At 42.0% G+C, this 72,089-nt stretch overlaps 1 protein-coding gene across 1 annotated transcript; it reads left to right on the top strand.

Moving 5' to 3' along the window:
- Positions 1 to 17,910: 17,910 nt before the first annotated feature.
- Positions 17,911 to 51,267, top strand: T265_13679 (hypothetical protein; the record flags this gene model as incomplete). Its single annotated transcript, XM_009169994.1, has 10 exons — positions 17,911 to 18,663; positions 23,284 to 23,421; positions 26,897 to 27,025; positions 32,429 to 32,626; positions 33,591 to 33,698; positions 38,516 to 38,665; positions 46,372 to 46,527; positions 49,090 to 49,300; positions 50,895 to 51,127; positions 51,220 to 51,267. Coding segments are annotated over 10 exons (2,115 nt in total), but the record flags the coding sequence as incomplete, so codon positions are not given.
- Positions 51,268 to 72,089: the final 20,822 nt, after the last annotated feature.

Raw genomic sequence — 72,089 nt, 5'->3', positions numbered from 1 at the left:
AAATATTGAACTGTTCAGTGAGCAGATAGTTCCGCCGAACTCAAGATGTCTCGGTGGTTAGGATGCGAACCTAGAGGTCCGTGGTTCGAGTCAACCTATGTGTGTCGACTGCTCGCGTCTAGGCTTGAGTAATCTGGCATTATCTCAGTCCTTGTGCTTCCTTCGGGTGATGTAGCAGGTAGGCCCCAAAAAGATCTTACAACTGAAGGATTATTTTTTTATTGGTTTTGTGCCGCCTCCAAAAACTATGGTAGCGTTGGGAATAATTTTGCTTCGAACAACTGAGTATTGCTGTCTCTTGAAAAATGTATGTGGGGTTTTGGTCAGTATCGCAGTTGACTGAATTTAGAATCCATGTTGAGGTGAAGATCCTGTTGGGGTTGATGCATTGAAATGCCTCACGGACCTTAGTATAAGGGAAATTTACACGCACGTGAGGTTACGAAATTCACAAGCTCCCGTTATGCTCAAGCAGTTTGCGGACAACCAACGTTCGGTATAACATTGTCCTGTGGGCGTGGACTTCAAGTCTAAAGTCTTCAGAGATATCCGTTTAAGACATGAAAAATTACCTATGTGCTTTGGAATTATGCTTGAAGACACCAAAGTAAAGTTCAAAAACCGCATTGAACAAACCGAACCATGAAAGTTTTATCTACTGATGGGTGACGAATTAGTGTCGTTAAACATGAAACCAAACAATGCAGTAAAAGGCTGTAAATTTTTGAGTACAATACATCCAGATAGGTGCTTCTCTTGCACTCTCCTTTAATGCAGTAAAAGGCTGTAAATTTTTGAGTACAATACATCCAGATAGGTGCTTCTCTTGCCACTCTCCTTGAAAAAACTTTGGTGGTGGGCTCAAGTTTCCAGGCTAGCAAGCCTGTTGATATTGATGAGATATTCCCGTATCTCATTTGCATTCTGAGCATTACTTAGAACAAAAGGACTTTGGAAAATCAGAATATTTTCACTTTGAAACGGTTCGTTCCTATGGTGTGAATCAACTCTCCACTTCGGCTTTATTTTTCAGCAGGGTATACAACAGGCTTCCCTCGTTTTAGGATTATCATGACAGACTTATTCGAAATCATCATGGAGTTTCTATTTTGACTTTTATGAGGAGAGTGAGGGTAGCAAAAAAGGCTGTTTCTTTTAGCTAATACATCAGAACCGAGTAACCTTTGAGTGAGAGTTTCATGCTGAATTAATTAGCAGAAGGTTCAGAAACTCTGCTTATACATCATACTTGGCTGTTAATCTGTGTTTGAGCTTCAAATCCAGCTCCAGTGTCAGTTTCCGCCTCAAGGACAAATTTCCACGTTCTTCCACCAGCTTTTGTGTGTGCCCATTTGTATGCTTGTGTCGAGCATCATGCGTTAATCATACGACAAGGAATTTGTCGGAAAGAATGCGAGAACACAATCCCGTGTTTCATAGTGGTAGTTGGAAGCAACCAGGCTCAAGTCCGATTGCATCACATTTGGACGAAACCAGTCATGTCATTGACAAATAGTAAGCCTTCAATATCATTCACTGGTTACCTCTGAACCGATCACGGCTGGTACGATCCAGACCACTATCGATCGCAGAGGCAACTGGAATCCGACTGCTGCATCCACAACTTTTCGTTCAAAAGAAACTTGTGAATTTTCCGAGCTTGAAATGGCCTTCGAAAAATCCGGTGCGAAAAACCTGTCTGACAGTGTGATGTCACTTACCTCGTTCCGTGAACCATTTGACCTCCCCTCAGTTAAACCCACTTCCTTTGATTTCTATTTCTCAAAAGTGTATGTACCCCAGTTGTAACCTTCTTCAAGTGCTTTCTGGTACCATATATATTCGTGATGTATTGGCCAAGAGGAACCATCACAGAAAGCAGGCTTTGTTCACTATCTTCATTGTTCTCTTGGCTACCACGGGTATAGATAGCCACTATTTTGAATTTGTTGTATCTGCCCTTGTGATACTGTACTACTTGGCTTCTTGAATGTTGTCCCCCTTTTCTGCTTCAGTCCTGCACGGATTGGGCGCTGTATATCTGATAACACATGATGGGTGTTGAGTGTTTTTAACCTTCGGTTGCAAATAATCCACAATGAGCTGATCTGTCTGCGGCATCAGTTGACCCCTCAATAGTTCCACAATATTTCGCTCAGTCATCCACATTTCCACTGTTGTGTATGTTGGCCTGCTTGGCATCTGTGTGATGCCTAACCTACCGGTTACCATACAGGTAGATAAACAAAACCAATCCAGACGAAGGTTGGCGCTATCATATCGATGTGAATCATGTGAGAAAAACTACTTGACAACCGAGAAATCATATTGGACAGGGTTTCTGTTGACCGCTGATGTTCGGAGGCCGATAAATTTCAACAAGATTGAGCTCAGAAATACTGTTTACCCGAGAAGAAACGCGATTAGCACTCTTACAGAAGGGTTGAAAATATGCCAGAAAAGCCTACTTGTTTGTCAGCGGAAAAAAGATCGATTTCGTTGTTTAGACTGCAGAAATGATACATATCGATCAGTAACGTGAGAACGATGTTCCTCTGAATGCTTTTTACCTTAATACTTTGATCTTGTTGGTTCTTATTTAGCAGAAAACAAAACGACTACTCCAGTGCAAAGATTTCCACACTGTTCGGGACAAGAAAAGCATACGTTTCATCGTCAGTCGACGTGATAGTCAGTGCGTATTCTCGATATTTGATGAACTGTTTGCAGCCCAACTGTCTCAGTATCTGAGCTGTTATTAAAGTCTGCTAGGCCTAACCAATCAGCTTACGAGTTTGCAAACTGTCGTGCAATCTTACTTTGGTGGCATGCACTTGCTGGGCACCAGAAATCGGTACCAACTTTCCAGATAAATTTAGCTGTCCCAGCTTTTTCAGTACATTGATACTTTGTAGGGTAACAGGCGGATTCAATATCCAGGGCTAAATGCATGGAAGTCAGGTTTCAAGCCCCTCCGTCGTCACAAGGGCAGATATTTTCTCAATGCAAACAAACTATTCAGGAATAAACGCAAACTCCTATTTTGGACTGTGGTGGGAGAGGAGATCGCATTGAAGAACACCTGGAATGGTCATTTGGGGACTGGATGTTTCCCTCCAAAAAGCATTCGACTACAAACTATCACACCATCCGTCTTCATTAGCTACTTGTCTATCTTAGTGGCTCCTTATTGAGGGTTTTCAATTTGCTAGTCTACTGCCGGGCGATAAAGCATAACCTGTTACCTAATAGTTCCATCCCGATAAAAATATAGAGCGCAAAATTATTCAAGTATTCTTTTTTTTAGAGAATCTTCAGTCAGTATTTCCCACATCAAGATTCTTTTTGAGTGAATGACCCACTCTAACCGTTCCTTACACAGTGTTTCCTCTCTCTTTTGGTTTGTCATGGAATTGGGTGCACACAGCAGTGTATAAAGAGAAAGAAAACCGTATTCCCTCACCCAGTGTAGTGCAGGATAATGGTTGACTGAATGATTGCCCATGGTGGCCGAGTGTGAACGGATTTGCTCACGTGATCCGAACGCATTGCATCAATGTGCGCGCAGGTGGCAATCTCTCACCAAGTCGCCAACACACCTAAAGTCAATCGATCTGTAGTGTGTTCTGCCACAAACTACGTTGACCCTCTGGAAAACGCACACAATAAGGCACACACACATATATCCAGCACGCACAACACATCAGGGCACAACAATATGTGTAAGTGTATATGTGTGTGTTCTCCCCAAGTTTGGGTTATTTTTAGTCATTGGCAAATTGAACCACAACGGGCTCAAAGAAAGAAACTGGCGCATACAACTTCCTAATTAGTGAGTGTATATATGGTACACAAGAGTAAAAAATGCAGCTATAGTAACTGGTTTCCCATAACTTGACAGATCATATCCCTGTTAGTGAGCCTATGAGTGATTTAGCAGAAATTCCCCTCCGGTTATCTATCGAGGACAATACGGAATCAACCTCGGAATGCCTTACTCTGATAAACGATGTGGAATCTGTGCTATCAAAACAGACTGAAAGCGGACTATCGCTGGACGATCCCGGTAAAAAAGAAGAGCTTCAGAGCAGTCCACCATTCGTGAATTTCAGCACTAATAACTTGGTTGGGAACCACACTGGTGTACAAGTGAACCCACCACATTACAACTTATCCACCATGAATCTACGCCTATATGGATCCAGTTTGCCTATTCAACAAAACGACACATTTTTAACAAGCTCCTCCTCTGAAACAATGTCTAGAGGGTCTTTGCGTCGTCCAATTTGTGCACCACCGGATCCAACTGAACTTCTGACCACCAGCCGCACAAGACGGAAACTGTCTGCCACAAGGCGTATACCATTACATCCTGTGCACCGCATTACCACAGAGACATACAGGACTACCTGCGGGTTAGCCGATGCTACTACTCATGAGAGAAGATACTTTGCACAACCTGTGCATCATCGAGAGTTCTCATATAATTCGCTAGCTACTGTGCAACCACACAATGTAACCCAAACGGACCTACCTCACCGATGGAGCTATTTCGTGGAAGATGCTGAAAGACAAGTCAACCCCTCTCTGGAAGAGGACCTCTGGACTGTAGGATCGGCGTCCGATGCAGACAGCTGCATCCCTTCTCCGTCTAACAGGACGCGTAACCAACATTCCTTAAACTATGTGACTGGGAAGTCTAGTCCTCTTTATTCATGTGATAACAGTCATTTAAACAATGCAAAAACTGAATCGTTGAATAGAAATCGCTCTCAATTTATGCAAGCTTCAGAACCTCTCATCCAGTTCAAGACACCAGGTTCATTTGTGAAACCACTGGGCTCTTCAAGTACTCTAGTAACAACACGTCATCCGTTCTCGAGAGCTGAACAATATAATGTATGTTCAACACACAACTCATCGGAAGAAAAGCTGTCTGCGAAATCCAAAACGGTCCGATGGGCGCGGAAGCCAGCTGGCTTTCAGTCCACCGACGTAAGTTCACTTTGGTTTGATCAAACCGAAGACCGTGACTCATGAAGTTCAATCTTATTTTCTGCCCGAATATTCTAATGGTTTGAACAAAACCACAGTGACGAACAATAATATTTTCGGAGTCTGATATTATATATATATATAATGGCTGAAATAGCGGGAAATAATGAAATGCGGAGTGGGGATATAAAAAGGTGAAGATGCAAACAAGTGGTTACTAGCGCACCCCCCTTCGCCTTAAACTAGACGCTGTGAGACAGCTTATAGAGTCTTTTTGTGACCTGGTCGGTTGATTCCTGTCACCAAGTCAAACTCAACGTTCGTGCGAATCGTACCTATTCTCTTAGCAAGCTGCCGTGTTGTGGCCCCGCTGAAAAGCAGCAGGAAAAAGAATACACAACCATATTCTCGGTGAAGATAGGCATTTGTCTTTGAGGTTCAAGTTAAGCAAAGGGTTGTTTGTAAACCAAAACCGCAAAGATGTAGCCTGACACGTGAGTGGTAGGGAGTGAAACGGGCGGCAACTGACCGTCTGCCAATAGATCACATTTATAGGGTAAACTCAAAAGCTTTGAAATGGTTGTGAAAGAAGGGGCCCAGTGCACCGGCAGAGTAAATGTGCCTCTCTGGGTTCGTTGAAGTGCTAATCACGGTTCATTTCTGCCCCAGTGTCACGAAACTATGGAAATTTGCAAAGTTTTATTTCTAATTGGGACTTCTGCAAACAGCTTTCTGAATTGAACTCATAGACCTTCATTTTCAACAGTGAACTGAAATGGAGCGACGTGCTTGGTTTAAATTGAGTAGGAGAGCATTTACCCCGAAGACGTTTGATATCAGGGTAAATATATCATCAACATACCGCCGATAAAAAATCACACGTCTAATCTCTCCATTTAACCGACTAAGCTCCAGTTTACCTGCAAAAATTCCAATCAACAGAGGACCATGATGAGAGCTTATGGGGACTCTATTGTTCTGTCTGTAGAATGTGGAATTAACTTGGAGACGGCGAACCATAAAGTTGCGGGATTCTTGCGCGGGAAAGCTTCAGGCGTCAAAAAATTATGTCGGGAATAAATCCTCATTTTTCTGGCGCTTCAGAAGGTTTGTCAGCTGCTCCTTAATTGCCCCCATGTGGTCTTTTGACTTTTGTTCTTTTGTAAATTTTGAAACGTTATTGAAGATTTACACCATCTTTCTGAGGTAATAATCCATTCATATGTTTTTTCGAGCTTCTTCCTCGAGTTTCGTTATCAATAAAATCCTGTTCACTCTAAGTGCGTCTAGATGTTTCTTGCCACGACAGGATTTACGGGCCATCTGTGTCCAAAACGTTAGGCAGTACTCCCTCTTCTGAGAGAAAACACCACTCGGCAACACCTACGTTTCCTGTTAGCTGGTTACGAAACTGCTATGAAAAGTACATAATACCATAAGTAAATTATAATACTGAGGGACTGGAGCCCAAAGAAAGCTCGCAATATTTATGGACTTCTGGCGGTTGTTCGCATCAGCTTGCAGGGCAAGTATTCCCTATGAATTAACATACTGCTATATTGGAATTATGGAGAACATTGGGCTGTTACATAAGCTAATAATAAAACTCACAATACACACTAATGTCTTTTAACTCTGGAAGAAACGAGCATTCCAGAATCTCGGTCCCAAATAGCTAAATCGTTGAAGCGTTAGAGAGTACAATGCGAAAAGGAGACCTCGTCCGCGGTAAGTCGGTTCTGAGCCAATTACCTTCAAAATAAATAAATTTGAGCTCTCCGCAACGACTAGCAACTGCAATCACCCTATCGCTTCTCCAATTCTGGCTTCTGAGGTGCTAGGTAACTATAAGTTTAAAAATGCACTAAGTGGACCGGTGAAATAAGTCCTTCTGCAAGATACACTAGCTCAACAAGAAACTCAGGGAATATTTCGTATAAAATGTTCTTCAACTGAATGTGGTGCTAAAAGGCTACCCCAAGTTTTATCTGGCACGATGTTTAAGCTATCGGAGTAGATTTTCTTGACATAACACAGTATTCAGCTGTTATATGAGTAAGATGTTACATCATGAAAATGGTAAGAAAACTACTTCGGCTTGAAGAAGTGGGTGAGATTCCCGATAGACTTGCTGTTTACAGAAACTTGGAACTGGTTGAAATGTTATCTGAAGTGCTGTTAATCTTGATCGCAGCTGGAATAATTGTGTGTTTTCTGAACTACTGCGCCCGCGGCTGAAGGAAATTCCTGCAAAAAGTTGCAGAGAATTTCATGTGGAAAAGTTAAGGAATACAGTTGACTTTGGTGTAGCAAAATAAAAAGCCACTGCTTGTTGCTTATCAGAAGAATGACAACGTTCTTGTTGAAGCGAACTCGGCCATTCACCGCTGGCCACGTTCTTCAACTCTAGTTATAAATACAAATAAGTGGGTAATTTTTTCTCTCGTGAGAATTCTGACCTAGTTCCGCTTGAAAAATTTAGTGTTGGAGTCTAATATGATTGTGGTTTACCCAGAGTTCTGAGAGTTAACTGAAATCTCAATAGATATTTAACAGTCAACTAGACGACAAAACTTTCAAATGAGGTGCAATTATGATTAACGTCTGAAATCGAAGTGCTAACTACACACCGTTGTTCCTTCTGGGAGCTAGCTGGGTGATGTTCAGATATTCATTTGAACCAGTTTCGTTGCTTAACCAACTCAACCAGCTCCACAACAGCGGGAAGACTGATGTGTGCATTTCGATGTAGTATGAAGAAGTGGTTCATCCTTCACTATTCGGATCGGCGGACAGCCCACAAAGGACGTAGGTGAACGGAGTAAAATTTCTAATTAGAAGGAAACCTTTCAAGCGATTCCTCATTTGTTGGATCACCTATAAAAACCAAGCGTAGGTGAAATGGTTTTCCTGGCACACCAGGGTCAGTCGTTTTCTAGGCTTGTGTTTTAGTTCTCAAGTTCTCGGCGATCGCATCATATGTGGATGAACACAATTCCTTGAAATAGAGCAAGTTGGAAGCTTCGGTCATCCTGTTTAGGCTCAACAGAAAAAAGTTCCAGGGACTGTCATATTTGGCTTGGAATGAAAGGTTTTTACCGTAGATTATCGCGTCACATCACCACTAATCGCATTTGCATGCATACAAAGCATGAACTGTACCGATTTTATAGTTCACCCAATGCTAATTTTTCCGGCATTCATGTGGATGGCCAAAAGATGGATCCCCGATGATAAGCTATACCAAGACATTAAAAACATATGATCGTATACAGTAAAAAAATCCCAGCACTGATTAGGTAAACTGTGAGAAAATTTACATTTCTGACTTTGCCGTGTTCTTATCTAGGAGGATTAGATAGAAGTGCATTTATTTTTGTGAATATGTACAAAATGTGTACAGATTGCCAGGATGAGGACCAGCAAACAGACAGCACGAGAATGAATAAGCAACCATATTCTGGATGAGGGCTGGCATCTTGTCTTTGAGGTTTAAGTTGAGCAAGGGATTGGATGTCGGCAGCTTGCCTACCTGCGGAACCAAGGGTATTTCGGATTGATTTTTGTGTCCCTATAGTAAACTGGCAATGACTGTAAGTTATGAACGTTTTTTCTACTATACGCTGGACAAACTAGGTGTATTCTGGTCTCACACTTTTGCACCATCAACGTGTATTATTAGACAGACAAGTGTCAATAAACAAGCATGAATCAACAACTAATCATAATAAGCTAAATCATTTGCATCCACAGATTCATCGACTGAAGCAACAACCTTTTCGCGTGGTGGTGACAGGTGGAAGTTAACAACACAATCGGCAACGTGTGTTACTGCTACGATAATCAAACTGTCAACCTAACGCGTAATATAGTGAATCTGGAGCAGGTGATTGTAGACATCAGGGAAATAACAGGTGCTCCGAGGTACACAACACAAAATTGTTTCTGGAAGACTACGGTTCTACTGTAACGAGGTTATGCTGCATACCTATAGACCTGTCAGGCTAGAATGCATTCGAGTTGTTCGGCTGCAAGTTACCGTACTGTTCGCCCTGCGATGACGTCACACACTAAGACACAAACCCTCAAGTGATCCACCGTACGCAGGAAATCAAGCCTAGCCGAATGCAGATCGTAAGTTTGTGGACCTGTCAATTGGCCTCTGTGCAAGTGTTGACTGGAATGTCACGTTGCAGCACAGTCCGGTGCTTACTGCTGAACACGACAAAATGACATTAACGCGTCAGAATCGTGCATATTCCAAATTAGCAATTAAACTTAATTTTCCAAGCAGATCAGCAAGGGTCATTTACAGCAACAGCAATCATCTACATCTACACTTCAAACTGATCGAATAACGATGATGAACACATCCCGTCTATGTGAGAAAATGGTTCATCTTCTGGTTTAAGTAGGACAGCTTACACAAGGGCAAACAGAAAAATGACTTTCTTAAAAGATCAACCGATTATTCGGGTGGGCTATTCGATAGCTGCTAAACATTTAGGTAAAAATAAATACGACTGCACCTGAAAGTTAATGGTGAAACAGTTTTAAGCATTACGACATTAGATACCAGTTAGAGTCCGGTATTAGGAGACGTTTCGAATTCTGGGAACCACTGACAGAAATGGGCATTTGGGCTATTTCTCCGAAATCCCATACAGGTACTGAGTTGGTTGGTGCATTTACAATGACCAGACTGAGGTTTCCTTTTATTGCTCGTCTGTTCGCTGAGCTTGCCAGTTGGATTGCAAATGTTCCACCACCAATCAAGGTGAGGGTAGAGGTTGAGGGGTAGAGTGGGTAAATTCCTCCTCTTCTGCTCGTGTTTGTATAGTTTACAAGGAGCGTCTAGTAGTTCCAAGTTGACTGGTTGGTCTCGAGCTTATTTTCACGTTAGTTGGCTGTTAAGCTGAGAATGTGAGTTGCCTTTTGATCCCATGTCGTTGTATCTGATTGGTTAGTTGGGTGCCCTTAACTCTACTGTTCTGTTCCCCCGCTATGGTTTTGCCCGTTTCCTTCTTGCATTGTGGTCTGATTTCTTTCCAACTGATTTTTCTGACTGAATAGCCTTTCTTTCTTCCCTCGATCCGATTGATCCGTTGTGTGAGGTTAGATTGTGTGATTTCCCATGTAGTTCAGAGTCTCATAATCATGTTATTCCTTAATTGGTAGACTGGGTCAACATCGATGTGTTTATTGACCGATGTTTGCGTGGAGTAACACGCTTAGGAAAACTTCTGTCTGAACTGATGTCCTGTTGAAACAGATGAAATTGGTTCGTCTGCTGACAAGCTTGTGTTTGTGTATTGGATGGCAAGTTTTCTCCCAGTCAACATCATTTGTTTGCTGCAGTCGTTACAGTGCAATCCAGTCTTCCTTTTGGTTTCGAGAGGGTTCATCTCGATGTGTTTGCAAGCTTGAAGGCGACCATTATTCGCTGTTGCTGAAGATGTCTTGCAGTAATTTCCGCCATGTTTTTGCTGTAAAGAAGCGTAATCCTTCTCTGTTCTGGCAGTGTTGGCAAAGTAGTCTGGCGTTGATTTTATTAGGGCCCCGCTATGAAGTTTCCTGGTTAGCCGTTATTTCGGGATGTCTGATAAAGTCCCACTACTTCTTTCGCCTTTGACTTTGTTGTGTTTCAGCGCGTTTGAATCCTCTCGAATAGGGTTCAAACCCAGCTTTGATTGTGACAGTTTAGACGGTTGCTGACCTAGTGGAGAATCTGGTCTGTGTGTTTTTCTTTTATGTATATTTCAGTTTGTTGTTGGTCGCTTATTATCTTTGTGACGAGCACAGCTGGAAAGGCCAGTTTGTTCTTAACAAAACAAACTCATTTGCGAACAAAACTGGTCCTGAGAGAGACTCGTCTGGAGCCCAGATGAATCTCTCATTTGTGATGTTTCCAGACTACTGAATGTGCTGCACCAGGCTGCCTCAAGCTTCGCTTGATACAATATTCGAGATATCACGATACAGACGGAAGATTTTTCTGGGCTCCAGGTGAGTCTCTCGGAAAATCAAATTTGTTTCCAACTGAGTGTAGTTCGCTAATTTCTGCAATTTGGTTTTAGACGGTTGCTGACCTAGTGGAGAATCTGGTCTGTGTGTTTTTCTTTTATGTATATTTCAGTTTGTTGTTGGTCGCTTATTATCTTTGTGACGAGCACAGCTGGAAAGGCCAGTTTGTTCTTAACAAAACAAACTCATTTGCGAACAAAACTGGTCCTGAGAGAGACTCGTCTGGAGCCCAGATGAATCTCTCATTTGTGATGTTTCCAGACTACTGAATGTGCTGCACCAGGCTGCCTCAAGCTTCGCTTGATACAATATTCGAGATATCACGATACAGACGGAAGATTTTTCTGGGCTCCAGGTGAGTCTCTCGGAAAATCAAATTTGTTTCCAACTGAGTGTAGTTCGCTAATTTCTTGCAATTTGGTTTCAAGTAGAACATAATGTTGACGAAAACTCTAGGACTGCACCTACTTGATGAGCTCCAAGTAGGGCAAAACCAGTCGTGGGTTATCGGAGAATTTTTAGCAACCTTATGAGTAGCCAACTCGTTCTGTTTCCCTGTGAAGTTAGTGTCGAGAATCAGGCTACTAAGCATTTGGTTTGCTCATGACAGTTCACTTTTATTCACAATGGCAAATATGTCTTCACGTATTTTACCCATATTTCTGGTTCGATGTCTTGTAGCACAGTTATCGCATTGTAATTTCCGTGGGGAGTCCAGAATCGATGATCGTTCTAACGCTTTTTTAGTCGCCTGTAATATTCTTTTTTGAACTCGAAGTAGGCTGCCAAGCACAGATCCAGTATTTCGCAAATTTGCTTTCTCTCTTAATTGTCCTGTTTATGGTTCCCCGGTTGCCCAGAAATTCAGTAACCGTTACCCTTACCGAATTCAAATCAGACTATGTAAAAAGAGAGGCTATGTCGAATGACATCATTATTTCATTTTCGATTTTCGTGTTTCCTATTCTCTCCAGAAGTTGTCCTACATTGTTAATTGAATATCACTTTCCACTGCTGAGATGCGTTAACCACTTCCGCAATACCCTTGAAACGTTTTATTTAGGTGTTTCTGGTAGTGAGACAATTTGGCGTAATGGTGCTGTTTCTTTGCGCATCCTTTGAAGTCCGTAGAACCAGGCAACTTCCTAGTCACGGCCTTTACTCTCCAAAACTATTTCCGTGTGATTTTGTGAAGACCTGAACTGCAAAAAACTAGCAAAACGTGTAGTAATTCACTGGCCACCTAGCAGTGATCGCATTTGCAATGTGCCAAAATGACGTTACAAGGGGAATCACGCTTAAAGAGGTTGATTCAAAAACCGCGAATCCCGTAAACTATTTTATATGCAACAATTTTCAGCGACCCATCAAGTGAAAGACTACATTGAGAAATACGCTGAAAAGAATCATCTGGACTTCGAATACTCTGGACTCTGTCGCAACTGAATGACAACCTATTCTGGTTTAGTATCTTACCTTACAATCACTAACTTTTACTTACACTGGAAGGCCATTTAGCAGCCCTACCTTGACACTTCATAGTCTGAGGACAAGGGTAGTGGGGTTTCGACATCTCACTTTTATCTCTACAGTCGCAACACAGAAAACCACCTATGTTACATTATGAATGGGGATATATAGCGCTGAAATGGTGGAGCGGAGTTTATCGTATAATGAGTCAATCAAGTCCGGTTCTTATGTCCAAGGCAAACTGTTGGCTTGTTCAAAGGTCCCAGTGTATTTCTGAGAACTGTTTCACCCATGCACTGAAAACGTACACTAAGAATTTGACGACAGTGTGCATAAGCAATTCAGTGATGTGGTAATAAGCAGTAAACCTAGACTTTTAGTAGCACGTACTTTTTAGTAATGACTGAAGAAAGCCTTCTTATCATATTCTCAGCTCTATGCTCTATAAACAATAGGGGGATGGGTTTGTAGTTTCCTCAGAAAATAACCATTTGCGAACCTACACAACCAACTGAACAGCTCAATTCCAAAGCGCTCAGTATTTTTAGGGAGTAAACTGTCAGCACCCTTGCGATTTCAGATATTCTCATTGCCAGCTCCCAGACTGTCTTTTAAGAGTTCAGTACACGGCAAAGCCTCGGGAACTGAATGGCCTTTATAATTTTTCGTTTTTCCCGTTTAGTCTACAAATGAAAGCTCAGATTTACTTTGTTTAACCACCTGATCCTATTCGGGAGAGAATTCTTAAAAAGAACAGTAATTGCTTGCGGGAACCCAGAGAAATTCATCAACTTACACAGCATGCCACGGCAAGAGTGAGAGCCCGACTGCTCAGTAAAAAACTTTTTTTATCAGAATGAAATTTAAGGGGGAGTGTCTAACCATAAGGCATAAATTACAGGTCGCAATCGGCCATATGCATCCAGTGGCAGGTATCCACCTGGTCTTATCCGCATAAATCTGATAAACCAATCCCCAATATGCGCCAAGTCCCTCTACCTCAAGTGTTGTGTACCAGATCACATGCAGTTGCACAGACATACGTGAACACGTCCCAGAACACTTTCCTCATTATGTGAGTCAGGTGACTAAGCAATCGACTGACGGTCTGCAAGCTGACATCCGAAGACCTGACTCATCGATGACCAAACACATTCCATCTATTGAGGACAGAGTTGACCCCAGTTCAAAGCTCAGAATTTTACCAACAAATATCAATTCAAAACTGGTAGCGCTCAGCAAAGCCATGTTAACCAATCGATACCGACTCTGCATATGTGCACAAGACCCTGACAAGAGCTATCAGCTTGCCTTGGAATTAGGAACCGGACCTGATTAGCCCCCCCCCAATACGACTAGATCCGGTTCACTGTTTTGTTGCTATTTATTCCTCTTTTTTGGCTAAAACAGATGGTTTTTAGCGCTACAGCTGGATATTTTAAATAGAAATGTTGACAGCCTACAGTCTTTGTCCTTTTACTGCATTGTTCAAATGTATAAAACCAACCCCGTGTTTTAAAGCTGAAAGTCTAGCCGGACTGATGAATGTTTCTCCAGGCAAGCCATCTTAGGGAGCACTACCCTCAGTAGTTCCTGATGCTAAATTAGCCGTGCTTTTAGAGTCCGTATGAATTCCAAACGTTTTATTTTAAGCAGAGCGATTGTTATGTAATTCTGTTGGTAACATCTGAGCCAGATTTTACAAGCGCATTAGTTTTGGTCTGTGTAGCATGTCTACCAGGCCACTTTTGGCGTACAGTCTGTTTTATTCTTGTCCACATTGGCATCTTTGTTTACGTAGGAATGGGGCAATCATCTCTAAGGCATACATATGCGCTGCCACCAGCGTTGAATTCAGAATGAGCGGCTGTAATGTGAAAAAGCGATCTTCCCTGTTAACGGCGAACTAATGTTCTAATTAAGGCCGTAAAAAATTGTAATTATACGATATATGATGATGAGAACGTTTTCCTTCTTACAAGGATCCTTTTTTTGTTGACACAACCTGCCGAAATTTGGCCCATACGTAAAATGACATGATGACCTCCTTCCATCGCCAAATAGCTCACATTGCATCCACTCACGGTTTGCACCAGGAGTTCAACATCGGTACCTCATTCAGGCAATCTGGATAGAAACCGACAAGAGGAACGCCACTGACATCGGTTGGCATCCATATCTTGCGGTGTCTCCGATCAGGCGCAGTGATGCTCAAGCGGTCTCCATCCTGGAAGGCAGGTAGCACCGACAGCACCCAAACGTTTCGTAATCTCCTTTATACTCCTCTGTCAGGTCAATGGTTGGTCACCTCTCTGCTTCCGCCACTCTGAGCTGGGCATGGGAAACAGCACTCTTTAGCAAACGATGGTTAGGCATGCGCGGCACACGTCTCCACCAACGAAGCTTCTGGTGATGGACACATTCTTCAATAAAAGTTGCTGTTGCACAAACAAACGCCCCCTTTTAACTGCCTCGTTAAGTATTCCCGGACAACAAAATACAGGAGCTGTGGTCCTGAGACAACAATTGTCGAACACCTAATGACGTCTCAGTTCCGCTATTTGAACGGGCCAAGTCTCAAAGACTTAACACAAGGCAGTCCGCACTGTAGCCTGATACACATGTGCAATTAAATTCAGGGATACACCGCTAACGCCATAGATGTCTCAAATGAGCAAACGCAATCCGAACCTTGCAGTTTTGCGCAATGATCACTTCTATCATGCTAAAGTGAGAACTACTGCAACTTCCGAGGTACTTAAGACACTCCACAACTTCGAGGGCCTCTCCCTGGTTTGTAAGTGTCGTATTCAATGATTGTATGTCCTGTAGCATGAGCGCAAACTTTGTGGGTGCAAAGTGCATTCCAAACGACAGGATGACCTTGGTCAGTCCACCGAAAAACAAGTGTACCTTCTCCCCTTCTTTGAAGACAAGAACGACGTCGTCTGCATATATCAGATCGACAAGGCTTTTGTCAGCAGCTATTTGAACACCAGAAACTTGAGGACCTTCCAACTTTCGTCTCCTTATCTCGTCGTTCACGAAATTAAATAAGAATTGAGAATGTAGCCAGCTCTTCCGGGCACCACTTTCCGTACGGAAACCATTTGGGAGCTTTCCGTACAATCTCACAGGTTTGAAGTCGGAAACTACAAATAACATATTCTGTTCAGAAGCTTCTATGACATACCTTGGTGACAAGTATGTTAAGAAGGACAGACTGATATCCAAGAATACTAAAGTCGTAGGTCGTTTGTGCTTACGGCATTGTTTTTGCATCTGTTTAATTACGAAGATTTGGTTAAGGCAAACCCTAAAAAGCAGGAATCTCGTTTGTTACTTCCGAGCCAATTTTTCACGAGACACCGTGAGGACACGAAGGAAGAGTGATGCCATGAGACTCGTTGCGATCAGGATCAAATTTACCCTTCTGTGATCACCTCACTCGCCACGGGTCTTTTTTTAAAAATGAGCACTACCACCAAATCTTCCTAGCTGTCAGATACAGCCTCCTTTACCTAGAACCAATTTAATATATCACACAAGAACTGATTGAAGACTTTACCCCATCCTTGGGCACTGCTTGTGAGAGATCATCCGGACCAGAAGCTTGGGGGCATATGCATTCTTAAGCCTGCGGAGTCGTAGGGGGTTCCATATTCATCCTCCTTGGCTCACTTTATGACTGGGAAAATAAAGCCACCTTGCTGGACGCTCCGAGATTAGAAAGGTACTAGTCGTTATCTGACATGATTTCAAATTTCTGGGCTTTCTGATATCTACTAAAATCATGTGATGAAAATAAATTGAAAAATGGTAGGGGAAATGAGCAGTTTCGAAAATTCGCGACATTTTAAGCGGTCAAGACAACCAGAAAAGTCAATCAGTTTCAATCTGGAATGAAGTTCCTTCATTTCCACCTGAATTCTGTGTCATACATGACTTAGATGAACCCCAAATTGACCTAAAATAGAACCCAATTCCAGGTTATGAATCACTGATATGGTCTAAACAGTTGGCCGACAAGTCAGCTGGTTTGCGAATCTCCACGTGACTAGCCCTATACTGATTGGTTAGCGAAATAACGTAAAATGACGCTAGCAGCAGGAGCCCACTTAGTCTCAAGAGCCTTTTAATGAGTTGTTTTTTTGGATCAGTCAGTGAACCGCTTGTTTTCCCCTGTGAATGAAAAAGAGCTGAACTCTAAAACAAATGAGTCGGAAAACTCTGAACAGTACTGACAACGAAATTGCCGGGATGCACTATCTTCCTGTGGTTTGAAGCGGTTTGTTAATTTGTTTATAGGGGGCGAATTTGAAGTAAGGACGTTTCACATGAAGTGCACCTACATGAAGTAGATTTAGTGTGAGTAACTTGGTCGCTAGAAACCCTTTAGTTTAACCGAAGTTCTGTGGCACAGAAACCGTATTCAAATTGCAAAAAACACCAACACGAGACCCCTCAGTCGGACGACTTCTCACATCAACTGAAAAAAACTTGATGATTCGCGGTTAGCCCTAGTAAATCAATAACTGGGTTAACACGAGTAAAAACCGAAATCAAATAATTGGTTGCGCAAACCCATGTCATGTACACTGTCCACGAGGTAGAAATTTGAAAATGTCTGGCAACAAATCACATGATTTTTCTGTCCAGCACGACTCAGCATAGAAGATCCAACCATCTCTTTGATGCAACATCCTGCTCAAGGTTGGAAATTGCCAGGTAGTCCGGAAATATGTACATCTATTCAGATCGTTACACTGCCTGGATAATGGAACCGTTGTTCATAGCAAATGTCACACCAAAGAAACTGAAATTGTCCAAAACAAACTGCCGAATAATAGTTGAGAACAATGCCTATTCGCTCGACTTTTGTGTTTGTTATTTCTGTGGTCGAATGGAGAATACTGATGTTAGCACTAGCGGTGTTTTTATTCCAAATTCCATTCGGTTCAGCAAAACGATATGTTTGGAAAGCTTGGTAGCACCAGCAACAAAGTGGGATTGTTCGGGCGCGTGTTGACATGTATCTTCGCCTGTCTGGCAGAGTAAGCACTTTCTTTCGCGGTGAAAAGGCGAAGCTAATTGTTTCTCGCCCTCAGTCTAGTTTTTCTTCTCTTCACCTTGCACATCAGGAAGTTCACTCGTGCAGTTATACTGCCACTTTTGTTCATCTAATCGAATAACAGGTTTTTTGTACCATTTTTCGCTCACCAAATTACCTCCATTCGTCCCACGAACTAGGTGCGTTTTAATTCAGTACTGATCATGTCAGTGGTCCATTTCCTGTCGAGTTACTGATTTCACAAACTAGTGGATCACTAGTTCAAATCACAAATAACAATAGATTTACTGTTCAGAAAGCCAAATTTTTACGGATGCTGTAGCTTTTTTCTATTTTCTCTTGTTTTGCAGACATCAAGAATGGACTCGTCCTCCAAATGGAATAATATTCATCCACAATATCCCTTTGGTTATGGCGAGAGCAATGTTTCTTCAAGTTTGTCAAAACTTAAAATGAGCCGCTCAACACCCCATAGCGAGTATGATCCTGGACTAGGCACAACAGAATATGGGACCGACATGGGAGATTATTGGAGCATTTATCCAAACGGCAGTGTCTTAGGGAAGTGTGTTGGACGACCTGTCGAGGAACAAACCCAAAGTGTAAGCATTAATAAGCATCCCAAAAATGATTTGCCAGCTGCCTCTCCACGCATTCCGCAGAAGGGTGATCGACGACAAACCAGAACACTGAAAAAGCAATATCCAGATACTAACCAACAAACAAAAATGCTTCGGATGCAGGGCAGATGTTTTACCCCGGATTCTTCAACTGTTCAACCTCCACTATGCAAAGAGTACCAACCAAGTGAACTTATTTTTGAAAACTCCCCAGAAACCGAGAGTTTGATCCAAGCTCTGGAATTGTTGTGCGTTTCAGTCGAAGAAAACAACAGATCCTACGAACTTGAACTTAGAGAATTAGACCCCTCACTGACATTGAGAAGACGTTTTTTAGGGAGTACCATTTCTGACAACTCCCAACATCGGACGTCTTTGCTAACCGGTCGAACTGTGAGAACTCGAGGACAAAGGCACGATCAACTCAGACGAGCTGCAGGTCATCGTCGGTCGGAAGACAGCGGTCAAAACAGGACAGACAAGGTAAGATTGTCTATGCTATGCTAGCAATGCACTGTGTCAAGACTAACCTGGAGCTTCTGGCGTTTTTGATGCCACTGACAATACGCGAGTGGTTTTGTTGGTGTGAATTCTGTAATTGAATGATTAGTTGCGCTATATGGTGCCCAAACGTCACGGTTAATCATATGGCTGATCAGCCATTCGATGCCAAAATGCTTAGTCTTCAATTGCTAGGAGTTCGACCAGAGTAGAGGAGTGAGGTATTGTGGTCACCACTGATTTGGACAATGAGATGCGTTCATTGCTATAGTTTATCATGATAGTTTAACCGATATACAGTCCACAACGTCATAATTACTCTTGTTTTCTGTCAAAAAGTTGCCAAAAGAACACAAGTCATTGGAGAGTCGAACATGCTCGCAATAATGTAGTCCAGTATAATCTGGATCATGATGAGGGCAAAGTGCACCGATTGAGCACCGATTGATCTACGGAACACCTGTGGCTGCCTGACATTCAATACTGAGCTATCTGGTAACAGTGGTTTGTTCACTGGAGCCGGTTGTGTCACTGAGGATATAATTATGAATCAGATGCGGGCCTGAAGGAATAAAATCAGTGGACACAGTTGGCAGACGCCTGTTGGCGACAATCAGGAGGCCCAAGCTTGACGACACTACAATAAAGTAATGATGTTATCCGTCAGTACTCTTAAGCTTTATTTCACTATGAAACTTCTTGCTCGATAACAAGTGAGATAGTGTAAGAAAATGCATACGCATATATGTACACTATTTTCTAATCCAGCCTTTGATTGAACACAATACCAAGCACCTTAGATTAGTTTTAACTGTCACCATGTCCCAGGAACGCACAACGGCAACGGGTTTCCAACGGGTTTCCAAAAGGTTCATCTGGATATGAAGAATCAGCTTGTCCTACTTGTGTAGGCTACGGAATAAAGGACACTGTTTAGTCAGTCAGCCTACGCTTTATGTAGTATTTTCGAATTCGGTGACAGTACTAGTTTTACAGCTCATATGGAATGTGTAACGCAGTTGCACACAACAAATCAGTCTGGTGTGGTTTTCATAAACATCGGGTTGCTCGCCTCGCGTACAGTCGGTTCACTCCATATGCCAAAGGATAAAACAATCTATGCTGATCGATATGGAGTTTACCAGCCCTTACTCGACATGATAACTCTGATAGCTCATGATAACTTAGTTCGCACCAAAGACGTAATGCACTGGATTCGAGTTTTGTGTGCACGAGAGCCAAATAGTAGTGTATGTCTACACTCTTAAAGATTCCCTGTTTTTGCGTACCTCCCACTTTGCCAGTGCATGCCAACTAACAATGAGTCCTAGTGATTGATCAGAAGGTAGTTAATCTGTTTTCCAAGCTAAGCAGTTGGCTTGCAAACGTTTCGTCCCCTCTCAAGGAGACAGTGTCAGTGCGCACTTGACAGTTGATAACACTTGCACACACTGGTTGGGTTCCCACTTTCGCAGAGAATAAACAAGGTTTCCTATTAACGTTGGCACTCGGCCGTCTAATCATTAGTTACTTGAAGTAGATTATGTAAGACGCAATGTTTTCGACCGACACCTTACCCCGTTTATGAACTGAGATTACTAGATTACAAGAGATTACAAAGTTACAGGTAAACATGCACCGTCAAAACAAACAACCAGCTGGCAGATAGCACGTGAAATCGTATGGCTCCCCTTATACAGTGCATATTTTTGCCAGTCCGAGTGACTCATTCTTATCCTACACGCCTGGTCGATGTTATACAAAAGTCTGAAATAGACAGCTGTTTGTTCTTGTTCACCGCTCCCCACACCAGATCAGCTTCTCAGAGGAAAGGAAAAGCTGAAAATCCAGCCTTGTTTGGTTGATTGCAACCAGCACTCTTTTCCAACTTAGGCTGTAACAATTGTAACGATTGTGCTAGAAAAACGGTTTTCTGGCGGCTAGCATGTGGGGGGCATAGTTTTTTGAGGAAAGTAACTGGCATAGAACACAAGAGGTGAGCAGAAAGGACTGTATACTTTAGACAGCCTTTTAAAGAATAGCCAGTGCGAATATTTGCTGGAAGCTGCGTCCATTTCAGTCACACACGTATAACTGATTGTTTTGAGCTTTGAAATATGTAGAAATTCCTTACTGGAAGTCACAGGAGATATCTTCCCTACTTTAACTGCTAGCGAAATCCGACTTTGGAAGACATAGTTGCTGAAGAACGAGTTTCATCAGCAGCTGGTAGTTCGCAACCAACCCGTACAGCTCCTGTGCTCTTGTGTCCTTAAAATTTGGTATAAAGTTATGAATATGAACTCCCCTAAGTTCCGGTTGGAATAAACATTTAAGACAGAAAACAGTAAACTAAGAACTGGGTACTGCTGTCCCAAACAATCAGTCAAAAACTCACCCTGGCCGTTGCAGAATATTGTAAAATGTTGAATATTCCATACTGGAGGTTGAGGAATTCGCATTGTAAAAACACACCTCTGAACAACGTGCAGGGTGCACCAGCGCAGTCAACAAGTTTCTCTGTCAGAGAAATTTGAACACCAAGGTTTCGGAGACCTTCCAGTTTTTTCATCAATAACCCATCAATAACGAAAGTAAATAGAATTGGAGAGGATGGGAATTCTTGTCGGACGCTACTGGTTCTGGGAAAGCCTTTGGAGAACTCCCCACACACTTCCATTCGCTCGCGAGTAGGTGAATAAATCAGGGCATGATGAGCGCAAACTTCTGAGCACAGCCTGTTGAGCAAACCTGGTGGAAGCAAAAAAACTGGTCGACAGGTTCGATCACACATTTGGACTCAAGGAGTATCGGGAGTGTAGGGTGCATATCAGCATACCGGTGCTTGATACAGTGTGAAGGTTTGGTCTACACAGTCTCCTACTCGTCGGAATTCTCAGGTAATAACTTCAGGAGTCTTCGTAGGACTACGTAGAAAAAGAGACCCGAAAAGTCAGGTTACAGCGGTAAGTCAAGCATACCTCTCTGTGACTGTCATATTCACTGTAAACACATACTTTGAAAATGGGCATCACTGTTGTCCAAAGATTCAGGCGTTCTTTTCAAAGGGTGAGCAAGCCCCTCTTATCTGTGAATTTTTCGCTTTCTCAATCTTCCTGCACGTAGCCACTTGCGTAGTTGATGCACATTCCCACGATTTCACGCCCCGTGCACTTCCTTAGCTTTCTGGATCCATCAAGTTTACTGATCCCTGCAGATGCTTCTTTTAACCTGAAGCCTGTCTGGCTTTACTGGACTTTGGACGAGGAGGAATCCGGTAAATGGATCTATTTGTTTTGGCCATCCCACAATTGTAGTGCCGGGTATCTTACAGGATTGCGGACAGTAATTCTCAGTAAGAATCGACATCACGTTCTTCGAAATGGACTTCAGTGGGTGGTTCTGGTAGACTTGTTTCACACAACGATCCAAAGGCTTCTCAATGGCTAAATGAGTTGAGCAACGACAAGCAGCAACGAATAAGCGCGTTATACGAACGCGCGACGGTCAGTAACTAACCGACGCCATGTATGGCCAACAACAAATTTGGTCTGTGTTGGAGGCTGGCTCGCATGTTAGGGGTACCATTTGGCTAAGCGCATTCACTTACTGCAAGAGTTAATACTAAACAAAAACAGCCTGTGGTCAGCACATTACTGCAGCAGGTTGTCCGCCCCTGTCGATGTCAGTCCTAGACGACCACTCCGAAGTGAGCTCCTACCTACTTGTGCATTCCTATCTCGTCAAACATAACAATATCCGACCTCTTAAACCGCCACAACAAGGCGCTCAGAGAATCATAAAAGCTCTGAATGTATCAGAGCTAGTCTGTTGAAACGCATCAATTATCAGGGGGTTTATAGGATACACACACGGATATTTTCACATGAACCGTGAAGAGGCGACTATCAACGGGAAAATACTCAACCAAGTTTCCTTAAAAAACGCCAGCCGTAGCAAGGTTAGCAGCATCAGTAGTTTTAGGATCAGAAGTTGGCAACAAAAAGTGAGGAGAACCGATGCGAAGGTCAGTTGAACAACCGTAGCTGAGTCTTCAATCTTCGTTTCGTACACGCAGCCTACGTCAATAGAGAGCAATAAGAAGTCTGTTGTCCAGCTGGTTTTAGAATGTAAACGTTAAAGACCGTCAGATGAAATGGGCGTCGGGTTCCGAGATATGGTCTCTGGTTGCGGTGGCTGAGGCAATAGTAGTTGTTGCAGCCAGCGGAAATGGATACCAAACAAATCCATCACTCCTTAAGGACGAGCCCACGGAGATATCGCTGAAAACGTGGTGAGGAGAAGAAGAATAGCGAATATGTGAACGAGGGAAAAGGACAGTGTCAGTAGTGACCTGGATTTGTTTACCCGCCCTATGGTATGCAGCCACTAATGTGACCTGGTTAAGTGAACCACGCGACGGCCGATGTGGCATGAGATTATTTGTTAGTGTTGGATTCATGGTTGTTGTTCGGGTGTTGCCGACACCCAGACCTACAGAAGATAATGACTGGGATCCACAACCAAAGAGTTTGTCTCGAAAGTGCAACCACGAAGCGGTGGTGGTTGTCATAAGATCGCCAGATCAACTTACATTTTTAGGAGGAATTGACCACATCAGGTCCAACCTCCAAGTTGGCGGACCAGAGGGCTGTGTTAGTCCAACTTCTACCAATTGACGCGTTTGGTATGACAGGCTCTGTTACTGTTACGCGTACACTCCCCGGTGTAGCTCAATTGGTTATGGAGGGCACAAGCCTTCACAACACAGTAAGGTCCAGTCTCTTCACGTCGGGCCATTACAGATTATTTTTTAAATTGGTGACATCTGCAATATCACGAATTGCATTGTCTCTGATGATTGCTTTAATGCTACTGTTTGGAGGATGGGTTTGTGTGAAAAACGAGGGCAGGAGCGCGAAAGGATGATATGAAATCACAACTGACGTTTTTAACTTGGATACGAACGCGTGCTTATTCGTTAGTAATGTGTGGAATAGCCCTCATTAGTACATCTCTTGGTGTGAAAGGAATTTTCAGTCTGGCCTCAGTTACCGAAATATGAAAATTAGGCTGAAGACAGTATAGCCATTGCACCTATTTTTCAACGGCACCAGAAACTGATTGAAAATTACTTACGAACATCTCCAAAACATTTGAGTCAAATACGATAGACAGACAGTCTGTTAAAACAGTGGTGACCAGGAAATACCTTCAGATGGTGATGCATACTACTGCTTCCTACCACAAGATTCTGCAATGAAGCATCAGTGCCAAGACCGATGTTGCCGTCTTTGATGATGATGATGATGATTATGATGATGACAAGATTCTGCTGGAGCACTTCACATTACTGCGGAAAACTGGACAGAGAATGGTGGCCTCCCTATTAAAGGGGAGTAATAGGACTTACCGTTTCAAGGAAGGTAACAGCCAAATAGCGCACGGACGTAATGGTAAACTTAACGTAATTGGTAAACTTAATGGTAAACTCACAAAATTACACGGACAGAGAGCTATTTTTCAGCAAGGTCTAATCCTGGACCTTGTGTACATTTTTACCGGTTCGGCTACTTATGGTGCACAGTTTGAACTCTAATACACTTCAGATACTCTAAAGGACTTCTTCATTTTACACCAGTGTGTCATCTGACAAATTGGATGGGTTTGGGTCGAATTTTCCTAATTGGCCTCTTCAACCCTTCTCATCCAAAATTTGCTTACATCGGTGCCACCAAATCTACTTGAACGGTGCTAGTTTAAGCAGAATCTGAGTGGTAGGGTAATCATTATCCTGTACTATGAAGGCGTACAATTTGTTCTTTGGTGAACTTCTGCGCACTTATGACACTCATCGCAAACACAGATCAACCACAAACTAGTGCTGGATAGAGCAAAACAGATGAACAAAAGAGATGTGTTTCCACTGCACTTTGGTACTAATGGGGCATCATAGAAGACACAACAGCTCCCACTGTTGTTTTTGGCATGAGGTGTCGACCTGAATAATTGCTTGCCCGTCGATTATTAGGGCTGCCAGAGCTAAGGTTCAAAACATTCAGTTGACCAGGACAAAAACAAATATGCCACTGTTTTGTGAGTGAAACTTTCGCTCAAACCTATTTCAGCAGCACAGCAACTGGGCCATTGCCTTCTGACCATCTACTTCAAGCATGGATGTGATAGTGGTGGACGTTTTAGAGTCGGAATATCTTGAGGTGTTTCTTAGTCCAAGTCATCATGGAGAGTAAAATAGGTTACTATGATTTTCGGATTACATTTGCATGGTAGCTTACGCTGGGTAAAACAAACCTGTTTTGTTGATGAGCTCAGAAAGTGTGTATGGCCTTCAACCACTACTGAGCAAACGTTGTCTGTTGGAATGTTTAATGATTTCCCCTTATCCAAGCTACTTGCCAAAAATACCAATGGACTATCTAGCGAAAGCATTAAAGACTGATTTCGGTTGCCTGTTTTTTCGTCTTTTTTGAAATCGCGCTTCAATATGTATAAATTTGTGCTTTCATGGCATACCGAAGGAGGTCAATCACTGTCTCACCCGATCGATTCGAGCCAGATCAATATGTAACTGAATCATCCGCTAAGTTTGTCGTGCTGTGCACACCCCTCAAAAATAAACCGAAATGAAGTAAAAGACCGAAACTTTCTCTCAAAAACTTGCTCAGTTAATTGCCTTCCAAAATCACTTCGGCAGCACCGATAGTCTGACTTCTTCATTAACAGCCATGTGACGTGAAAACGTGTAGCAATCGTTAGTACACCTGATCACACCATGCCTCCGGATGTCAGTGCAGGCTGTGTGGTGGTGACAGAGTTTGTCCTAACCCTGAATGTAGGTAGGTTGAAACGCCCGGATGACAAACCTTGACATACCCAAAGGATCGTAGTTCAAATGTACGCGTAATTTACAGTAGTGAACTCCGTCAACTTATCAGGATAGTTCACTGTACGAACAGGTCGCCGGCATGCACACATCAGTACCCAAAGAATTATTGTATTCAGTGTAGTTGGATTTGTTTTTCCTGGTCAATAAGTAATTAGGAATCCTGGTCTACGTAACTTAATGACGTGTGTCCCAATCGATGACTTAAGCCTGAAGGGCGAGCAAAGAAGTACGTAACCATAACGCTTCGTGCCAGTTTAGCTGACCCTAACCCAACGCTGAGTTATCCAGTGTTTGGTTTTCGATAGCTGGGCGCTAAGTCGATACAGATCACAGAGTTGGACTTGATTCACTAGTCCAGGTCGTAACATGGAGCAGGCTGCCACAGAGTTTGAAGTTCCTTGAGGCAATATTGATTAGTCATTTTAAGCTTATCCAGTGAGCTCAGGAAGACCTAAGAGTTACTCTGGGACTGCCTTAATTTTATTGATCATTGTTGTAAGGACCTGTGTTAGAACTACGCAAAGGTTTTTACCTGCATTGTATTATATATCTTTCGCATGTTCTTTGACGGGGAAGTACCTAAAATGAATTTATCCCGAAACCTTTTTGATCTCTGCCCATTATCACCAGTTAGGACCGCGAACCTGAAAAATACGTTTTCCGTGAGACGGAAACAACGGCCATTCTGCCAATAATTTGAAGGGCCTGTAGGATAGTAAATGGTTTTGTAGAGACCTGAATTACGAAAAGGTAACTACCCATAACAGGGACTATTCGAAATATCGATATGGCGTGTAAACTGCTCTCTATCACTGTGAAACTTTACGCCATATTTTCATCAACATAGTCCTTATCTTCATCAACGAAAATTGCTATCAGTATCCTCATCTTCGTTATCCGCAAGTGGCAGCACCATCTGATATAAAACGTGCATAAATTGCGCATGCTGTTTCATGCTGTACTCTGCTTAATGCCCCTTAAATCCTCGACAGGGTATCAAGCTCCACGATCTCTTCATCAGTCTACGTTCGCAAGAGAACAACCAGTTCTGCTGGGTCATGAACGTGTGACATGGAAATGCGCTTCCATGGAATTTTTGCGTAACTTCTCTTTATGCGCATAGCGCATTTGCATTGTTTATCTATGTTTGTATATTGCAACTGAGGTGAGTTTTCCCGTTGTACTAAAACTTGAACTTGTGAAGATTCTTCAATTACCTGATTGTGTTTTCAGCCAAAAAATTCACACCAATAAACTTCTCCGTCCGAATGGGTCTAAGAGTTCGACTTTATTTTTTTTAATTTACAGGTGGCTGTTGAAGTTCGTGTGGTGTTTTTGAAGATCGGCGAAATCGATACACTGAAGGAACTCTATTACGCTGATGCATTCATCCAAGCGAAGTGGAGGGAGCCAAAGTTGGATGGAAGAGTAACTGAAGTGAGCAGTCAACGACCACTGGTGCGGTCTTGACCAGCATTTGTGTAATCATGTGGCACCTACTGGCGCAATATTATCCTCTCACTGACCGTTATGAGAAAGTGACACCATAGCACAATTTGTTTGGTCTATTCAATGGGTTGTACTTGTTTTAAAAAGGGAATAAACTATCGAAAACATTCATTCCCAAATACGCCTTCGGCCCCGTAGGAACAATTTATTTGAGCTAAAATTAAAGGGAATAATTAACCCTTTCTTCCTTGGTCGTACCATATTTCGACGATACATTGACCTAAACTCTAGTGAGTTTAGTCGTCGTTCTCTGCTTGAACAAAATTCATAAGTGCGTTTTTATTAGGAGTTATCATTCGGTCGAATGCACCTATGTGTGAAAACCTGGTCGATGGAAAACATAGACACGAATGGAGGACTACACAGATTTGCGGAATTGTAGGATGTTACTCCCCTATTGTACTGAAGTTGTCAACTCTGCAAATAAGGGCCTGCAGAGATTAACGAATAACTTGAGTTCCCAATGTCTTATTTGTCCATGACTTCGGTCGTCGGTGGTAGTTAATGCCATTTCTTCAAGCGGTAGAGATAAGATGTTATCCGAGAGCCTCAGTTAGTAGACTAAACCGGATAACGAATCTGATCTTCCAAGAGATCATTAATAAAAACTCAAGTTTAAGCCCTGAATTTAGGTTAGAACACTAACACAGAAATTTCAGGTGTATGAACGTAACGCTTGACAGTGCTCTCGGCAGCTTCTTTCTATAACAGCGAAAGATTTTGTTCTAGCCTACTTTACCCTGTTTACCCCAGATTGTTGCTCACTGATCGTAGAGTGTGTATCTAAGATATTCATAATCCCTTTGGCCACTCCGGAAGTGAGGCGGAATGTTTGGGAGCCTCAAGAAAATATTCGCCACCGTAATACTCCAATTATTTCGTCTGTCGCAGAGTAGCTCTCCTCACTTTCGCTGTTCCTATTCGCAACAGATGGAAAGTGCCTTATTTGGGAGTTTTCATTCAAAGGGGAGAACCCTTCGGGGTGCGCCTTTATTCCATGAAGTGTTGCGTCCTTCGTGTTTTTTACAATAACTGTCCATTATATTATCCCCCATGAACGGGGCAAATGGGTTTTTATCCTATCTATACTGTCGATGGAAACCCTGAACGGCATTCAGTTGGTTCTGTCCTCTTGGAGCTCCTCCGAGATACCTGCCTGCCTAATCCCTACCAAACTTATTTCGTGCGTGAACACCGTGTTCACGTAGGCAAGTAATCCTCCCGAATGGGTGCTTACAGCATCGTACGTAAAACGTGTTAGAATACGATCCGAGACAGATAAGACCTCAGGAAGAACAGACAAGAAGTAGGTTAGCTAGAATTTCTATCGGCTTCAAAAAGCGCATTCAAATGCGCTTGAAGAGACATTATTCCAACTATAATATCAATTGGCTGCTGTGCAACGAAGTCGGCCAAAAAATATAATAAACGAGTGATTCATGTGAATTTTATCCAAAGGCTCTCTGATCGTTTCAGTTTGAGTGGATGGTAAACGCAGAGTGAGGATATCATTTCAGCAAAATCCACCTCAACTACATACGTTTGGTTTTAGCTGCAGAGAAACACAAAAAGACACAGGTCAGACGACTGGGGCGAGAGAGTGGTTTTGCGGATCATATAGATCCATCTCCTTTAAACCATTCGGCAATGTATCTGCTGCAAATCTGGCTATTGGACAGAAGTCTTGACTAGACAAACTTCATCCGAGCTTATGGATAGACCGCTTTTGTTTACAAAGGAACAGATCAAGCAGGCGAAAACTAGAGTTTGGTTGCTTTGATTCCACAGAACGCAACTCGGAGGGTAAAATTTTTCCCTCAACCGCTGTGCCCCTTATGGTCCTTTTCCGCCAGTTAGTGATTTAAAAAGGTGGCATTTTCTAAATAAAAGTTTTTAGTACCGAATCATACATAGAGAGTAAAATGAGCACCTTATGTTTGAGTGCCACCACCTTATTGGCAACACTAAGCACGGACTTGAATCGGTCCCTACATATCTACGCTTGCTCTCCACCACCCGAGGAATTGTATTTCAACATATACCCAAGCGGATGTCTAAACATTCTATCGCTCGTGTGACCTACCAGTTCATCTACAATCACGGCGAGTTGTAAGTATCTAGAGCGGAAAGCTGCCTACTTAAACGGGTGTTTGAACACTCCTTAAGAAGCTAAGAGCCATGCAACCATTAGATTACAGTTTGTTGTTGATGGGACTGTCATCGGGTGTGCGATACATCCCCGGAATGGGCCACGTTGTTGATTCCTCTTAAGCAGACAAAATCCAGCTGCGTAATGCAGGCAAGAAGCTTTTTGTTTCTTCTAAAGGAATTTTAATGACGGCGCAACAAATATCATGAAAGTATTGATCCACAGCGCCTGATCACCCTAGAAATGACCCAATCCGTCACACCTAGTGTGATATTAAATGTCGTTTACCTATTAATGTGCAGTGTTTTGCATTTGCAACCTACAAACTTGGCTGAAACATTTGACACCTCAAAAGCTGTCCTCTTTAATGATTTGATGAGGAAATTTTGGATACATGCCATCCCATAGATGTTGAGCGGAATGAATCACAGATTTTCCCAAAATAGCTGAAAATTACACTTGGAAATTGTGCTCCAGCCCCGAAATTATCTTGTCATTTCTCCGTCATAGCTTTATTGTTAGCCAAAATTTATTGATTTTCTCCCGTTTGTGCATCGAAGAGCACCATTCCGTCGGTAGAACACAGTCACATTTATGGACTGAAGCACTTGCTTCAACATGCTAGGTATCCTACTAATAACTGGAGGTTACGTCATCATTTTCATGGAATCTGCACCACGTAGTTGGTACTGAAGTACGGAAGAACCAGCTTGAATTAATCAAACGTCCATTCCCCAGATTTGCGCGGGAAATTAAGCAACTTTCCAGTCACAAGCTTCATCTTGAAAAAAAACGAATAGACTGGGGAAGTAAAACGCACAACAATGAGCCACAGCAATTCTGACTTTGAAGCTAAACCCGAAATCAAATACAATACCACTCGCTTAACATTTGGTTTTCAAACAAATTGATTGACACTCAAGAGGTGTGTCTACCTAATGAACTCCAAGAATGGTGAGACGGATGGTAGATGTCGATAACTATTGAACAATCCTCCTTCGAACAAAATACACTGCGAAATTTCGAATGACCGTACGTACTGAGATATGAGGCGTTCTCCGTGGAACATGTTCAGTTGGAGAGATCATGAACAAGAAGTCCATTTAAGTGCCTCGTTAATATCGGTCATTTCCAAACTAGTATATCTCAACTAAGCCCAAATTGTTTTGAAACACAGCCGCCTCTAAATGAACATTTTCCCACAGGAATAGACAGTCGAGAAAAAAGTCTGAAGTGTGGAAACGTCAGTCTGAAGATTTTGAAGTGTATGTTAGTAAGATACAGAAAACTGACCGGATTTAACAATAACATATGGGGTCCGTATTGTTCGCTAAGTTTTGGACGTGGTGGCTTGGATGAACGTTTGGGAATTAGTGTTGGGTTGAGCTAGTGGTGGTCTTTGTGTATTCGAAGATAACTTCTCCAGCTCCTTGGGGATACCTTTTGGGATGCGAGGAAAGCCCGTAATAAAAAACGGCAACCGAACCTCGATCACTCAACCATACAAAAACATTTCGTATCAATTGAGACACGTCAAATGAACTTATAGGTAACTGGATATGGCTAGCAACCAAAGACCGCAAGACTAGTCTTGAAAAGCCAATGTCTGCGAATCTGAGAGTCACGCTCTGATCTGATTCAAACAGCCTGGCGGCTGGTTAGCAGCCTGAATATTTCTCCCCGTAATGAGCGATCTTGAAAAAGGACCGACTAACCAGCAAGCAACTTGAAGACAAAAGATTCGGTATCCTTCACCTTTCCGGGGTCTCATTATAGCGTGTTGGTGGAGCTGTGCACACGTTTTCTGGAGATAAATAATTTCTTTGACAACTAGAGAGGCGAAACTTCACGAGTATCCGAAAACTTCACCCACGCTAGCACTGTCATACTTTTATTGCTGATAGTAACTGACTGTTAAACACAGCTGTCAGGCCAAAGTAAGATTCAATAGGAACAGCACCACACCCAAAGAAACGAAGTTCTCAACTGACTGAACAATCTTCTAGTGTCATCAATAAAGAAAAACCATATGTATCAATGTTTTTGGCATCTCTTCGTTGAGTCATTGCGTATCCTATGGTTAAAACACTGGTCGTCAAAATAGGTAGGGCATGCAGATTCGCAAATTACAGAGAGCGCTGGGCTTAGGTAATTGAATGGTATTAAAATGAAAATCCCGTCTAATTGAACAGAGGGTAGTCTGAATGTCTGTTAAATGAATTGTTCTAGTTAGATATGTTGCTTGACTAAGGCGGGTTAGCTTTGGACAGCAAGGTACCGGATAATACCTTTTTCAAACTATGGAGCACTGTAGATGAATTTAAACGGCTAGCTGTGGTTGTTCATGTGACCATTCACAAAGCTGGGTCACGTGACGGAACTTTTAAGCGTCATTAAAGCATAAAAGTTCTTCGCAAGTTCCCATGTCAGGCAGCATTGTTGTGCACTCAAAATACTCCGCTTTACAAAACAAGAAATGGACGAATGACCACCCTGTGGGTGTGGACCGGCATCTTGTTCCGCGGATTGAAAGCAAGCGGTGACTTTGTGATAAAAGACACTCTTAGTTGTTCGTGGTTGCGAGATTCATGCTCACGTCACTCGCTTTTGAACAGCCCTATTCCCGCCGGGGCGTGATAATTCTGATGAGTCCATACCGATGTATGGTAGCAACAGACTCAGGTTGTGCTCTTATCAGAGCTTGCAGATTCATGGCCGTGTCAAATTCGGACATCTGACATTCGACGCCGGCGCCACCAACACAAACTGGATGCACCTGATTTATCACGACTGATCAGGTGAACACTTGACCACACTTGACCGATGTGCCCGGTTTGCCCGACGGCCCACACAATCGCCGGGTAACCATTCTAGATGTGTTGATCAATTAATTACTTTTCCGTTTATTCCACGAACCATTTTCTCGCTGCTCTTGAATAGTTTTTAATCCTTTTGTTGAAATCCTGACACGACACGCGTCGGGAAAAAAAGATGAGATTGCGTACCAGAAAATGAATTCATGTGAGCTCATCGGAAAGGTCAATCTCCAGTTTAGAGGGGTCGTGTGACTAAAAATAAATGAATATATTTTTAAAACTGCTGACCAACTAATTGCACGATTTGCTGTTCGGTTCACGAGATTGTACGGTTCCAATTATAATTCGTTGTTTTTTGCTTGGAAGGAACTGACAATTACGGAACTGGAGCAGTACTGGAACCCTCTGCTATTCATTGATAATATTTTGAGCGAAACAAAGGAAACCCAGTGGCTGGTGGCTCAAGAAAACGATGCCGGTGAAGTTTACCTTGTTGAGAGACGACGGATTAAGGGAGTATTTTTGGAGACGTTGGAATTGAATGATTTCCCACTCGATGTACAGGTACACAGACGTTCGTTTTCCCAGTTCGAACATTTACTTTATATTTGTACTTGTCACAGCACGCATAGACCGCAAGCCAATATTTACTCCTGGAACTGCTTAAGAGTCTAAAGCATATGTAGTATGTTTTATCATTGGCTTTTGTAACAATTCCCTTTCAAATGATCCTCTAAGACTGCGCACAGAAACCATTTTTTTCAGAAGTTGCCCCAACGATATTGAGTTTAACCCAAGGAATTCGTAAAACTTACAACCCGGAATCTCTCTTTTCTGTCCGTCCCGACAGGCTGAAGTAGTGGTACATTTCGATAAGTTTTTTTCCATATTTTACGCACATTCAATGGCGTGACTGAACATTTAATATGAATATTTAAAAAGTCCCGTTATGTAACAAGGGACCTTGTGTCTTCGGAGTTAAAACAAACCAAAACGGAATTCTGTGGACATATGAGCTGACTGATATGAGTGCACAACAATGCGTTTTGTCTGATGTAGTTTACGTCCTCTGTAAAAAACTGTGCCTCTCCAACGGACGATGAAAACGATATGAACGGGTTTCAGTTGGTACACTTAACACCATAAAGTTGTCGTCTGAACAAATACCAACCACCTACATGATTTTATACCCCTTTCTGATGAAGCGTCGTAAAAAATGCCAAACGATGAATACAGCGGCTGAATTCACAACATCGTAGGGGTTTCGCAAGGCAGATAAGTCTACATTAAATACAAACTGACATAAGCGAAGTGTCAGATGATCACGCTACTTCCCGACCAGTCTCAGTAGTTTTGAGCAGCGTCACTGTGACATATTCGTGAATTCATTGTGTCCAAGACTACCCCCTTATCCAGAAAAAAACTCGTCTTCCTAAGTTCACAGTTTAAGCTGTCAGTTTTCCTTTCTTCAAAGATTTTGTAAATCTATTTGTCAGCAAAGCTTTTCATGATATGTCGCACCCCGCAGGACCTTACAATCACTGTAACAACCGAACGACCTGACACGGAAGTGGATATCATCCCTGATCAAAACGAAATGTCTGCCATCAACATTCAAACCTTCGTTGATCAACAGGTATGTTCCTTCTTACTGAAAACCCATTTGTTCGCGCATAGATTTCAATTCGCTTCTAGGGTAAAGCAAACAATAAGCTAGACGCCCTAAAAACCGTGTTACAGTTTTTTTCAAATTGATCAGTTTTCGAGGGCCGGTTGTCTGCAGTCACGAAACTGAAATGCATGGTTAAGTAATCACAACTTTGAAAAGAGCGTCGATAACAGTACACAATGATAGGGAAATTGTGTTAGCTCCTCAACTGCCCTCTTTAGGATTGAACAAGAGATCCGTCTGCTCCGGAGGAATGCTTCTTCCAGCTAACGGATAGTTATAATAACGAAACGTTATAGCCTTGGGGTAGTCATTTAAATGTGCTTAATTAATAGGAATACTCGAAGCAATCTTTTCTTGCTTTAGTCCCCAGTTAAGTTTGAGCAAGCCAACTAACCAGTAAAAATAAGTCTCATTTCACTTGCAGTAAAAATGCAATGAGGTATATCCATTCGGATTGCCAGGCATATATCACAGGGGTGTATATGGAACCATTATTTTTTGCATTGCATTTTATTGGTGAGCCCCGACACTAAAGTTAAATGGATTATGTTTACACCAACTCAACCTAGCTTACCAGTAGGGATTGATGATATACCTGTGTCCCATCTTTTTCATTTCAAGTGTGCAATACCACTTACATCGATCAGGATTCAGGCCCACACGGGTTTAGTTCCGGATGGGACCGTAAGGTTCTAGTGTTGAACTCATTTCTTGAGGTTGAACATATGCGGGCCATTCAGTCCACAAAAAGAACTGGTAGGCCAGTGGTACAGACTGACAAAGTGCTTTGCTAGTAACAGGATCAGCGGAGCACTATGATAGCCAAGACAATAGCAGTTTGTACATCGCAATTTGTTTGTGCAGTGAAATTCTTTCGAAAATCCATCACCATATCGAATCCTTAACGGTGGAATGAAGCCAGTCCATGAAAAAAAAACAAGAAGTACTGTAGAGCTGTTTCATCCTTATTGGGGGTATTCAGAAGTAATCTTCTCACAAATCCCCGCGGAGAAAAACATTGTATTTCCTTTTTTATCTATTTGAAAGGCGCCACCGCACTTATTTGCGGTTAAGTTCTGCAGTTTTGGCGTTCCAGAAGTGAGCTTTTTTCTTACTACGATGGTACTCCGTGGATACCTATCACAACAACCGCCTTCGGGCTTTTCTGAAACCAACGAAACTACGTGGACGGGGCTAGTCTCAATGGAAAGCTAATCTGATTGGTAGTCCTCCCGTCAGATTGATTGTGATTAGAATAACCGATGCACACTGTAGGAATATAACGACATGCAGAAGTGAGGCAACTTGAACGCGAAGCGGTCCCTCGGACAATTCGGGGACCTTGCAGAAATAAAGAGACTTCCGATTGGCCGGGCAACGACGGCCTGCCCATCCTTTAAGATCCGTTTTAAGAATTCTCAAAGGTCATGAAAAGAAAGTTTAGCCGGTGAAAGATTCAACAATACCACCACGATCACTTGTTGTGATAAGTGATTTAAGCCGTTCGTGGGGTGGACGCGGCTAAGTGAACTCAACCATTGTCACTTACAGCTTATTCGGCAAACAGTTTTCCCACTTCAGTACCATTATTTGACCACCCGGATGCCCGAACACCCCGAGGCCGAATTCCCTGTTTTACGAGATTGGTTCGCGATTGAATACATATAAATTCCAAATGCTTAATCTCAGTGATGAAGTAACATCAAAAAAGTAGCAGGGTTACGACGGAAATACTTTGGAGGCATAGCTGACATTCGAATGTACCTTTGGACTTTTGCTTGACGAACGTTTATTGGGTCACCAGTTTTTTCTTCTATTCACGTGCATCTCACGCAACTTGATGGCATCCCACATTCACGATTTTTGGGGTTTAAGAATCCGCGAAAAGTACACAGACCAGCTGTAATAAATCACTCGGCAACGCTTCCATCCAGATATCCTCATATATTACAGGTCACGAACGAAATAAATGTAGAAACCGCTTTCAACCTTTAGAAGATGTAGTGACGTACAAAGTAAAATATACAGCAAACAGCAGAAAGCATTCTTCCGTGTGCATCCATTTTTCAGAAGAAAATGAAAAAATTGCAGTAAAAAATGCCGAATGACGAACGGTATTCTTATGGGAATCCAAGATTTCAGAAAATTGTGCACATTCCAACTGGGAGCAGTAAAACTTGGCATGCATTTTGTAAATATGCCTTTCACCTTTGCCCTCTGAATGAATGAACAGTGTCACTGATCTAATCTGCGTTCCTTTATCTCCATGGAAACCTTACAAATGAAACAGGAGTGGAGCGTCTGCTGTTTTAATTTCTTGACTGTCATAAAAATCGGCATACTCTCTTGACATACAATACTCATAGGATTACTGACACATCTTTAACACTCCACTACCGTCTTTTCCCATTTTGGTGCTCATCAGGCCAATATAGTCCACGAGTTTCATATTGCTCACTTCATCAGTCATGTGTAATTTATTTTTCAGGTAGAAAGTAGATCCGATGGAAGCTGAGGACTTTGTTTGCCTACTGGTCGTGGATTGTCGAAGTTTTCACCAAATTTATGAGTAGTGCGTTCCATTAAAAAAATGTACGGATAAGTCTCGAAACGTTCGACGACATTTGTACCGCAGAATCACTCGAATAATGTCATAGATAAAATGTTTGGTCGAGTTTGTGGTTAACACCATGGTAATTTGTCAGTGGGCACACTTTCGCAAAACGGATTCATATCGATGGTCCGGGTTAATTCGTACATCAAATGGTGTGCTTTAGAATCTATGCTAAACGCCAAGGTGAACAACGCAAATCCCATTTGAACCATTTAATTCCCACCATCATTATCATTATAGTTGTACTAGTTACGGTATGATCATGAGCTACTGTGATATCATGGTAACAAACTCGGATAAGAGGCTTTAGGAATGCTCCTCGTTTGTATACTCATGTGAAGAACCGGCTCTTTCCATATGATCCTGTTTTTCCCTTGGGGGTATTGTATATCAAAGTTTTGACAAATACATTCATTTTCATGTCAATCTGGTTTTGACAGGGGATTCTGAAACCAAGTTGAATCTGTCATTCATCTTTTTAAGCAACTGAAAGTGCTAGACCAGGCTGCCTCATATTTCACTTGGTACGCTGTTCGAGATAGGGTTGCTGAAAACACTTCGACATCCCACGACCGGTGTCGCCCATCTTAAGGTTCATCAGGTAGGCCAAATTCCAAATTTACAGAAGTGTCTGGTCCGTGTTCATTCGTATGGGAGTTCACAACGCAGGTCGTTCAATAATCATTGGATAGTCATTTGTTTGCATCTTTGTTGTGCGGCACACTCGACATCTTTTTGCCTGTCACCTTGGGATTCATTTGGCATGTACAAGTAACCTAATTTGTGACTTGTTGGAGGGTGACACGAGATGCCAGCGTAGTTGTATCTCAAGTTCCAGCGTGCAGTTCTGTCATTTTTCACTCAGTTGACATTTTTCAACAGTATGTCCCGAAAAATTATACCAGAAATTTGCTTCTTATCATTGAGATCAGTCACTAGAAGTTCGGTCCTCAAATTCTGGAATTTTTCTATCAAAGCCGCGGCTTTTTTCTTAGGTGACGAAGTGACCGACAGATTAAAGCAGGCCGCATACTATGCGGTTTTAAGTAGTTACTGTGATACCAGCTCCGCTAACTCCTAAGTTTTCATCCAATTAATATATATATATATATATATATATGTATATATATAATATATAACATATATATATATATATGCGACCGACCTCAAAACGTATAAGAGAGCTGGAATAAACTGAAGAATAGCAAGTTTGCAGCTCACCGGGAGGAGAAAACTTCACGAGTTAAGACGAATGATGTGCATGTCAAATGGGCGGATCCGGAGTCAGCAGGCAAGCTAAATGTGGAAACAGCGATGTTGATGCAGGCATTAGAATAGGTTCTGCTCAACGCATATATCATGAAATTAGCAGGATTTTTACGAAAGCTTATAAAAACCGAGTACATGTTGTAATGGTCACATAGTCATTTTTCAACAGTCCGTTCAGGTGATAAAACTGGTAAGGCTGAAATTTCGCCAGCACTCGTGCTCATATAATTTAGCAAGGTGAACTGCATGTCAGGGACATAACAGCTCTGTGGAGCGTGTTACGCACTTCAACAACTTTCTACCACCCATCAAGCCTACCCGATGGGAACGAAATGGATCCTTCGAATACGGCTGAGTATAGTATCCCAATTAATAGCATGTTAATATGCTCACTATGTCAGTTGCAAGGCTTTGCCTTATGTAAATAGGCCCCACGCAAACAACCATTGCTATTACTAGCTTCAGTCACATGCTCCTACGGTTTGGTGGGACTCGAATTCTTTTTAAATTAGTAAATTATTATAAAGCGATAAGTTGTGGAGTACTGTCATCAAACGACCATACTTATCTGTATCTTATGAACGGCGTAACCTGTCACGACCTGTTTGCGTACACCTTCGCATTTTACCCTAAGAAACTTCCTAATTTCTCTCACTTGCTGTCGTATTTCGACAGCCACATAAGGCTGAATTTTAGTGATAGTCTGGTGCACAAATCCACACAGTGAGGAACGAAACATATCTTCGGGTTTTCCGCAGTGAATCTGACAAAATATTTTTTCAAGTTCAACACTATTTGTTACCGACAGGACAACATGGTTTAAAAAAGAGGGGTTCAAAATGTTCGCATCTGAACATAGGTTGATTCTTTTTTCCTATTTGTTCAAATTACTGAACAGGAATGGAAGCTTCATGAACACGTGGAAATCACCAAGCGCATAATCAAACAAGAGTATTCCAGCTCGATGAAAAGTCATCCCTGTCTATCTGTGACGTGTCGTGCGGCAAGACGTCCTGGGTACTTTTATTGGAACGTATTTCTTATTATGGTGAGTGTCAGTATTCCCACTGTGATTGGCTACATCAGATTGAGGTATGAATACACCATAATGTGCATGGTTCTATTGAAAAGAGACCACAATTTGAAACAAATAAATTGTTAACGGTCAACCAGTGACAAGGTCATTTGCCAGGTGTGAGGTGATTATTGGGAAAGTAATTCGCAGAAAATATTCTTTGGTACTTTCAAAGGGGCATATATCTGTTACATGTATATCTGCTATGGTTTTCGAAGACTAGGCAGCGTGTTTTCCGTTATTTGCTCCGGCAGAATACACCCGCCTTGCTCAACTTGATTACTTTTTATTTTACACCAAATATCCTGGTCGTGAAGTTTCTGTCGCACTTCCTCGGAGCAACCGGAACTCCTGAAAGAATGTTTTGCAGGGTCATGGAGTCCGTGTTATATGCGTTTGAATAAACCAACAGTTTCACCGAAATACACTTCCATACCTTGAATCTACACGTATTTCTGTAAGGCAATGATCACGATATTTGATTTTCTACTTTCTGTGTGGTAACGGAGCAACTAATTACTCCGGTAGATAAAGTAAGACAAATGTCCTCCTTTTTCATGTAAAGAAGGTGCTTCTCGATTGTGTGCACAGCTACGCAACTTGAGTTTGGCCTTCTAGATACCTGCTAGTTATGTCGTCAGAATATGCTTATTTCAATTTAATGTAGCCCATTCTGGACCCTGAGGTCATTCATCACGGATATGCAAATGAATGTCGATTGAATTTCTGTGAGTGAACGTAAGTGTCTATCAGGCTATCCAGTTAAATTGAACTCCTCGCCAATGGCTCAGTGATAACTGACCACCAAGTAGTAATTAAGATGTCACGCATTGGAGCAAGAAAAAAGCCAGTTTATACTGCAGTCGATCAGATTACAATGTGCTTTCTTGAAGTTTGGAACCGAAAAGGCATGAACACAAAGCTGAACTTCGGCATCCTTATCGAGGTTGAGGTTATCATTCCTTGGTTTTCTGCACAACAATATAAAACCAGATTGCTTCTCTAAGGAACGCAGTTGTTGAGACTGGAATATTCCGAGAGATAACTTTATTACAGTATCTTTTGGTTTACATAGTTTATGTAAACCAAGGGAAACACAACCATGCAAAGCCCATGAAACATAACCTTGATTTCACGCAGCGGCTTGTGTGAACATTACCTGATCACAGGTCTTTTAATGGTTAATGCACCCAGATTGAATGTCATGGTTATAGGGTCGTCGACTCAGTGTGAAAACAGATTTGGTCAGGACAAACAAGCCTGTTCACACATCCGGGTGTTTATGATGCTTACATCTTACTACTGATTAATGACGGCCACTTGACGCCATATCGGAATGTTCTCTGGTACTGCGTAGAAAGATTAAACGGGGGCCGGATGAGAAAGCGCACGATCATGTGGACTGAAATACTCCATCCAACAAAACGCTGAGCCCGTTTTTATGTTTTCAGAAAATGTAATTTAAAAATACATGTTGTTTAAGCATACACGCTTGTTGGGATCGCGTTCCATCATGGAGCCATAAGGTGTCTGAAGTTTACACATGAATGTTCAATTCATCCACCTTACATACCAGCAACTGACGGTTCGCGTGCATTTTTGCGAGTCGTCTACATACATAAATACTACGTACCTCTTTTTGTTTCTCGAGCCGTTTTTGATATTTCAATTCCAGAATACTGCAACTTCACAGGTAAAAAAATGGGGCCGAATGCCTGTCATGTTTCGGCTTGAAAATGTTTTTGAGAGAGAGCTCGGTCGACACAGATACGTAATCAGTTGTGTGCCCTTCAGACCAAGTACCTTCAGTTTTCGTGTTAGAATTAGTTCCACATAACTAGAAAACAACTAGAAATAAAAGGCACCGAAATTCGCTTAATTTGTGCCTGCCATCTGCTGTCTACTTTGTTGCTGCTTTTTGCCTTGGCTCAGCTATAATTCTTATTACGTCAAAGACTGAGGGACTCAACACAATTTAACAGCAATTTTAATCAAGCGAATCTGTCGACATTAGGAAATAGGGTCTTCGGTGTCCAAACGCGTGATTTCTGAAGGTTGTTTACTATTCAGTAGAAGTATTTTACGGTTGTAGATATGTACTGTTGCCTTCAGTTGTTCTCATCATCGGACAACTACTTTAATCCAAACTTCCTGCCATCAATTTTGGCCAACCAGGTCGCAGGAACTTTCTGGTTTGTTTGCCTTCAAAATAATATAATAATAATATAAAAATAATTGAAGAAGTGACACTGGATATTAAGAGTTTGAGATCCTTTGGGCACTTGAGGCTACATTTGAGTTAGTCATGTTCGATCCTTTTGGAACCCAAAATCATACGAGAACCTTATCACGGAACAATGCACAATCATGACTGGGCAGCCTTCAAGAAGCTTGGTAAAATGCTACCTCTACCGGAAGTTTTATAGGCACACGGTGGCTGAAGTGCCAACGATTGGGAGATGCGGCGTTCATTCTAGGTTCCAGACTCTCTTTTTAGATGTTCTGTAGCTAACGGGAAACATGACCACTAAGCAAGGAAAAATAAGCCTGGAACGAAACAGGACACTGAATACTAGGCTCTAAAATAATTTTAAGCCCCCTATTCAACAGGCAACTATGAGCTCTACAGAACTAGCTAATTATTTTGTTTTTAACCGGATAACAAATTTCTGCTTGAGAGAAAAATCCTCCCTAGAAATTCTATCAGAATTAAGAGCGTCACCGTAAAACAAGAAGACGAATTAATTGTCGCTCACTCAAATTTACCCCGCTCATAGACGGAAATCGCGGTGAAAACAAGGTAGCCTGTCTGACTTCGCAAGTCTCAACTCACTAGCAAGTAGCTCGTCAAAAGATTTACCACAAAATATATACTAGACTGCAACATGACTTTTGATCCAGGTAATCCGTGCAAACCATCATGGATCTTCTGTGAAAACCTTTGCACTACAGGTGTTAACCAAAGATACTGCTTCGATCTTTGTAGCCCGATAGGATGTAGTAACCGGTGAGAGAAAAGGCCTGACAAGCAAGCCGTGGACAACTTGAAACATGTCAGGAAGTCTTTTTCACCAGAAGTACCGGAAATGTTCAACCACGATTTTATTGCGAAACATACTTTAGCTATTTCGATCTCACGTCGTGTATATATGCAAACCATACTTTCAATGCTTCCTGCCTGTATCAGACTCATTAACTGCTGTTGGTCAGGCATCGACGGGTGGATTTTACACATTACGTTCCTATAAACAGACCGGAATAGACAGCGTGATAACTGCTTATCACAGTAAAGCTTAGAAACATCGTAAACGATAGATTTAGCTGGGTTCCAGGTGAGTCTCCTGCAAAAACAAATCTGTTGTCAAATGAGTGTATTTCGCCGATTTCGTGCAATTTGGGTCTGAGTGGAACAAAAGGTTGACAGAAACTCGGGAACTGCGCCTGCCTGATGAGCCCCAAGAGGAGCGAAAGTGGTCGTGGGTTGTCGAACAGTTTTCAGCGACGTTGTGAGTAGTGTATTACGTCTAAGGCTATCAAAGTTAATGTGCCAGTACCGTTTACCGCTGCTGGTCTAGCAGAACCAGTTTACGACATGCTCATTGCGTTATCTACTCCCCAAAATCGACCATCAATCTCACACCATTAACCACAAGTGTAATAACACTCACAAATCCTGAGTCTGTGTCTCCAAGAGAAAACTTCCGAAATAGTTTTAGCCAAGTAGTTTTCTTGTCTTAGCTAGACAGCAGAGTATAGCAAATCGCCAAAACAGTGAAAACAACTTATAATCAGTGAGCTGATGAGGGCATCAGAACCAATGAATGAACAAACACCTAGTCCATTGCCGATTGCTTGGTAGAACAGTTCCCGTGGTTCGGTAAATTTACTACATATCATCGTTTCACATTTCTCTGTGATACGTTTCGGTGTCCGAAGTTTTTATTCCGACTTACATATCTCAACAGCTTCAACAGAAGTATACATTGCCTCATTTGTGCTACTCAACTGTTAGACGTCACTTCCTAATATACGCTTTGTTACCGGTCAACTAATCACGATTTTGGATAAAATCCTGCGAAATGAGGACAACTAACACTTGCGCTAATGCATTTTAAATTCAAAATCTGAAGAGAGGCTCAAGCGTTTTGTTGTTATGTATAAACAAACAACAGACGAAATTTCGGCAACATCGCTCCGCCCACGTTCAACCTGTAGTAATCCCATCGTAGTGCTTTGGTAAGCGTTTTGTTTGACTGAACTTCTTTCCAACATATCCAAGAGTCAAAGTTCGTCAGATAAAAATAATATGCCACCTTTATAGACGTCATACACTACTTATAAGGAACTGAAAACTATGTGACTGCCCACGACCGCTTGAAGCTCATTAGTTATGCCCAGTCCCCGAGTTTTCGTCAACCGTTCGTTCTGCTAGAGCACAAATGGCACGAAATTAGCGAAATGCACTCATTTACAAACAGGCTTGTTTTTGCGAAAGATTTACCCTGAACCCGACTGAATCTCTCGTTTGAGATGTTTTCAAGTCCCAAGAAGGGCGAACTCGGTCGTGAATGTCAGCAATTTTATGACTAGTGTATCACGCCCGTACAAGTATCGCGATATTTCGGATACCCTACCAACTGCAATATAAGACGGTTGCTTGAAAACATCAGACGGTTTTCTTGCAAAGCCAAATATGTTTGCGAATGACTGTATTATTAACGTCTTTCTTACTATTCCGACCACCGAATGTGTGTCTGGATGTACATACTTTCAAGAAATGATAAAACGCAAATCCAATATCCTTTTCATAGTAAGGTAGATGCTGGAATTTTAGTTCGCCAATTCTCTTATTTTTATCCTTCCCTAAGTTCTTAAGTCTTGACAGATTTATCCTGGATAAAATTAAACGACATTAGCTTGTTATTCCTAATGAATAGCAGTCACAATGGCAACTTGTTTATGTGTTGACTAACAGGATTTTGGTGGGCCAATCTCCAGATATTGGTATTACATATGGACTCGCACTGTATCAGCAAAATTACTTGCAACTACCAAAATATGAGTCGAATAATTTCGGGAGCTACTTCGAACGTCTACCAAGGGACAAAACAAAAAAAACTAGTGCACTTTCAAGTGTTTTTTTCAGTTAAGTGTTCGGCTGGCTCGTGAACTTTTTCCTAAACAAAAGTGATGAAAGTAAGTGAAGTGCTTTTTCCCCAATTCGTTTGTTCCAAATTACAACTTACAAAACGCTATTGGAAACACTCAACGCTTCTTCGATTTCACGGAAGCCGTATCACTAAATGAAAATAAAATTCGGTTTTCTGACGTTCGAGCCCACCGCATTATGTAACACACCCGGATGTGGACTTGAGCTCAGTTAACTCAGCTGACCACAAGTATGCCTGACTTGAGGAACAAACCTCACGGTCAACAAGCTCAGTATTGTTTAAGGATTACTGGACAACACTTCTCGGGGATTTACCTCATGTGTTGATTGATGTTCGCCTGCATGTTGTCAATCAATCATGTGAGCGATAATCATCCATGCCCAGATAGCACGATTACTGACAGCTTATCGGAAGAAATCGATAAATGTCGCTCACAGTCAAACACTGATCTATACGGAATCAGGATCAAAGATTTTTTGGATTGCTGCAAAGTTGCGAATTTAAACGATTTCCTACCAGTCCGACCGGACCTATTTTGAGCTAGCACCATAAAATGGGAGAAATATTTTGACATAGCTATCTGGATATGCGCTCCACGGCGTAATATCAATTTGATGCTTGAACAGCAATTCCGAACACCAGTTATTTAGCTTGCAATGGTGGATCTTTGATGATTCAGGGTGTAGATGGAAAAACCCAAACGGCGATTTTCGAATCTTACGTATTCGGGCATTGGACAATGTTTTGGCTTCATCAAACCACAAGAGCCTCCGGGAATCACTCATCTGTCAGCACAATGCTTCAAAACTGCTTCAAAACACGAAATCCATAATTTGGCTTACTGATTGTGCGAATATAGAACCGATCGAAAAATGGAACCCAGTGGCAAGAGGGACTCATTCACCTGGCCGTGCCGTTTATGCAATCGTGTTTTACTGCCACCCAGGGACCGGTGTGATTTGCAGTTACATTTCATCAAAAATCTTACCGCAAGATGCTTTTCCAGCACTTGCTAACAAACGTCATTGACTACCGCAACCACGCGGTTGTTTTGACCATCTGTCTGATATTTCACACGTGACTGACTGTCAATGTCCTCAGTGGTTTTGGTGCCCAAGAAATTAGGTAAGCACAGTACATTCCTGGTAATATCCCGCGCACTAAATACTGCAGGATACAGACATTTCATATATCAGTGTACACTAAAAAGGATCTTAGTACGTGTGTGAGAATCTTGCAGTTCAGAAACCCCTAAAAATGAAAGACTTCCATCCTGTTCTCGCTTCCTAACCGCCCTTGTGTTTGAGTATATATCACAAGATTTTTTTCAGTGAAAATCAAAATAGCATATGTAAGCATAACCCTCAGTCTATGATTGCCCTCTCGGCCAATCAATCAAAGATTTTGAAGACACTCAGAACTCATACGAAGTAAGCCCATTTGGCTTTGTGTTTACAACACGCGACAGTTTTCCGCCAATCTAGAAAAAACGTGAGTGGGTGCCAGTAGCGCTTGCGCATTAAAATGGACGGTCTGATCCGTACCACTTCGGTGGGGGAACCGCGGTGGTTCCCACACCGCAACGGGGTGCTGTGGAGGTTTGAATATGTGTGACCAGTGAATTTCACGCATTTGGAAGGTTTAAACCTTTGTGTTACAGTCCTCGCTTATAAGCGCACTCACAGTTGCATTTAAGAGCATTCAGAATCCTTTCATGTTAATTGTGTGTTTACTAGGAATCATCAAGTTGAATGAAGGGCTGCAAGGATCCTGGCCGGCCCGAGTCCTTTTTAAGGAGCGGTTATGAGATGGATAGGCACCCTGACCCTTCACCTTTCATCAGATGGCCTGAACCATCCGAATAGTTGGGCATACAAAGGATTCATCCTAAACCGAATTCCCTAACCGTTTGATTGTTTGGCGGACGCGCGTCCCGTGCTCGTCAGTCTGAAAGTGCTAACTGGCGTTTCAGGTGAAGCTTAACTGATCACTCCAAATACCTACTGAGTTATTCGGAACCGATTTTTGTACCAGTCGAAATCTTAGAAGTGTTATTCAAGTTTTGGAATGTTACCTTCCATATTTTGTGCTCTCTCGCTTAATTTCACTTGACTTTCAACACAAGGTTTTCAGTCAGTTGACATTCTTTAAACATTGCGAAAGAATTCCCTTGAGATGAATGTCAATATCTCCAAAATCCGAACTTTTGCATTGTTTCGGAGTCATGCTGGTGGCAATCGACGTCATAGAAGTTAATAAAGGTGTAGTGACAACAAAAACATGCCTTCGCATTCATCCCCCGAAAAGCATGACTCACATTCTTACTTTTCATTGACTTTTTCAAAATACAACTGAACACAGAGTGACAGCAGACGTTATTTTACAAATACTGCCATGGAAACCAGAAAAGTTATTCCCCTTTATATCATGTTTAAAAGAGTGATCTGTTTTGACAAGTCTCTACAGTAGTTCATGCCCATGTTTGATCTCTCTGTTTCCCACTTTCAGTTCATGATATCTGGCCTATCCTTTGCCACATTTGCCGTATCCCCGGACAAGGCCGAACTTCGACTTCGGCTTTCGTTTACTCTGATTCTCACAAGCGTTACCTTCAAATATGTGATCACTCAGAGTTTACCCAAGATATCCTACTTAACTTATATGGTAAGTTGATTTAGCATGGTTTAATTACCGCGCAACCGAATGTTTCAAACACATGAAAGAGCGGCTGTTCTATACAAACAATGATCTTTGGAATCATCCAATTTTAGAATAGAATTTATTTCAAAACCAGGTTCACTACTTACCATGATCTTCGTTTCCGTAAATCACTCCTGACAGTACCGTGTATATGTATGTATGTACCATGCATATACACGAATTTGACCCTAAAGTAATGAAAACCATGACTTCACCGCGCATGTATGCCAACATAGCGATACACTAACAATCGCAGTTCGGGGGAATAAACCAGATCCGTATCGTTTTTCATGGGTTATGCAGCAGCATTCGGGCAACTCCAGAGCTGTTTATCGGGTGCACACTATGTGGCGTGCTTCATTCGACGAGCAACGATCATGTATCAGGGGAAAAGATAAAAACAGTTAGGCAGTAACGGGTGCAACAGCTGATTTACTAATAAAAAATGTTCCGTCAAACTGGTAATTGCACCACCTCGGCAACACTTTGAAGACATCCGAACTCGATATGAAGTCCTTTTTTGTGTTTGGTAACCCGCATTGTGTTCATGAATCAGGAGTAAGCTGCATTGCCAGTTGCAAATAGGGGAGTGAATCCGGGAAAACTTCTATAGATAGATACAAAAGAACAATTCTGCCGCCCCACCATTAAGTTGTTCCTACGTCATTGAACAAGATCCTACTCGTCTTTCTTCGGGATGAAACCTATTGCACGGTGAGTTTGAGCTGCTCTGTTCGTCCAGCGTTGGAATAAGACAGACATTGTTTGTCTAGCTTACTCTGTCGGTGCCTGTAGGATGTAGATTAAGAAGTCCCACAGCTGAACTGGTGCAACTGGTTCCGATGATTCTCTACTGCTCCACGCTATCTGCAGTCAGATCAGATCGCACTGAGCTTCCAGTGCACGTTAACATTTGACGTCCGAATAAACGAACGTTGCTCCCACTGGAGCAATGTGAATGTTTCGGATTATGTAGACTTTCAAAGGAAACGGATTTGCTGACACCGCTGTTCAGCCCAGTCTATTCGTGTTTCATTGGCGCTGGCTTGAAAAACTATCCGTTTCCGAAATACTCCCGGTTTATGCACGGTAGTGAACATTTGCAGGGAGAGAAGCTCACCCATGTTAGTTGTTCCACAAGGACTGAGGTTACTCATCGCGAAGTCTCCAAAAACGCCGCATTGTGAGCTGGCAATTTTATCTGCTACAAGCCTAAACTCTAACATGAATAAACTGGAACTAAGTGATATTCAGGCACAACAATAATTTTGACGACCGAGACCGGCCAGTTTGTTGCCTGCATACCTTCACATTCAGGATCGAATAGGTTGCTCAAACGCCAATAACTTGGCTACACCAATTACGGTGGACCACTTTGGAAAGCACCGAGGAAATCAGACATCAGAAATTCCTGCAGACGTTGGTTAATACGCAGTGGGAATTACTATAAAAAGTAATACGATTTTCTCAAGTTATGCACACAGGATTCAGCCAACCGATTTCTATGGAAATGCGCTTTTTAGCGTCAGGTAAAGATTTCTGTAATATTGATATAGCATCGCTATTTGCGCTTTATTCTGGCGATGTTTTTGCCTTTTTTAAGGAGAAACCTTCTGCGGTCATGAAGAAACTCTAGTTGATGTAACTCATCCATAAGCACAGATTTAACCTAGTGTTGTCTTTTTACGGGTCCTTTGGACGAATTCCAATATCCTGTGGAGGACATCTTACGAACAAGGGCCCGTTTGTAATTTGCAAGACACTATTTCTGGGATCGTGACACCGCATCCATCAATGACTCGTCACTGTAGGCATACGGGATGAAAAATTCATTCAGTATCTTCTTCGGTCCCGAATTTAACTTCACTGTGACAACGGTTCACAGTTTCAAATAAACTTCGCCGGCTGAGTCGCGTAATCAACAGATAGAATACCAGCATTTTTTCAAGTATCTAGCCGTTTTGTCTGAACATACTCATGAACTCCCGTAGAAATAGCTCAACCCACTGGACCCAGTGGACAACCGTTTTTCGCTGATAGCCTCGTGATATGTCTTGTAGACAAAAGGAAATGTCAAAGAGTAGTGGAGATTTGCTAAGATGACCTTATAGACACCTTCACATGATATAACTATGGTTTCTTGAACTCTCACGCCGAAAGATGTGAGTGGACAGGTTGGGAAATCAAATGTTTTACTTTAGGCCCCGTGGTACCTGTTCGGACGTCATCCGTTTTCTAAGTTTTGTGCTCCATTTTTCAAAAACTTGACATCAGTGGAATATTATCCTTCCAAAAGTTGAATTTGTTATTCCGGTTACGGACGAAGACTTACGCTTGCTGTCCATCTCTCGATAACGATAGTTTTGAGCGTTGATGACAGTTACTTCAAGACTACAGCTGGACTAATCCTGCTTCTGGTATACGGCCGCAGTAGGGGATAGTATGGTATCCATAAGATTCTTGTACAGTGGGAAAACAAAACACCCGTGACAATACTCCATTATTTCTTTTGCACTTAACAAACAGGACAAATATGTGCTCATGTCTCTGGCAATTCTCTGCATCATCAGTATTTGGCATGCTGTGGTTACATTGCTGGATCCACAACACATTGCCATTCGAAACGGACAATCGGGCGAATTGAGTGATACTTTTGATTTCACCACGCCAAAGATTCCAACTCAATTTGCACACAACGCTTCACGGGGCAATCTGAGTAATTCCAAGTGGAAAGGTGGTAAGTGGAAACCAAAGTAGGATCAGTTTTGTAACAAGCCTGCTCGGAAACCATGCGTTTGTCAAAATGACCTTGAGTCTCGGCTGGTATAAGTTTTTCTTAACAAATGTTTTTAAACCAAAATACTACACCTAATGTGCACACTTAAACGTTGAGGCTACCAGGCGATCCGCTGCTTGGATAGTGAACTCAGAGCTTGATTTTTGCACCTCACTGTCCTAAAAACTCTTGTCGTAACATCTACTTCATCAAAGGTTAGATTCATTTTTCCGTTCCATATTTTGCAGTAATGAGTTTGAAATAGCTCATTTGTTAAAGCGCAAAATTACTAGCCCGGAACCGCATGGTTTGAATCCAACCACATCATCCCGACCACTCCTGCCCAGACTTGGGTAACCTGAGAGGTCCCCAGCCCCGTACTTCCTTTGGGTGGTGTAGCAGCATCGCCCTGAAAGGGTCTTACAGCTGAGCAATTGATTGATCGATTTTTCAATTACAGGCATATCAAATGATGTCCTTCTGGACAACATAATTTTACTTGAAACCTTCAAAAGTAGCCAAGCGGTTCTGATTTTTTAATGACAGTGAAATTAGTGACGACCACATGCGCGAAAGTTGTGGTTTTTTAAATTTTTAATAATCAAAGTCTGCTGCTTTTCTCACTCCTCTATGAACAGTCAGGTCCACAAAAAGTCATTCGGTTTAATCGCCATTTGGTTTACTTTATGAAGACATTTATAAACTGCTGATATTTATAGATCCTACCCACAATTTTAAAGCCAAAATTTTTAATGCTTATCCACTATTCGTTAGACTGAACACCATTCGAAGCCTTATCACGATGCTCGACTATCGTGAAGTGACACCCAGTCCATACTGGTCCACGATATAGGTTATACCACGATTAGCAAGATAGCATGATTAGCACGATACCAAGTCTAGCGATTCTCATTTGATTTTGTCGACCCCATATTCGGCTGAGACCACATATCTTCACTATAGTTGAACCGGAGGTGACTCGGAGACTCCATAAGATCTGCTTAACTGGGCGACACCTACCAAGTGTTGTTAATTCAGGCGATGATATTCATGAACGTACTGCTCACTGGTTGACTTTGCGGGTGAACTGCAAACTAGGTGACCCAAAAAGAGGATGAAACAGTAGAAGAATGAATGGAGTCTGCACTATCGGTGTCGTAACTAACCATGTCTTCCACCTGTTTCTCAACTTATTTGTATGAACTTATAAAACCCATTTTGGGTGAAGCGTTATCACAGTTAACAGGCTAGAAAGTGTGTAATCGTCGCACATCACATCGTCTTCTAAGTGATGTGTAAATTTTAGTCACTGTTTTTGTAGATTCACGTAATTAGTCGTTCATTTAGAATGATATCTTGAACTGACTATGATTCAAATCCCTGGCGGCTTCCTTTCATCCAGACAGCTCCTTCCATTGGGAAATTTGTTCTGTACCTTAAGTGGGCAGCTACCAGACACTGTGATTTTTTTTACATGTAAGGCTCCGTTCTTAGTTTTACAAACATTGCCCCACTTGGGTGGCCGCCAACTTCTCATTTTATGTGTACTTTTTAGCCGATACCTTCAGAAATACCACAGATATGAATGGCAACAGTAGCACCGAAGATTTTGCTTGGAACAATACAATAGTCACCGCAACAGTTTTGGAACCCGAATGTACCCCGACAAACCTGATGGCATGTAAAGAATGGAAAGAAGTTCAAAAAGTGGAACAACACGTCTTCACTTCATTTGTAATTATTTACATTATCGCCCACGCCATATTCATCTTTTGGCTCTATTTTGATGTAAGTCACCTGTTTTCCTTGGAGTCGTTTTGATGGCGTACTAAACGGCCAGTTCGATGCGATCTAGAGTGATGTTTTTTTGTCTGTTTCAGGCCAGCAGAAGAAGACGAGAAATGAGACAAAAAGATAGAGATTACAGAGTGAGTCCGCGTGTTCCCATACTGCTCTTTCTTAAATCTGCTCGATGGTGCTTTGAACTTTCATAGCCATGGCTTATAAAGTATTCGTTTGCGGGTGGCATGGAAACCCATCCATTGGGGACGTGATAAAAACCTCGTTGAACCTCATGGAAAAGCATACAGAGAGCGAACCGATTGACTCACTTAAGATCTTCATCGTGCGGCATAGCAAAAATTGGCCTTACCATTACGTTTAGAAAATCAGGTTTCAAATGCAGCTTGGTGAGCGGATAATCAAGCCATTCACAGAAAGGCTATATGTTTAGAAAGATGCTGTACATCACACAGGAAGTCCGTGAATCAGTTTCAAACTTTGAGTCTGAATGGAAAATCATGAGCCCATTGATTTGTAGTCGTAAGTGTCGTTTGAACTGTCTTCATCATGTACTGAAAAGTAATTTGTGTTGGTCTTCATTAGAGTGTGGAGGCACTGAATTCGGTTTTCGCCCTTCTCAAGGCTTACTAATGGTGCCAGTCCTCTTTCGTGTCAAGAATCAAACCTGGGATCTCTGACCCATAAGACAATAATGCCACCGTTTCCTAGAGGGTACCCTCAGTGGGTCTGAACTTTCAAGCTTGTTCTCACATTCAATAACGAGATTAATTTGTTGGACGCTTTGGGTCACGACCTGTACACCCCTGGTTGTACTGATCGACATGGCTGTATGTGAAAAGTTTCAAAATACAGACTTGCTGAACAGTTATCTTATACAACTCGCAAGTAGCCGCGAAATTTTTCTGACTCATTAAATACATTAGAACATTTGAGTAATCTACCTTCTATTACGACGAATCAAGTCTTTAGGCAAGCCAACACATCGCTCAGAATCCCAATGTGCTTGTCTGATCAGAGTGAATAGTTCAAACTCGTCCAATTCAGCTCCCACGTCAGAACTCCTCTGCTCGACTAATGACCTGTGACAAGAAACTCATTCGAGTCCAGTGCCTGTTTGGATTATGAAGGAGGAAAGCCAAGCAACTACTCACACGTAAATAAAACAAATGTCTTCAACCACGATTTCCATAATCTAGTTGGACTGCGAAACATCATTCTAGTATTATTTAGTGACAGTCTTTCTTGATGTCCGCTAAATTATCGTGCAAACACATATGAGCTCATCTTTGGAGTAAATGTTGTGTCTTCTCATTTCTGAAACGTTGATCAACTGATGCGCGATCGCAAAAATTTTATGGCATCCGACCAGTTTTTTCGTGAGAAAAAAACGTCAAACAATCGTTCAGACAATAGCCACTCATAAGAGCACGACACTAAATCACCAAGAAAGCAAAGTGGGCTTTTAGCAGCCTCCCAAAAGAATAACGTTCGGAGAGGTAATAACATTGCTAGATTGAATACACTCTTGAAATGCCATAGGCTCCCTGGAAAAAAATGAAATTTTATCCACCCATGGGTGAAATTTTTTTTCATTATTATCCAAGACGACCACGTAGTTTGGTCACATCAGAAATGGAAACTATCGAGTAACAGTGGAGAAAATTAAAGTAAGAATCTGCTATCAGTTAGGTGACGGTCGAGTAACTGACCTGTAAAACAGAATCATTTTAGAAAACTCACTATGACTGGTTCGTTACTGAATGTTTCAGTCAGAATAGCGTGAATAACAAGCCCGTAATCAGTTTGACGGTTAAATACCACTGCTGACTTTCAGTTTTCACCATCATGGTTGATCAGAAACGCGACAGTTATTATAATCCGAGCAGTGAAAGCTAACCATTTGCGTGGAACATTGCTTCAGTTGGCAAACCGTGCATCCTGTGCATCGCTATAGTAACTGGATAGTGGTGTTCAAGCATTCAGTGACTTTGCATGAATTTTTTCTTGTGCGTAACAACCTAACACAATCTGGATTCCAAAGAAATACATTGGCAAATTTCATTTCACCAAATTTACTCCACTGGTAAGAACAAGCGTGACATGTCGGTGAACAAGGTAGAAAAATATAGGGACCCTTCTTCATGTATCTCTTACTGAAGTTTGCTAATCGTTGAGGTTTGATTGAAAGTGCCCTTCGGGACCACTACAAAGCCTAATTTAGATCGAAGAGCACCTCAGCGTAGGTGTCGTGATCTTCATAACAGGTATCACTTTCGTTTATGTATCTGCGGTTTAGTCCTAGGTTCAGAGTAGTGCACCGTGAGCTAAATTGGTTCACTCTGTTTGGGCTGCCTTCAGCAAGATCACTCACACTATGCGAAACTCAGACTTTGCTCTATTCATCTTCAATACCGAGGGCAACATCGGTCTTAAATACCGATACCTTGCTGGCACAAAAATAGGCCAAGTGATTTTAGCTAGAAAAAATAAAAAAGGAAAGCACGCTGGAAAGCACTGTTTTCCATTCCAAACACTTGCAGGCGAAACAAAACTAGTCCGTGTACGGTAAAGCAGTGGTGGCAACTACATAATGGGCTCTGTGGGTCATCCGCACAGCTCTCTATCCGGAACTCTCATGGAAACTCCTGCAAAAGATTGGAAGTCCTACATGATATAACACGCAACCGATCTCCTTGGCAAGTATTCTGGATTTTCGTAGCCTAATTAAGGTTTATCTGTCGAACTATGCGCCTCTGTTGTGGAAGCTTCGAACAGGGCGTGTCCTCGGCTCTTTTCAGACCACATGTGAGCCTAAATGTATAGAATAACGCCTAAGAGGTTCATCTAAACTTACTTTGGGTAATACTATTGTGTGAATCGCGCTCACCTGGTGAAGGAATGCGATCACCCTCATCTTTTCCTCCCAAACTCGTGTACAAGCAAAAGACATCAGAAGTAAAGTGATCGGTAAGAATCATTCTACAGTCCAGTGTCCAAATGACAAATCGAACAATATGCTAACCTAGCTAAAGTATGTATCTCCTCTTTTTAAAATTCGTCCCAAAGGAAGAGGCCGCCGAGGAAATTTTCAACCTCGTTTGCGCTTTTATAACGGCAGTCATTCTTTGTAGAAAGCCCACGGGACCATCCTCAATACGAATCCGTCGGTACTTGGGTAACAAACTCAATGTATCCACACTGTAACAATTATACATAGTGAAACCCCCACCACCCATTAACTGACTGCCTCATTTCGATTACTAGAATAATTGAACTGAACGGAGTTTGGCTGATCGCAAAATCAGTGGCGCAAAAGGTGACAGTCAGTCGATAGTTGTTCAACACACGGGGCGTTACTAAGATGGCTTCTCCACGTAACTGCAAAGCAGGGTGGGGCAACTGGAAGACTATAAATTCTCACGTTGTTAGACTCTTTTACATAGATCACAACAAAGGAACACTAAGAAAGCTCCTGTGTATACTCAAGTGTCCAAAAGGAAATTGTTGTAGAGCAAACAACTTCCAAGTACTCGAGGAGAAGATCAAACAATGGTTCAAATTACTGGAAGAAAAACCTGATCAGCCTTGAATGGCTTATTGATTTGTCTGGAATTTCGGCACTGCATTCACTCAATGCTCAGGTATGTAGTTAAGATTTATCCACGACCGCATATGGTTATAAAGTAGAATTTCCTATCGCTAATTAGTATCTGACTCCTTTTTGGGTTCAACTGTCTGTTAAGGAAAGTCTCATATTTACAAACTCTCTAGGCACCTTACAAAGACAGCATGTTTTACTGAGAGAGCATTCAATTCAATTCTTTCGGTTCGGTTCAGAGAACAGCCAAAAACTCTATTTAGTTGTATACAGCGATTTGCTTCTCACCAGGGGAAATGCGTAGACATGATGTAGTTCAGTCACGCGTTCGTTATTCTTTCCGCTTCAGACTAACACCTGAATTACTTTTTTCCATTTTGCCCATATCCCTCGCGCTAACATTAATCATGGGTTGGTTGGTTCTTGTCTGCGTCCATCTGTTGAAACAAACACCATTATCATCTGTACATCTGTAACAATTTGTGGACCGTTCGCGCGCACATGTTGCATGAAATTTTGTCATTACTTTTGTTATCCATGCATTTTCACTTCACATTTTCGTTTATATGTGCGCGCGCTTATCCCATTCTTATACCTACCTGGTGTTTTGTTGTCCTGGTAAATGAATGTGTCAATGTATTTCTGTTGACTCGTCTATCGATCTACACACGACCTGGGGACACCATGCTTCAAATTATCACCTAGGATTTCTTGCGTAGAAATCTACAGTGGCAAAAGCAATCTCATAAAACCCTTCATTCGTCGTCACTCCACTGATGACTTTCACGCATGCATAGTTTCAGTTCGCCCGAGCTTCTGGGACGAACACACGTGACCAGAATTAGCCCATAAGGCGGACCAAATTTGTTGTCAAACTCTTGCCTGTTGGAACTATCAGTAATCGTGAATTCGATTAGCAGTTCTAAGTGATTTCCATACAGTTTATCCAATTATGTTGATCCTTGTGAGTGTTCATCCATTTTCTATACGAAGGGCGATATGATGGCAAACAGTTCACTTCCCAGTGTCCTATGAAGTTTCAGCTTCACTGAAGCGAGGAATGTACGCTGTCTCACGCTGTTCTTCCCATTGCCCACCGCTAATGTCAGTATTTTGGTCTTTTTAAACGAAGCTTAGAATCCGGGAGAAGGTCGTGCAGTTATCTAACCACATGACAGAAGACCACCCGCCTCGTAGAGCTCTTTTTGCCTAGCCCTGTACTGAGTGGAAGCGACCGAGAGGTGGACAGTGTATGACCTGGCAACGAAGTACGGAAACAACAAATTAGTCGAGTCGGCAACTGACGCCCCCCTGGATGGGGACCTTGGGCCTAAAGTCACCAGTAGTTGATGCCATTGGTGGAAATGAACCTATCGCGCAGTCAATGGCGCTCGTGCATCCAGGTTATTGCCTCCAGTGTGTAGCTACCCGTTTCCGGACAAACTGAACATGCCTTCGCCTCAAACGCTTGGTTGTATGTCCCACACTCCCGTTTTCCGGTGATCTAACCTATACCAAATGGAACTAATGTGCCTATGATACACGGTGTATAGCTGATACGTAAAGTTGAATTTAACCGAAAATTGTACGACATGAGTAATGTTCCTCATCACTCCAACTGATTATTTTATTCGATGACAATTATGATGTTAAACATTAGCACTTATGACGTCAATGATATTTTGGTGGAGAAAAACATGTATATACCCTGCCTGAACACCACGATCATGGAGCTAGGCTATCAACTACTTTCTGACGATCTTTCTAGGGTTTTCGGTGAATATTCTTACGAACGTTATCGCTGATATCATTTTGAAGCAACGGTCATAGTGCACAACGTTAAGGCCATCTCGCACGGTGGTCAAGTGATATGTCTCTGTTTCGTAAGAATTTCAGGGCTCCTCAAGCAAACGCTTGACGACTGGCCACACAGGAAAGGTGTTTTGAGCAAATATAGAAACTGACTACTACTACCTGTGTGTGTCAGTGGCAGATCGATACGGCGAAAATGCTGTGAGACGAAATGTTGCTTCAATATTGGTTAGCCTTCACATCCACCTGGGGCCCTAAATATTTTATCAGTCACTTAATGTGGTTAAATTATTGTCCTTAAGAGCAAACTGGAAAAGGTGACTGCAATGAATATCCCGTTTTAAATTTCTCACAGTCTGTAAAGATTGCTGAAATTGTGTGTCACTCAGAATGAATGGATTCGACCTCAGGTTTCTTGCGACTGACGGTTCCTTTCCAAGGAACTTTGCCTGTTCGAGTGGCGGAACCGAGACCTCTTCAAGTTTTCAACAATCGTTGTCTCAGAACCATAGCTCGTGGAGGTTGGTGTCAACGAATCCGTAACGAGGTAATTAGAAAGCAAATTTTCGGTTGTGCAGTGGGTACTTCCGGTGAAGAATGCGTCCGGAACCAGAAGCTGTTTTGGTTGATACATGTGCTGCGCATACCTAACCATCGTTTGCCGAAAAGAGTGCTGTTTCCCATACCCAACTCAGAGTGGCGGTAGCAGAAAGGTGGTCGACCCTTGACCTGACACAAGGATATGAAAAAGATTATCAAAAGTGTGGGTGCTACTCGCCTTCCAGGATGGGGATCGCGCGATCTTCATTGCACCTAATTGGAGATGCTGCAAGATATGGCTGCTAACCGATGTCAGTGGCGATCTTGTTGCCAGTTTCTATCCAGATTGCCTGAATGGATGTCTGGAGGTGTAGTTACCTCAGAGTAATTTTACTAAGCCAAAACTAAGTCCCTTCTCCATCCACCTTTATTATTTTCTTTACATAAGACTTTCAAATAAATCATGGTTGTACGGCAGCAAAGCATCGGTGTTGGACAATGATGTCATTCTTTGATGATGATGACTCTCAGTCTACTAACAAAGAGACCTTCGTAAAATACTCGCACTCCACGGGACATTCGCCTTTTAAGTTGATAGACTGGCCGGGTTTCAGGCCTGAATGGATGATCCAGAACTGCATCACAAATACAGTCACCTTGGTAACTATTAACGCATACTCCCACGAATCAACATTTGCTAGGACAAAATGTGTAATTCGATTCGGGGTGCTTTTGCTGGAGAGGCCCTGGAAAGGCGGAGGCTCACAAATGCAAGAAGCCGGGCACCTCGCGAAGCACACTCATTTGTATACTAATTAAGTTTTAACGAGAGACTCAACTGAATCCAGTTGAATCGCTAGTTTAAGATGCTCCCCTGCAATTAAATGTCTCACCAGGTCACGTTCCATTTCATTTGGTACTATATTCGAGATATCACAGTACATTTTCTAGCCAACTTATACTACTCATAAACCCGGAAACACCTCGACTGCCTACGACCGGTTTCATCCCGTTTTGGTGCCGTCCTTCGTTTCCACTAGCCTAATGTTATAACTGAAAGCGAATTAAACGGAATCGCGGATGTTGTTTATTCACCCATTACTTTGCCTTTTCACGGGTGACCCAACTGCATCGTTTATGCGAAGAACTCACAGAAACACACAGAACTGAACCATAGTGTCGACCATCCCAACACACTGTACCCACCGCTACATTAATGATAACAAGATCCCCGGCCTTTTTTAAATCTTGCATGCGCGGTTTGAATAGTGTGTCACACCCAACAAGCAAGTTTTACTAAACAGTTCCAGCTCACCACAAGGAAGGCTGCCGGTAAGAAATATATAACAATATTTACAATAAGCATAGCGTAATGTAGTGTGTTTCACATAACGATCAAGGAGCGTGTAATGATGCATAGTTCACGCTTGCATAAGTAGTAGCCCGCTATACTAATAAAGTAGGATATGATACATACAAGTAACAAAGTAGTAAGGCATTTTTGAATATTCCCTTCCCACGCACGGCATGTTAGCCTTAGGTAGTATGGAGCATGATGCAGTACCTAAAACTAGCATGTAGCACACTACAATATGTCATTACATAAAACAATATGGTATAGTACAGTGCGGTACATACGGTGTTTTGAGAGTGCTGTATGCAAGGCAGAATAGATACAACTTAAATGAGCACCGCATATGCTCCGATAATAGAGGTATGTGGAGCCATAGTCCATGTGGACATGATAGAATTTCACAGGATGCACTTTATATTGCCAAATGGCCTCAATTTTGGAGTATGTTCTTGTAGAGAATTGTGTGATACGAGTAAAGCGTCATTTCTTAAGCATTTGCTCCGTTTTAGTCATGTTATTGGCTTAGGTACCAGATTCTTACCCAGCGTATTCATACCTTATACCAGTATTGGTGGGCCTGCGTACAAACCCTGAATTTAGAGGTTGTTAGAAAAGCTGAACAAAAGTGAAACTTCGTGGCGACATTTTGAAGGATAGCCCAATAAATATTGCTTATAACGCTCCTCTGAAACAGTTTTGGTCCCAGAATGGATGGGTTTTTCAATTCTTAGACCGTCAAGCGATTATTATGGTGGGTAATTTGACGTAGCCATTTAGCAACTGGTTGTCTACCTATTCCGGTTTCAGTGTATTCATTTATTAAGGCTTTCTGCCCTGAGTCCGCCACGTGCTGACGATATCACCACAACACTCTTTGGCATAGAACAATGGTTCCTGGGCTCGGGATGTAGCAACTGAGAATCCGTGATGACAACGGGTCACAGGTTAATCCGTCTGTTTCTGACTGGTTTGTTTTCTGATCAACAAAAGCCTGCCAATTGTCGATAGGTTTGTAGTTGTAGCGTAGAGGTTCAGTCTGTTTGTATGGACAGATTGTGGTTCATTCTACTTTAAATTACTGAGTCAGGTGACCGTTTTGGGATCCGGTAGTAAATGGGTAAATTATACCTCACATCAAGGTATGCAACTGTGAGCATAACCATGGCGATGCACATCAGCTTCCTATTTGAAAAGCTAACTGGTTTCATGGTTTTAGGCGATTAGGGTACCAAAGTGAGAGATAAGGAATTTAGTCCTAAATTAAGGGTAAAAAGCTTGTGGAGACGGATGACTGTGAGTTCAAATGGTTTATTGCCTTAAGTTTGGCTTAATTGGAGGCAAAATGACAATGTTCGGCCTAAGTAACCGGTGTTGCCTACTTTAGCATCTTAACTGGGCTTCAACCATGCATTTGCACTCGTCATACCTGATAATTCGCCTGACTGCAGACGAAAACTATGGACATTAAAGAGAAAGGACGTTCCAAAAGGCTTCCAACCTCAGTTTGTCAGCTTATCAAACAAAACGTTCACCCAAAGATCCAAATGGATCTAGCTGGTCTCTTACCTTGAGTGTCTCTACCGAACAAACTGAGGTGGATCAAAGAGAATGTGGCATACGTAGAATAAAGAGCGAACACAAAGCAAACTTTTGAGGGGACACAAATGACAATATTCCACAGGGACCGGTAGACATCTGTCCAATCGTTTCGTATCCGAAACGCAAATCCATGATACACTGGATAAAAAAAGTGCTAAAACTACATAGTGTACTACTCATACGATTGCTGAAAGTTCTTTGACATCCAACGACCGGTTTCGCCCTTCTTGGGGATCATCAGGTAGACGCAGTCCTCGAGTTTCCATATACTTTATGTTCTACTTGAAACCAAACTGCACGGACTTAGCGAAATACACCCATTTGCAAACAATTGGGCCTTCAGAGAGACGCACCTGAAAACATCACAAACGAGAGATTCAGCTGGGTTCCAGGTGAGTCTTTTGCAACACCAAATTTATTTGCAAATGGGTGTATTTCGCTTATGTTAAAACTAGTCCCACTAAATCCTGGTATGTGAAGAGCTGTTTTCAAGGTGGAAATTGGCTTTATTACACGGCCCGGGGCACAGTGACCAAAAAGCTGCTAATTCCAGCTTAAACCTGTGATCTCAGATAGACTGCTTCACTCCATCCCCATAAAAATCGCCGTCTTATTCTATCTGTCAAAAAAAACAGAGATTGTCATACCAGTGATTCTTAATATATTTAACCTTGACTGGCTAGTTACTTAATGCATGGCCCTGCTCAGTTCACGATTTATGCTTAGTTGAGGAAGGTGGGTCATAAGACAGAGGGTGCTTAGAGCATAAATCATCTATCTGGTCGTAAAGCATGAAGCATCAGACCACTTTTTCCGTCTGAATCAACTCATTGGTGCTGCGCGCCTAAGGTCTTGAATCATAAGACAACTAGGCCAAATATCCACTTGAACAGTTTGCCACCAAACTGTGTCAACCACTCAGCCTACATGGTTGGATTTCCTCAATGATGATCTAAAAAAACTGACAATTAAGGGAAGGTCCGGTACATTGCTTTTTGCGCTGAAGAGGCACTACAAAATGGCATCTTGAACAGCGTCCCCTCAGAAAGAAAGATGTGATCGCCTAGAGAGGGACCGATATGAATTGCCTTCCGAATGAATAGCATTTGCCTTGAAGTGTGCCTCTGTGATATACCATGACCAGTTTGCCTGGACCACCTTATAGATTAACGAGGATTGAAATTTGGTTCTTATTGCAAGTAGATTTCAGGAGGATACCTTTTTCAGATGTATCTTTGTTTTATTTTGGTTATCTATTCGGCTTGATTGATATCGTTGAATTCAACATCCTGGTTATGTTGGAGAGTCATTCTTCGAAAAATCAAATTTACTAGTATCCACATCTCTATTTGAGAGTCTGAAGAATCAAGTTATGCCTCTTTCAAACAAGCAATACTTGCATTAACTGAAGTTACATACGACTTAGTGATACGTGCGCTGGCAGTAGCCTGTAGTTCCAATAAATGTACAGGATATGCGGTCTGGAAGTCGTGCTACTTGCGGAACGCTAGTAGAACAAAATACCAAGCAAAAATGTCGTCTCCAAGACCCAACCCCGGTGATATCAGTCAGTCCTAACAAAAAAGGGGACAATTGTCGGACAAACGTTCAGAAAAAGATTTACCAAGTCGTCAGTATAAAAGTCTGCTTGCTTAATGCCAGTTTTCATAACGTGCTTTTATTAGTTGAGCTGCCACCATTCAACGGGTCATGAAGTGTTCATTTTGTTGATAAAACGAGAAACTCACAAGGCTGATGAAAAATCTTTGATAGCCAATATTTGTTTTCCCCTTTCTTGGAATCCGTTAGCTAGGCCTAATTCTATGGATTCCATCAAATTTATGTTTGATTCTGGCAAGGCCGCAGACTGGCAGTTTAATGATTTCACTGAATTGGAAATCCATTTCATCACTGAGGATAATCTCAGGTTCTTTGTTGCAAATGGTCATCAAAATGCCATCGTGCTGATGCTTTTGACGTAATCTGGTTGTTCGTACCTCTTTATGTTAGAGAGAACGTGTACCTCGTTCATCACCAGACCATTCAATCGAAATCCTCTGTAGTTTACCTAGTTTTAAATGTGTATATCCGCAGGTGTGGAGAAAGATGAGCGTGCTCAGATCTCACCGAGTGGAGATATCACCCTTCACACCTTTCTACGAACACCGTGTTTTTCTAAATTTATGTTGTCCGACGTTTAGTAAACAGTGAAGCCGAAAAGATAAAAATCAAATGTCTACCAGACAGAACCAAGCGGAATAAGCTCCTCGTATCCCAGAATTTCAATCAACCCCGGTTCCTGGTAAAGAAGTCAAAATACCTCACTTGCACTATATTGAGCACTTGATGCTCAAAACAATGGAAAGGCCTTTACTTACGTTCAAGCACTGTGACTTCTGCTGCGAATTTTTGAGTTTCCAAAGGACGTTGACGGTGGACGTGATGCCACCGCTGGAAAATCAGAGAGGATACTGCCGACGGTTCGCTACGAGACAGTCAGGACATGCGGATTAGTCTGCATTTTTGCTCCCCACATTACGAAACACTGAGCTTCGGTGATTCGCTAGCCATTAAGGCGTTTTCAGCAAACCGAACTTTATTGCCTTCGCAGAATTTGAAGCCAACCACAAGATGCGTGCCTCCGGTAACAATCAATATTGGGTAAATGAGAAACCATAGCTTAAGGGAACACTTTGCGAAACACACTCATTTCCTTCCTTTCAACGAAAGGTTGAACTAAATCCCAGTTAGATCTCTCGTTTATGAAATTCTTCAAATGAATGTAGTGCGCAAAGTTTCAACCGGTATGATATTTGGGATATTGCAGCATATTTTCCGGACGAAATACTACGCTGTAATTTCTGTAATTTCTCTGTAATTTCTTCGCTTCCTCACGGCGGGTTTCACCCTTTTTGAACCTTGGAGAGTAGGTCCAAGTCTCCAATTTCTAAGTTTTTTTTAAGAAAATATAACTCATTATCTGGAATATTGTATCAGCTGAAACATGAGAAAGCCGTTTATGCAGCACATTTAGTTGAATTATACCGCAAATGACAGATCAACCTGAAATCCTTTGAGTCCCTTGATGAAAAGATTGATCCGTGTAAAAATGAGCGTATTTCGCAAATTGCGTACAGGTTGGGTTGTAGTAGAACACAAAGTTCAGGGGAACTGTAGGATTGTGCCTACCTGATGAGCCCGAAAACGGGTGAGATCTGTCCTGAGCAGAAGAAAAGTGTTCCATCATAAATGAATCAATTTTTCCAACTCAAGAGGGTAAAGTTGACTTATTCCTCATTTAATAGGCCTCGGAAGTGTTCGCAGTCTTTTACTTGCAAACCTAAACGTGATCTAATGAGCTTGACTGACTTTTCCTCAGAACGAAGCCAGAAGACTAGAAAAATACACTCATTTGCATACAAGTTTGGTTTTGAATTGAGGCTCACCTGGAACCCAGCCGAATTCCTCACTCGTGGTGTTCTCAAGCAGCTGAATGTGCTGCAACATGCCGCCTCAAGTTTCACTCGGTACGGCATCCGAGATATCGCGATACATTTTATATACGTAATGCACTATTCACAAGTTTGCTCAAAACCCATCCGAGAGTTTTCAGCAATCTTGTCCGTAGTGCACTACCTCCATACAAAACCACAAGATATTCGCCAAAGAAAAAGGCTCGTTTTAGGTTCATTTCTAGGTAAGATTCAACTCTTCTAATATTTCACTTTGAAGTTTCTTGGCCTGTTATTTTTCTGGTCCTGTGGGGGCTGCCGTACTCCTTTGATACGAAAATTCAGCAAACGATCCTAGAGAACACGACAAGCTTTCGACTGAATTGATCGTTTTTCTCTTTTATCAGTCGTAGAAGTCTGCTAAATTTTTTTCTATTACCTGCTTGCATGTTTCAGAAACGGGCTTGCTGTACTATATTAACTATCTACCTGAGCGTAGACTGCTTTACATCAGCGCACGTGTGCGTCCTACGAAGTAGTGCTACAATCACATGAGCGATCGATGGCACATGGCCTGGTGCTCATTGGCCCACGGGCGGCCCATCGTCGTGTGGCCTTGAAAGACACTGGCATGAGCGATGACCGATGTGTCTCTGTCCCACGTCAGGCGTGTGTTCAGTTCGATTCGCTTGTCTCTAGCGCTGTAGAGTGTTGTTGTCTCTGTCCCTCTTGAATCGTCATTTTCAATTTTTATTTGGCCACAACACGTTTGAACCTCGTGGAAACGCCACGAGTTTTCAAATGCGCCACATGTACCTGCCTGACCGTTAGTGTAATCGTTACTTGTACTATTTTGTCAAAACTGAAAGCATGATCTGTCGTACATGTCACAGTTCCTTGGCTTCGGCACAAGCTATTGCGAGTTTACAACCATGCTTTTTCAGAAGCGTAAGCGAAAGATGGTTGGACGTACGACACACGAATGAAGAGGGTGCCCTGCAAAATCTCGGCCAGCCAGCTTTCTGATAAATACGAACAAACCATCACGTTGAGAGGCTGGTAAGTTATTCTTATTAATACTTGAATTTTTGGAACCACTAAGTTACTTTAGGTTCTGTACTCAATTTCAGGCCATCGACTAAATTTTCATACGAGCCATTTGGTGTATGCACATTTCGATTCCGGAAAATTCGACCGCCAAAAATTCAACCACCAGTATATCCATCCGCAGACTTTGCGTAATAAGATGGGGCCACAGATTACTAAAAGCAGAACGGTTTCTTCCCTTCCTGTCTCAAGTTACATCACCTAACACACCCTAATCAATGGTGAAATTGAAGTGAGGTTTTTATCACGAACAAAGGAGTAATCGATTACAAACAAACTTCTGAGACCGGACATTGTGTACGCTATGATCGACAGAACTGACAAATTCAGAGGTCGAAAACGGATAGCATGTATATGGCCGAGTGCTACTCAGCAATCTCACCAGATGACAGAAATGCATTCACCATTTGACAGAACAGCTGAAATAGATTATTCTCTCTTTGTACACTGGCATATTGCAACGGCTGGGCGTTATACCACACGGAGTGACATTTTGGACTATTCACCATCGTCAGTAGGAAATTTAGGTCCCTGGACGTCTCCAGGTTTCCGAACTGCTGCTTGCAAGTTTCGTTGTTTAGAAGTACACCCTCCGCTTCATGGTGTACGCCTTGAAGGCTTAACGTAAACTTTTAGTCTGAAACTTCCAATGTTGACTTGATAAAATGCGGCAATTTTCCAGGATTCACATCGTTCGTTGATCAAATATGTCCCAGATACTTTCCAGTTAGTCAAGGAAAAACCAAACCATTTCGTTGCATTACATACTACGAAAAGACTCGATCCAGCAACCCGTGCTCTTTATATATATATATATATATATATATATATATATATATATACGACATGCTTTTCATTCTGCCGCGGCGGAAGGCACTAAGGATGCTTTGTTGCGATTAGAACCGAGGGTTCGCGCAGAGTCATAGACATCCATACATATGTATATGTGACCAGCCGCGACCATTTCTGTTTAAAATTGTAGGTTTGTAGGTAATCGTCACCTTGGTTCTACCTTCAGTGGAAGATGATACACTGGGATCATTTTGACGTTTCTGCGTTCAGATGCCAAAATTGCATCGAAATAGAAGACGAAGTGGGGAGTTTTGTAATTGTTCGTAGCCGAATAAAAGTTATTGCCTTCTTTTGTGATTTGATTCATTAACACCCAGCAGGGTCACCTTTAAGTAACACCAACTTTAGAACTTTGCATTTTAATCAGCGTCAACTGGGGTAGGTTCTATTGAATTACCATGGTCTTTCATTAATGCGGTCCAAAACAACAGACTATGAAATGCTCAAGGTATCCAGAGCCAAAAATCCGTGGATTCACCTATCTGAGGCGGGAATCGCCAGAACAGAAACCAGCCCAGATTACGATTTGTCCTTTCTAACGATAGAAACGGCGAGTAGTTACTTAGATTGGAATTCAAAAGCAGACAAGAATTTTGCTAGTCTCTGTGGCTGAAGGTTCTAAGAACATGAAGAAAATAGCCGTTTTTTTACACTCTTGCTGTATTAGGTAGCATTAGGCTGTTTCAAGACAATTCAGCCAAGCAATGTCAAGTTTGACATTATTTTAGATATATTCTGAGTGCTCCATATACTGTTCATTAATTCCTCGCTATTTCACTGTCTGGATCTCGGCCCGCCTTATTCGTATTAGCGTTTATATTCTGCCGTTTGTGTTTTAGGATCCACACCAGGCAAATGGAAGTGAGAATATTTTGCTGTTGAATCCACCCAAAAATTGTATCTCTTCTCAGCCCCGCCTACTTATATTTATACAGATGTACGACAGCCACACACTCACACACAAATAAGGCTTAGTATTTTGCCAGGAGAACTCATGTACTAACATTCATTCCTACGTTACGGACTACATTTGGAAGGTCAGTAAAACATATTGTGATATACCATTCGGTGTTCTTTACTTTTTTTAGATGTTATACAGAGAAACCGGGGGAACGAACTAGCTCGATCGATGATTACCTCAGCTATCTTGTTAGGATGACCTCTGCTGTTAAAAGGTAGAGGAACACCTAGTTTCGGCTATTTCGAGGGATCTATGAGGCATAGTAAAAAGAGAAAAATCAGTTTCAGAAGGGCTTGGTAAACTATCGGTAGTTTTGAATTGGGCGACGTTTCGCTTTTGGTACAAAAGCCTCGTCAGGCCAAATCGACTGTTTACCGGTTCTTAACCAAACCCTTCTGAAAGGGTAATTTTTCAATCCGTTGCAAACTTTTTCCAATTGATAGAAAGATGTGAAGTGTGCAGGCGCATTTGGCCCTTGCGCAGGATTATATTGGTCGATCACGCATGCGGTTACCTCAACAGTTGATGCATGTTTAGAATCAAAAATGATTCTAGACTTACCACATCCGGTAGGTTGGGACATGTGAAGAACGCTCGAGTATATGTAAAGATTTATGCACTCTAAGGTGCGTCTTTTGCACACAAATCCCTATCCATTAGAATCGAGATTTCTGTACGACGGTTCACATAAGTGGTTGGGATATATGCGCTAGGTGCTAAACATACGAGGAGAGGCAGCTTGAGTGAATGTTCTGGCTTAACGAGCAAATTTTACAGCAATAATAAGTCAGCAAAATAACAGAAAATAGCAGTAATCATAAGTGCGACTTAGACAGAATGCGGATTAGGTCAAGTAGTAGGTAAACATTGCTCAGTCCTACGGCATAAAATTTTAGACGTCAAAAACATTTTGGATGTATGAAGACCAAGGTTAGTGATAGGGTCAAACCTGGAGCTAACCTGATGTAGGACACTGAGAACAGTGAATAGTAGGTAAGTACTGACCGAAGGAATGATAAATAAAGTACTAGTAGATAAGAACTATCATGACGAAGGCTTCCCATAACCGGCACAGCTCGTGGCAGCATATGTGCTCCAGGCACGCGATAGCCACAGTGGATGACTGTGTCCTCAGCGTGCTTCCACTGGATGAGCCAATCAGGCACAGACGTGTCGCAGATATTCACGGAGAAGGAAAACGTGAAACTCCTTTTGTGGGACACCACTGTTAGTGTGACGCGCCTGTAAACTGTATACAAAGTGTAACGTTGTCTCTGCTTATCTGAATCAGCTTCTTTTCATCACCTGCAACGGTGAAAGTTGTAATAAATGTTCGCTGGTAGTAAAATGAAAGGCGAAGCTAGTGGACATCAGGCGTTCAGCTTTTATAACCGATGCAGTATAAACCGAATGAACTAGGTGGACTGCAGCGTTTACTATGCACCGAAACCGACGACATAAAAATTGGCGCAATATTGTCTAACAGGGAATCCTTTACTCGATTCAAGTAAGGTTTAGTAAACAGATTCGTCAGAACAGAATTATTGGAGATGGACTTGAAACCTTTATCCCTTTAACCCGTGCAAGTGAAGCGTCAATAGTAAGCTACTTTCCGAACGAAAACTCCATTGCTAATCGAACCAAGTATTGGTTTACTAGGAATATCTTCAGCATATCTTTCAGGCAGTGAGAACGAGAAATGACTGCCTGAATTTAACCAGTACTTTAGCTTTCTTATGTTTGATAGTATGCTTGTTTTTCATGAAGGTAAAATCTTTAGTAAGCCAAATATCGATTACAGCTTTCTAACGACTCAAAAATCACATTTGAATATGCCAGGGTCAAGATTGAATAAATACAAACTTCTTCATTTTCCAAAAAGCTGTTTTAAGGCTCTTCACGTTTCACGGAGACTCATATTCTCATCTCCAGTTCAGTCACTCACGGATGACTCACCCCGACCCCTGGGTGGTTCTGTATTTTGTAATCATACCGACGATCTCTCTGTGGCTTCTTGAGGAGAGGAGAATCTCGCTTATTACTCATTAGTTTGTACCTGGCTGAAGGGACCGAAACCAAAGATGGGGTAGCTAGTCAGGTGTGTATAATGTGCCGGAGGGTCCTAGGTCATAAAAACACTGAAAAACTGACTGTAGTCCAGTTTTTTTCTGGCAAATGATGCGTTAGTTTTAGCAAGCTTCCTGTACAGGGTGTCTAAAAAGTAAGAAATTTTGAGCTGGCTCTTGAGCCTCAAGGTCTTTGGGATCGTTTAAGAACAGGTTGGTCAGGTCTATAGTTGTGAGAGGAAATTCACAACATCGATTCGGACAAGTCATATAGAATCAGTCAGACCTGTACGACATAAGTTAGAAAAGTTATCCAAGTTTAAAAAACAGTCCTTTTTTCTGGAAGCAAATTCAGCTGGCTTTCATAAGTGAAAGCTCGTCTTCATCTGATATAACTTCGTGGTTGGACTAATTCTCAGGAAAGTGTAGATTGTCTAATGGATGACCCTCCGCTTAACGAACGGCACAGCCGAGAGTCATTCAAGTCTCACGTTGACATCAAATTGGTTTGGAGGTGAATACACTTCATTATTTGCGTACAAGTTACTATTCAAGCAGAACTCATGGACTAAGGCTATGTATTGAGCCACTAGAAGGGCGAACACCGTAGCGGGCCGTCCAAGTGCTTTGAGCAAAATTATAGATAGTAATTATGACAAAATTGTTAAGTTCTGATTGACAAAATCAACATCGGCAAATGGATGCCACACTGCAGGAGACTCCGACTGGATCAGTCGGGTTAGTGTATTCCATAGACATTTAGAGAATGAGAGTGAGTAGTCAAAAACAGTACCCAATGGTTGTATTAACAGTAGGTACCAAATGAGGGTTTCTCCCATCATAAAAAGCCGGGGGGAATCTACAGTTGGATATGCACCTCGAAAGTGAACCTGTACTCGGCAATATCTTGATTCTGAAATGATATTTCTCATGGAACCCGAACAGTTGTTGGTGCGGCGTCTGCCTATGAAAGTCAAAAAAATCTGTCCTCGCGAGACATTAGAGGAGACTTAAGAATCATGGAGCAAGAAAACGATTTTATCAACAATTTGTATTACGCAATACAAAAATGCCACAAAGATGAGAAGAGATACGACGCTATTAAGAGAATAGTCTTTTGCTAACTCATCCTCCCGATGGATTTAGATTGGCGGGTGCGTAATTCGAGCGCTGAAGCAACCCAATGAATAACGTTTAACAATTTTTTTGTTATTTGTTCTGCATCCGAAGCGCCAAAAGTCAACATGAACCAATTAAGGTAAAACAAAGGCTTTTGTTTTGATCTCATCCTGTACACCTAAGCCGATATGGTTTAAGTGTGGCTGCGGAACTGGGACACGGTTTACTACTGGTGTAAAGGCGGATGCTACTGATGGGGCATGCGAGTAGTATGTGGTTTTCTCGTAACTCCGCTTCGCGCTCGATGGAAGGTGGGGTTTATTACGGAACCTGAGAAACCGAATTGCATCGTTCGCTTACACTTTTGTGATGGTCAATGAACATCCACGAAAGTCCATGTAGACACTCGGGAATGGGCATTTTTTGAAAATAAGGTGCATATGCGATGATTATTTTCTTGTCCAATAGTTTGTAACCGTTTAGTTGATGTTTGTTAATAAACAACTGCACGGCGAAGGGCATTACTGTGGTAGTCCTCAGCACGTATCAAATATTCTAAAACTGAACAATTCAGGGGTTGTACCTATTTCTTTATCTAATAGCTGCCTCCAGTGTGGGGAGATCAGAAGGCCGACACATTTAGCCAGCTGCCAAACACGCTTTGCGTGAGCAAAAGCGATTTTTACTTACCAGCTTGGTCTTCAATAACAAGCTGAATCCGTGATTATCCTTACCTTGCCGTGGTTAAATCTGTCACTAATTCCCTTTGCAGTCCCATCCTGCCACCTACTCTAAATGACCAATGATTCTCGGCTTCTGTAGTGATTTCATTTGTCTCTCTGTACTTGCCCATTCACAAGACAGTCGGTAACCTCGATCTAGCAGATTGTATGTGACCAACAGACGAGGTAAAACGAAATAGTTTGTTCACCAAAAAAACGCATGTAACCGTGTGAAAATGTTAAATACAATTGTGGATGTAGTGAGTCTGGGGCTACACTTGTTCTAGGAGGCGCACTCCCGAAGAATAACATCTGAGTGCATAAGTACTTGCAAAGGGAATGGGTAGGTAATTTTAGTTCCATCTGTTCCATCGGAGCTTCCAGAGTAACAGGACATTCAAGCTCAGCTTACTCTGTTAGACAGCTCAGCGCCCACAGTTTTTAAACCCAGCAATGGAGTTAAATAAACTTGCTTCATCGTATGTTAGGTGAATTGTTAACACATTACCAAGATGAAAGGTGCCATCGTCTTACTGAATTGCTCTGGTATGTTTCAGTGCCCGTGATTTAGAAATATAACATGACCGCAGCTGATCTCCAAGGAAGTAGCTACATAAAAAAGCAAATCAGCGAATGCTTCGCGAGATATGCATACCCAAATGTAATAACCCAGGAACATCTTTTGGCGAGTGGCGTAAATGAATTTGACTCATCCACTGGTTATGCTCCATCTTGCAGCGATGAAAAATGAGGGTAACCGGCTGTTTGAAAGCGAACATTGGTTGCAGAGAAAGAGGATGAGGTATGAAACGGGGCCAACAGTTTTGTCAACAAACCATGTAGACCTGGGTAACAAATAATTGAGGCAGATGTGGTAAACTGTACTCTAACAAATCAATTAAGAATAAAAACAGTGATGTCCAGTTAACCTTCGTCATGATTCCCAACCACATGTTCGATGTATCAGTCAACTCTGGAAGCCAACGCTTTGCCAAACTGATCACTCTGGTTGTTATGCTTTGGTCAGTTGCAATTCACAACTGTTTCCAAGAAAAAAATTGCACTCTGTTTAACGGTTGCTGTTTTTCGCTGAAAGTGAAGGATATTTTATGGGTGCACATTTTACGCCATAGATATCACCCCTTGTCTGTTCGACACCTATGCAAAAACCGTTACAAACGCAAGACTGTCATTCCCAAAGCACATTGGTGTGGTCATGAATACCAGCTACGGATGCTTACTAAACTGAGGGCACCAATGTTTTGTAATCTTCCGCCTGTATCATGTTCAATCTCTAATAATCTGAAAGTCTTTGAGTAAAAATTCCTTAGCTGGAAGTTATCTTCTCTGAACTCCGCGATGTGCTTTCAGTGAATGCTAACACTTCCGTCCAATCATAAATAAGGATTATTTTGATTGGTCCCCGCTAGATAAAAAACTTTAATGTGTGCGCAAAATCGGCTACTGTATCCTAAACGTGATGGTTCTGTTATAACAGCAGACTCGGCAGCGTATTAGTGCTCGTTTGATCTTCTTAGATGAAGCCGGTGCCAACGCATCATACTATCCTCTGTTGCATGTGTTGATTGGTTTTCCGGTGAGTCCGATATCAACATTTCTGATTTTTCTCACTGACCGCACCAATTTTTTCAGTGAGTACGCCTTTGGTCTCATCAAATTAATTCAGGGAGTTTTCGCCGTTTGATTTCGTCAATCTTGTTTATTACTGCTCAACTGTGTTTCACCATTCGGGTTCAAACTAAAA

Source organism: Opisthorchis viverrini (genome assembly GCF_000715545.1).
Source record: "Opisthorchis viverrini unplaced genomic scaffold opera_v5_87, whole genome shotgun sequence".
NCBI lineage: Eukaryota > Metazoa > Platyhelminthes > Trematoda > Opisthorchiida > Opisthorchiidae > Opisthorchis > Opisthorchis viverrini.
The sequence above is the reverse complement of the archived record's forward strand: the minus strand, read 5'-3'. Positions and strand labels throughout refer to the sequence as shown.